This window comes from Phalacrocorax carbo, chromosome 6, assembly GCF_963921805.1.
Source record: "Phalacrocorax carbo chromosome 6, bPhaCar2.1, whole genome shotgun sequence".
Classification (NCBI taxonomy): Eukaryota; Metazoa; Chordata; class Aves; order Suliformes; family Phalacrocoracidae; genus Phalacrocorax; species Phalacrocorax carbo.
In genome coordinates, this window is record NC_087518.1 from 34,836,916 (window position 1) to 34,907,130 (window position 70,215).

A 70,215-nucleotide genomic window follows, 5' to 3' on the forward strand; every position below is an offset into this window, starting at 1 on the left:
CGCTGCTGTGCAAGGGGCTTTATTGGGCTGGTGTCCTCCCTCTGCCCTGGGCTGTCCCCTGGCAAGGGCCTTTGTGCTGCTCACAGCAGAGGGACCCCCCAGGCCAGGCCTACATGAGGAACCTGGAGAGGTCCTCCTTGATTTCAGCCTCATCCCACGGCCCGTGGATGTTGTCTTTGAGCAGCTGAAGGCGGATGAGGCAGTAAGGGCAGAGGCAGGAGATGGCAAGCAGCAGCGAGGCGAAAAGCACGGCGCCCACGGTGGAGACGGTGGCCAGCCCTGCCAGTGCCGCCAGCGCGAAAAGGACCGTCACCCCCACGTAGCATCGGGGTGTCTGGGCTTTCAGTTTCTTCTGCAGCATGGGCCAGAGGGCAAAGATCTGCATGGCAAAAGTGACCATGACGAAGGCATGGAGGGAGCGAGGCAGGCGGGAGGCCAGGCACACGGAGGCAAAGATGGCCATGTTGAGGGACAGTGTGCTGGAGACGATGGCGGCGTTGGCGCCGTAGTCGAAGAAGATGAGATGGCCAAGGAGCATGAGAGCTGACATGGCGTAGATGGTGTCTGTGCTGATGGACTCCGTCAGCGTCTTTAGCACCGGCGAGAAGCCGTAGGTGAAGGCGGTGAACACCAGCGTGCTCTTCAGGTTGGCCCACCGTGTCCGCCCGCTCTCCCGCCGCCCGGCCCCGCCGTCCACGGCGTCAAAGAGGACATAGCCGAGCAGGGAGGAGACCAGGGCCGCCCCGAAAAGCCCTTGCGGGCTCAGCATCCCAGCGTCCATGTACCACCAGGTAACGACGAAGACGCAGACGCTGCAGAGCTGCTGCACCACCGCTCCCGACTGGAAGACGACGGCCTTGTACTGGTACCGGCGGGCGTGCACGTTCTTCCGCAGCTCCTCCAGGAACCGCTGGTCCACGTAGTTGTCGGGGAAGGGCTGCCGCTCGTACAGCACCTTCTGCCACCGCCGCCCGGGGACCGGGCCCATCTCCCGGGGCCGGGCACGCCGGGCCCCGCCGCTGCGGCCGCCGCCTCCGCCGGGCCCCGCTGGCGGCGCAAGGGACGCCGGGGCGCTCGGGGCCGCCACCTGCCGGCGGGAGCCGCCGGCGAACGGAGCCGTTGGCACCGCACGGGCGGCTGGGGGCGCTGGCGGCAGCTGCGGGGGTGCCGCGCCGTGCCGGGGGGGGGCGGGCCGGGCACCGGGCTGCTCAGGCCGGGAGAACCCCGGTGGAAGCAGGAGGGGTTGGGGTGGCAGCGGTGCTGAGCACCCTCCGGCCTGCGAGGGCTCACCCCGGGGCTGCGCTCCCCGCTGCCTGCAAGCAGGCTGTTCCCTGCAGCCGGCTTTTGGCGTGGGGGAGGGGGCGTGTTCAGGGCAGAACCCCAGCTCCTTGCCAGGATTTGGCCACCCTGAGGGCCACAGCCCTCATCTGGCATGCAGGCTTTTGCGTGGAGGTGCTGCTGGCGCTGCCTCGCTCCTGCCTATCCCCCCAAAACGGCCGGGCTGGCAGCTGCAGGAGACAGGAAGGAGGGGTGCTTCTGCCGAGGTCCCGGCAGCAGCTGCACCCACACACCGTGGTGAAGGGCTGTCCCAGGGGACCTTCTGGCAACCCCAGTGCAACTTCCTTAAGCGGCTGTCAAGAAGGGCACAGCCAGTCGGTGCGATTTAGCCGGCTCCTTTCTGTGCTCCAACATCCCCGTGTGTGTCTGGCCTCACTCCTTGGCGAGTGACCCCAGCCTCTGTCGCAAGCCCCACGCCCCAGCCCGGACCAGTGAGGCTCCTGCTCTTCTGGCTAAACCAGGCTCCAGCACCCATGTCGGGGAATGTGGGTGTGATGCTGTGAGCACAGGTCAGCTTTCCCCTGCTCACAGCTCAGTCCTGCCCTGCTCCCTGATCCTGCTGGCACCCTCAAGAAGCAGAGCAGGAGGAGGAAAGGGAGAAATTGCGGCTGAGCGGGGGCCGAGAAGTGCGGCTCTACAGGGACACCCACCTCCTGCACTGCCCGTCCCCTCGCCAAAGGGAACCGAGCTAGCTGGCAGCAAGGGGGCTAGGGACTAAAAAGGGATGAGGGGAGGTTTTGCAGAGGCAAGAGGTGTTTTCCCCAAGTGTGTGTTTGTTTGTGCTCAGGTCAGAGCCTTCCCAGCCCCAGAGAGGTTCTTGCTGCAGAGGAGCTGCTTACTTTGGCCTCACCCAAGAGGCCTCAGCCCAGGGTAGAGCAGCCCTGAACACTGCCCTGTTTGTGCTTTGGGAAGGGGCATTCATGGCCATCCTGTCACGGTGGGAGCAGGAGAAAGAGCTGATGGTTTTTCCCCCACACCAGCCTTCACATGTTTCTGTTTGCACCAGCAGAAGCCATCCAGCACCTGCCCCAGGGGACTCTCCAAGCAGGACCCCATCTCGTCCAGATACGTGCAGAGCAGCAGGTAAACCCCATGCTGCTGGTGTGCCTTTGGGGGAGCCTCAGGCTGAGCCACCTCTCGGTGACATCTAAAAAGTGCCATCTCACAGCCGCATATCATTGCACTTGCTCTGCAGGGCAGGAGCAGCTGCTCACCCCGTGCAGGTACCCCATGCCAAGGGGTGAAGCCGGCAGCCTCTAAGCCAAGATGGAGCTGGACTCGGTTTTAGCTGCCCTACCTAAAAGCCCCCTTCCCTGTGCTCTGTTTGGGGCCTTCGTGCATGTGCCTTCATGCGTGTGCCTCCATGCGCACAAGCCAGTGCCCACAGGGACAGGGAGTGCTGCCAGCTCCTGCGATTGCTGGCATTGCCTTGAAGCCCAGGGCCTGGGAACTTGTGATTTTAAATGAACTGTCATTCTCCCAAAGATGCCGAGTAAAGCTGGGGTGTGCAAGAGAAAATCTTGGAGGGTAGCGCACCCCCTCCTGCACCCCGGAGAAGTGCCATGGCCACCATGGTGGAGGGACGCCACTTCCCATGGGCACGGGCAGGGCAGCACTCTGCTCTCGCTGCAAGCGTACGTAACCGTGATGCTCAGGGGACTGGTAACAGTGGACTGGGGATGGGGCTGGGGCATGATGCTGCCCCAATGGACCACATCGGACCTGACCAAGGTCCATCTGGAAACCCTACAGAGGAGGGAGAATAGAGGCAAGGGGTGCTTCTTGTGCCCCTTGAAATCTCCGCTGCTGTGGGCCACCAAAGTCCCCCTCAGAGGCTGGGAGAGGCGGGAGGCTGCTGCTGGTCAGTGACTCACAGCATCCTGAGCCATGCCGGCCAATGCCAGCCACAGCAGAAGCAGAGAAAAACCCCTCTGGGAGGTGCCAGCACAGCAGCTGTAGCCCGCCACGGGGTGCCCACCCACTGGACGAGGGGATTACCCCAGTGCTGGCTCCGCACCCTTGGCAGCATCAACCCAGAGCTGAGACCCCCAGGGCCCGGCGCCCACTCAGCGTTGGGAGAACCCAGTGGGCTGCTGCAGAGGCACTGCGTCCCGGCAGGAGGGGACGGTGTGTGCTCTGCCACGGTACGAACCGAACGTACTGCCCACAGTCCAAAGGGCAGCTCAGCCCTGCCCGGGTGGCCCAGACTTTGCTTGCAGGGGAATGACTCACCTGCCTGCGCAACAGCCCTAGCGGGACCGGCCACAGGACCAGCCACGGGACTGGCCACGTCACCGTCTGTCCCTGCCCGTCAGAGGGGACCATGCGCTGTGGAGTCACCCCTCAGCTCTCCTGGGGCTATGTGGCCATCAGGGTTCTCTTGACAGGGATGAGCAGTAGCTAAGGTCAAGAATGTAAAAGCCCTTTGTGAGCATCTTAATTCCCACTCTGGATTCTGTGCAGCAAGACCTCACTCACCTCATGATTAGGTGTCCCCAGGTGTCACTGGCCTCTGGAGCAGCTGTAAGATGGCAAGTGCTGTGAGACCCTCTGCTGAAATGCAGGAGTTAGGAGCTGGACACCATGGCACTACAAGCCCCATATAGGTGGAGGCCCTGTTGGCTTGGCTGCCCCTGCCCTTTGCAAAGGGACCCCACTGTGGATTTGTTTAGTTTCTGCAGGGCTCTGAATGTTTGAATAAGCTGCTAAGGCTGTTGGGAAGGAAGGCTGGAAAAGGTGACAGGCTGGGACTGAAATAGCTGGGACTGATCTAGGCCTTCACTGGCGTTATGTGAATATCCAAGTATGGAGGGCATTGCACTCTCCTCTTTCCAGCGCAGGTGAACCCTCCAGGTGTGGGCTGCCTCCAGGTGTGTCTGTTTCTCAGGGTGGGACCATCACCTGTGCTGCAAAGAAGCAGGCTTTGAAATAACTAAACAGCACACCCTGCTTAGGGTTTGAGCTTCCCTGAGGCTGCACAGACGAGGACAGATCCTGTGCATCCCTTGGCTGGGACTCACCCCCTGCATGCCGTCTGTGTCACCCCACAGGGGACAGGGCTGCTCCAGCTGCAAGCCTGCAATGGCACCAGCAGCTTTGCAGGCTGCCTTGCAGTATGGGCTCCATCCTTCTCACCTTCCTTCTGCTGGGAGCGGTGCCTGCAAGAGTTGTGCTGCATGTCCTGGGCTGCTGCAGCAGAGCTGGGTCGCTCCGTGGGCCTGGAGAAGTGGGATGGATGGATGGGGCTGTCTGTGAGCACAGCTATGGATGCTCGGGCTTCATTCCTCTGCCAAACGATCCCCCCAGCCTATCCCTTTGACCCTGGAGCTGAACCCTCCCTCCGCAGGAATGTTTTTCAGGGGCAGATTGGCGCAGCTCCAGCTGCTGAATTTTTCCATGCCCAGAGACAGTCTCCTACCTTAAATGGCCCCAAAACATGGGCTGTGTCTGCTTGCCTGCAATCACCTATTTAAGGATTTTTTTTATCGAGTCCCCAGCAGAGTGGGACGACACCAGCCCAGCGCCTCGCAGCTGGGCTGAGCCCTGTGGAGGGGATGCTGGGGCACATGGGGCTGGTTGCCCCAGGGTCCCCCGCAGTGGTGTGCCCAGGCACGGGGGAGTCCAGTGCTGCTCCAGCTCTCCCAAGCATCTCCCTTCCCTGTGCATGGGTTGAGTTTCCTGGATCCAGGTCTGCATCCTGGTCCCAGGGGGACCTGGGCCAGTGGCAATGTGTGAGCTGGCAGTGGCATCCCCTGTGCAGAGATGCCCTTGCTGTGGGCAGCCTGTGCCACCAAGGGATGTTCCTGGGCCCCCTCAGGCACAGCTCCTGCCCACAACCTTGCTGGCCAGACCTGGCTGAAGCTGGCCAGACCCTTGAGCCCTCCTGCCATCCACAGAGTCTTCCACCACCCAGGAAGCCTCCCTGCAAGCTGGGGTGAGGGATGCTCTGTCCCATATGGGCTCAGCAGAGGTCCTGCTGGCCCCGACCACATGCCATGGTGCTGGCAGTGCAGCCAGGGCAGGGAGTGTGCCATGATCCTTGTCGGTCTCTATCCCAAGGCTGGACAGCATGGGAGCACCAGGAGCTCCTGGCAGGGATGTCACCAGTTTCGGTGTCAGAGGTCCCTGTCCCAGGCACACCATCTCCAGAGCACAGCAGAGGCTGCCACCACTGCCACAGCTGGGAGCGAGGACTGTGCTGCTCTCCGTCCCTCTCTGCACCATATCACCTGACCCACCCTACAGAGAGAAGCCTGCCCCAAGGGCCTGTGAGCTGGGCCCTTGCTGGAGACCCCAGGGAGGTATTCCCTGGTGAACGGCCCCTGCCCAGGACAGAAAGGACCTGAATGCTGGTGAGTCATCATATTCCCTTGCAGCAGCGCCCTAGGGGCATGGGGGACAGGCTGGGCAAAATTGGAGGCTTGTAGGGGAGAACGAGGGCAGTGGGCAAGGGAGGAAGAGCAGCTAGGAAAGGGGGAAACTAGCATGCTCCCAGGCAATGAGCTGAGATGAGGAGGTACTGAGGCTGCTGGAGAAACCCAGCGAGGCTCCTCAGGGCTGGAGAGAGTGGTCCAGAAAACTGGGATCAGGTCGGAGGAGCCCAGGCTGGACTGATGTCTGCCAGGGTGAGGTGTGGGATTTGCTGAGCCCATTGAAGGGAGCATTGAAGGAGCTTCTGTGGAGCTGGGCTGTGGACCTAGAAGAGGAGAGATGCGATGTAGAAAGGCATACGCTTGCAGGGATGTGACCTGTGGAAGACACGGTCTCTGGGGCAGCTGCGAAACTGGTCTTCTTCGGTCCTGGCATTCCCTGGTGGTCAGCACGGATTGGTGGCAAAATGCCCTCCCCACTGCCCCCACTGGGCTCCAGGGATAGGGACAAGCTGGCCCAGCTGGGGTCCCTGGCCAGCTCCAGGGCAGTGGGTCAGTAGGGTCCTGTTTTGTCAGGGAACTCTGAAGGTCAAGCTGCCACCTAGTGAAAATGTTTTTGTTTTTTAACCTGCTTTAAAAAAAAATCCTAGGAAACTGCAGCCAAAGATGATGTCAGTGATGTGCTTTGCCAGCTGCAGGGTGCTTCAAGGTAGGACGAGTCCAAACTTCAGCTGCCTGGGTAAGCTCAGCTCAATGTGGCACATCCCTAATGCACAGACACAAGGAGGAAACCAGACCTTGGGGTGGTAAAAACCAAAAACCTGCCTGTTGGACCTGCGTGTGGGCTGTCATGGAAGCTGGAAAGTGAAAAATGTCTGAAATCAGGGAGTGAGGAGAGTCTTCAGTTCTTGAAGTTCTTCTTCAAGGTTCTTCAGTTCTTCTGCTCTGACAAGACCTGGCAGAGCAGAGCTGGAGCTCCTGAACGAAGCTTTTGCCAGTTTCCGACTGCATTCCCCTTTGTTTAGCCCTGAATTTGAAGGGTGGGGATGGGACGTGAAATGCTGACCCAGCTCTGCCACAGTCGGTGAAAAGGCATCAAGAGCTGCAGGTGGCAAAACACTGAAAAACCCAACTGCCTAGAGGGTGAAGGCAACGTACCAGTGGGGAGAGCTGGTAATCAGGGCGGTGGTTGCTGGAGCCACACGCCAGCTCTCCTGCACCAGCTCTTCGTTGCCCCGAGCCTTGTCTGGCAGCTGCTTCCCTCCCCTTGCAGCTCTGGGACACGGAGCAAGAGGCGTGAAGGCACCTGTAGTTACCTAATGAGGTTTTTACTGTCTGCAATGGGGATATTTTTGTTCTTTATCTGTGTAAGTGCAAAGCAAGCCAGAAGTATACGGGGAGGGGCACACTGGATGAAACAGTGTACACAAACAGATTGGCTTTTATAGGAAGTGTAGCTGGGGAAAAAATTGGCATGCAGAGGTCAAAAGAGGTTGTAAATCACTCCTTTAGCTTGGTGTGCTGCGAAAGGATCCTTCTCTGCACTCATCTTCCCATTTGACTAGTAAAGAAGCATTTGTTCCAACAAAGCATGGCCTCAGCCTGGAAACACAGCAGTTCTGGAGGAGATATTTGCCCCAGGAGCCCTTCCTGCCTTCTCCTTCCTGACTCCAAGCAGGTGCCCGTGTGCTTGGGAAGAGCAGTGCGATGTCGGGGCTGAGGTGTGTTTTACATATGCAGTGCTTCTCCCTGCAACACATAGGACGGAAGGCGCCCTGGGCCTGGCCCTGCAGGACGTGCATGTTCCCCTGCAAGCATGTGGGTCCCCAAGGAGTGACTGCTACTGGCCACCCCCTCACCCGCCTCCCTATTTTTAAATATCTGCCAGGGAGGGGATGGAGCCAGGTGGGAATTTAGTTTATTTCAGTACTCAGCAAAAGGGGAAGGGAAGCAGCTGAGCCTGTGGTGTTCCCTGTGCGTGTCCAGCCAGCCCTTCTCATCTCTTGCCCCCGCTGCTTGCATTTGGCGGAGGTGCTGCTGCACTAGAGCTGCCCTCCCAGCCCCAGGGGGACCCTCTCGGTTTTGGTTTTGCATTGAGAAAGCCAGAGATGTGCTGTTCTGCCGGATCACGTGCCTGTGATGTTGCCCACTTCGGCCTCAAGTTGCATGGGGCTGTGGAGGAAACCCAGTGCTGAGTTGCACTGGGTGCTTTCCTAGCCGTCTCTGCTCGGCCTTGGTGCTTGCGGACAGCTTCAGCCTGCACTGCTCTCCCAGAAATAAAGCCTAAAAAAACTTCACACCTCTGTCACCAAGTTTTGCCATTTCTCGGTTTCTGTAGCGAGGTTTGTTTTTTCTTTTCCCAGGGGGGATCAGAATTAGTTTTGATTCTCTGTGTCTCAGCTGCCAGCAGCCATTTGGACTTTCCCCAATGCATCAGCCCCTCCCTGGATGGCAACAGCAGCTCCTCAGCTGCCGACCACGCACTAGGCTCAGTGTTGTCTTCTCTGGCTGGCAGCAGGCAGTGGCCTCTGCCCCACAGTCACAGTATCAAGCCGAGATGCTGCTGAAGGTGGTACCCTGAATGCCCGCCAGCCGGGCTAGGAGAAGGTGGGTCACTTCTCCTTGAAGCCATTTTCCATCCTTTCCCAAGGACTGGCTGTGGGAAGGGGTGTTTTCTGTTGTGTGGGGGCTCTGGGGTCTAGAGGCAAGGCTGGGAGATGCTGTGGCTTCCCGCTGCACCCTGCCTGGGCATCCCCACTGGAGCAATCATTTCACCACTGTACCTTGCCAAAGTTAAAATTCAAATGAAGCCCATTAAGCAGACCAACCAAATACAAATGTTTTCAAAATTGGAATTCCCATTTCAATTCATTTCCTTCATCTTACGTAGATATTTGATTTTAAGGTTTTGAGCCACTAAGAGGGAAATCTCTCTCCAGACCCGGCTGTGCTCTCCAAGAGCTGCATGAGGGGTCTGAGCCTGCTGCAGGAGGTCCTGGCCGCGCGTCTGTCCATGCTTTTGGGAGCCGTGGGACAGCACCACCACGCACCTGTGCCAGATTTCAAGGCTCTTCCAGGTGGAATTGGGGCCGGCTGGCTGGAGATCAGAGCAGTCCCTCTCCTACACCAGGTCACACAGTCCCTGCCAAGTGGCACTGTGTGCTGTCGTCACTGCCTGCCGAAAGGAGAGCTGCCCACCTTTCCTTGGCACCGTTGCACACAGTAGCCCTCCCCCAAAATCCCATATCTCAGCAAGACTTTACTGAGTGATGAAAGAGCCATTATCAGCTTGGTTGGAGGCAGAGTAGTTCCTGTTTGGTTTTGCAAGGAAAACGATTCCAAAGTTTGTTGTGTTTTTTTTTTTGGTTGCACAGCTTTTTTCCCCTTGGTGTGCGCTGCAAAAGAAATAAAGAAATTAAGGATTTTTAAAAAGTTTTACACTGTTTTGCTGGATTCTCTCCTGCAAGTGGTTAACGGTTCATTTTAAGTCAGAGGAAGCTCTCTGAAGCAATCTTGCAATTTACAGCTTTTCCTTTACTAAGTAAGAAATGGTCAGGAAATTAAACAGGAAATTGTGTCTGGAACGAACAAAAGTTACGTTGTCAGAACCTGCTTACGAAAGATTTACTTTATTTTAACCAGTAAGGAGCCAAGATCAACAGTCAGAAGAGGAAGGAGTTTGTGCGAATTAAATCACATGGGGGGGAAAAAAAGCCACTTGGGAAAACAAGAAGCCTTTGTAAAGAGCAGATAGGGATGAATGGGAGAGAAGGCTTAGCGCTTGCAGCAGCCAAATGCTGGAAAGTGCTGAAATACGAAGGCCTAGGGAGTAACTCAAGGTCAGGTGTCTCTCCAGAAGTCAAACATTGCCCCACTGCCTCAGTGCCCAAATCTCTGGGAGATACTCTACAGCCTGTACAACACTCTGAGGTCCATTTGAGTGTTGGAGTGAAACGGACAAGCAGCGGTGTCCCCTCACTGCCCACAGTTTGCAAGTAAAACAGCCACGCCTTTTCTTTCCTCCTGTTCAGAAACACCGCACTGAGATGCCCCTCGGGTGGCCATCTCCAGCTCTCCCTGCCCAGTGCTCCGAGCACCACGACCTGGCTTTTATTCCCTGTCAGCAGACCGATGCTCATACCGCTGCCGATGCAACCCGTTGTGCTTTGCGTGCTCGCAGTCTTCTGCAGCTCTGCATCAACACTGCAGGCATGGAGAGCCTTCCCCACCCAGGGGACATAGGTACATGTGCCATCAGGGGACACAGTGGCTTAAATTCAGTCCTGCGGCAGGGCTTGTCCTCCCTGGGAACTGCACCAACTTGCTTCGTCCTGGGATTTGGTCAAGAAAAGCCAAGACCCTGCTGCAAATATGCAGCACTTTTTGAGAAGCCCATGCAAATATTTGCCCCCAGGTAGCCCTACAGTTGGACTTTGGGTTAATTATGGGTTCCAGATGGGAGATGGGGTAATCTGTGAATTTTTTTTACCATTATACTGGTCATCTTATCAGTGGTTGAGAAACAAGCTTAGCAAACACCACTATGCGGGTATATCAGAGGTGAGGACTCAAGACTTCTGTCTGGCTGCTGGCACTAGGTTCTTTAGGTAGACACTCAAACCTGGTGGGGGATGCCTCAAAGGGGCTTTTTCTCTGGGATCCTGCCCAGTTGCTGCAATGGTTCCCCTGAAACGATCCATCCTCCCTAATGGCTCTTTAACGGTGTTTGGTCTAAACGGTACGCAATTAATTCCCAGCTGGTAAGAGTCCATTTGAGGGCAGCCGCATGGGCTGAGCGAGTGTGGCTTCACAGCATTTTCCACCCCTTTGGGGGAAAAGCTCTTGGTGAGGAGGCCAGAGGAGTTACTGTCCTGGAAGCATGACAGAGGCTGACAACGGAGATGGTCCCAGCTGTAAGCTGTGATGCATCCCTGAGCAAAGCACCCTTGCCAGTGCCAAGGCAAGTGCTCTGACTGGAGATACTGAGCCATGGGTTAATAAATGTTTACCAGCTCTCCTAGCAGAGAGCTAAGCAGTTGTTGAAATCTCCAATGGTTTGTAGGCAGATTTCTCTACTGCTCTAGTCCTGGTCATCCCCAAGGCACAGGGTCTGTGGTCGAGGCTGTGCTGGTGGGATGGGGAAGTGCTCTCTGCCTGCTGGGTGAGGTGGCCACAGCTGGATTCTCTGGTCGGATGCAGAATGCTGAGTGTGTAGGTGTATGCCTTGCCCAGCATCTCCCTGTGCCAACACACCACTCTCACTCAAATGGAAGGTGCTGTAACTTGTGCAGCATCCATGAGACGAGTCCTACGTGCCTCCTGGGGAGAAGAACTGAGGCAGGAGGCAGGGAGGGAGGCAGCTGCAGCCAAAGTTTGCATTGCCCTGCCTCTCTGCAGCACCCTCCAGCCTTGAGGGTGTGTGGGAGATTTGGGTGCTCCCTCTCATGGTTAAAACAGCTGTGAGTGGGATGTGCTCTGTTGCTGCCATGGCTCAGGGGATTTCTCACCACCAAGGCAGCTCCCTGGGGCCAGTGCAGAGGCACGCCCCTGGGACAGAGGCTTTCTACACCTGTGCTGCTCTGGGCATGGCCCTGCTGTGGGTCCCTGGAGGCATGGCTAGGCCCTTCACACTGTGCCTCTGCTCATGACCCTCCTAAGGACGGTCAGCCACCCACACAGCCACGGATCCATGCTGCAGCTGTGCCACGTCTCAGCTCCAGCGCTGCAAAAGGCTACAGAAACCCTCATGGCAAAGGTGCTGACTCACGCGTCGCTGGTGCCACAAAGCAGCTTCTCAGCGTTTTTTCAGGACCCGCCTGACTCCTGCAACCGGTTGGGCTGCTCCTGTGTCATCCTGGCTCCCGGGGTGACAGGACCTGACCAGGGACTTGAGTGGTGCTGGGTCAGCCAGGCTTACTGCCAATCTGCTGGGAGAGCTGCCAGCAGGCTCTGCGGCGGGCACTCGTGCCAGGAACACAAAGCAAAGCCGCTTGCTGTCAGAGCCATCCTCCTGGCCACTTTCATCTTGGTATAATCTGTGCTGTGGTTTAGCAAGCCCATTTTCCTCTGCTAGAGGTTCACATTAAATCCTATAGGCTTCTTCCAAAACCTACCAGGGACTTTCACAGGAATTTCATCCTGTTCAACCTAACGAGCCACAGCCTTGTCCAGCAGCTCCAAGCCAGGCTCCTGGCTAAGCTGCGAGGTATGGGGCAGCGGGCCCTGCTTCACACCCTAGCTGTTACCCCCCTGTTTTCCAAAGAGACACGTCAGGGATCCGCCTGGGATCCTCCTGTGACAGCCCCCTCCTCAGGCACTGCAGATCAGGCTGTTTCTGTCACAGGACAGACTGCGGTTTGCTGGCTAGTGGGGTTTAAACCCCAGCCTATGTGGAGATGGGGCAAAAAGGTGGAGCTTCCCCCTTTTCCCTTCTCCTCCACATGTTGGCACGCAGGCCTGCCTGCTGTTTGTGACACATGGAGCTCTCGGTTGGGTGGGGGGACGCCAAGCGTTAATGAAAGCACAAAATTACAGCGTGAAAAATCAGGAAAAGAACAGACACAAAGACTCTCCAGAGGTTTCTGCTGCTGGCTGGGAACATTTACCCACAGCTGGCTGACTCCAGTCATGCCATCACAGCTCGGCAGCATCAAGCTGAGCCCTGCAGGCATCCCACTGCTATTTGGGAGCATTCCCGGATTGCTGTAAGGGCTGATTTGTGGGGCTGGAGCTGGAGTTCCTCTGGGGAAACAGCAGCTGGGAGGGCCCTGCTTCTGCAGGGACTGCCGTGATTCACACCCTCCCTTGCCTCCCTCCGGGCAAAGCCGTCCTTCCTCGTTCAGAGTCCTGACGTGTGCACGTTTCCAACGCGGCACGCTCGTGACTAAACCACCTGTGCCTTTCAGGGCTGTCGTAACGCCCTACGGGCTAGGAGAGCAGAGTGCAGTGTGGCTCGCTGTGGCTCCTATTACACTCAGCTGGGGTTTTTTATTGGCAAGAGTAAGTTGCAAGGATGGTCTTCTTGGCTACTGTAGCTCAGCATAAAGCCCACCTTACGGTGCCATGCTTCAGAGGGGCAGATTTAGGCCTGGCTAGCTACAAAATCCCTAATATCTTGATAACAACTGTTGTGTGGTTCTACCAGTTGACCCAAACATGTCAGTACCAGCAAAGGCAGCTTGTTTCTGTCCTGCATGGGGAGCCCGCAGCTGCCTGGCCTGTATTCCCCTAAGCATTTTGGGCCCCTCAGTACAAGGACATTGAGTTGCTGGAGTGTGTCCAGAGAAGGGCAACAAAGCTGGTGAAGGGTCTGGAGAACAAGTCTTATAAGGAGCACCTGAGGGAGCTGGGTTTTTTCAGCCTGGAGGAGAGACCTTATGGCTCTCTACAACTACCGAAAGGTAGGTGTTGGTCTCTTCTCCCAAGTTACTGGCAATAGGATGAGAGGAAATGGCCTCAAGCTGCATTAGGGGAGGTTTAGATCGGATATTAGGAAAAGTTTCTTCACTGAAAGAGCGGTCAGGCATTGGAACAGGCTGCCCGGAGAGGTGGTGGAGTCACCATCCCTGGAGGTGTTCAAAAAACCATGTAGACATGGCACTTCAAGGCATGGTTTAGGAGGCATGGGAGTGTTGGGGTGACTGTTGGGACTTGATAATCCTGGAAGTCTTTTCCAACCTTAATCATTCTATGATTCTATCTCCCTGAAGTGCTGCCCCTGCCCCAGCTCTCAGAGGGAAGGCAGTGCTGGGGAGAGAAGCAGGGAAGGTCTCTGCCGGCAGTGGCAAGGCTGGGGAGAGACACTGGGCCAGGCTGCCAGGTCCTGGGCACAGCTCCAAGGAAAGCACTCCCTGTGTGGGTCTCCGGGTGGGCAAGCCCTCTGTTGGCTCTTGCTCCAGCAATGGATAAATATGCATGAAAACGCCTTAAGCGCTTCTCTAGCACCCCTTGTGCCTAAACGCGAATCAGGCCGCCCTCCTGGGAGGTCTGCGCCTAGCCACCCCTCACGGGCCTCCTCAGGCAAAATGGCGGCCGGCACCTCCCGCCCGGAACTACAACTCCCAGCAGCCCCCATCCCACCCCGCCCGCTCTGCGACGGTTTCCCGCTGGGGCCGCAGCCGACATCAATCAGCGCTCGGCTCTGTGGGGCAACCTGCAGAGAAGCCTGATAAAAAAAAAACAAAATTGAAAAAAATTCTGTCATGTCGGAGCGCTGTTCCTTAAAGTGTCCCTCGCACAGGTGGTGATGGCGTTCCTCGCGCTCCCTGCGGCCCAGGCGTTTGCTGTCAGCCGTCATTTATTACTACGGTGATTTCTCTTTAAAGGCTTAGGTTCAGACAGACACCTCAGCGGGGTCTTTGGAGGGGCGGGGAAAGAGAATGCTTCTCTCTTGATTCGTCGCAGCACTGGAGGCGAGAAGCCAATCTGCGCCGGCAGCTGGGGCTGGAGGGGCGTGACCACCCATAAGTGCGCAAGCTATTGGTGGCGGCAGAGCGAGGGGGTGTGGTGGTGTGTCTGGGAGGGTGACGCGTATCCTTCCAGCTCAGCGCGTGAAGGGGTAGGCGGGGTTGAGGGGTCCGGTTGGGCGGGCGGTAACGGCTGCGCTCGTGCCGCTCCAACGGTCGCTCCCCTCAGCAGCAGCAGCCGCCGCCACCCCCCCCACCTCCACCCCCTGCGCCTCTCCCGCTGTCCCTCTGTCCGGGAGGATGCGCCGCCGCTCCCCGGCCGCTGCAGGTAGACGGGGGAGACGATGAGGGAGCCGCCCCGCCGGCTCCTGGCCCTGGGCTCCTGCCTTTTCCTCTGCGCCGTGCTCTGGTGAGTCCCGGCTGCGCCGCCAGCCCTTGTCCCCACCGCGGGGGTGGGTGTGTGGAGTGGGGGCGGCTCCTCCGGGCCTTCCCGCGGTCGAGGGCGCCATTGGGGCGAGGGAGATGCTTCCCTTGGAAAAATAATGATGTGTTATTGCGGTGGCAGTGCACGGCGTTGCATTAGGGTAAAGGCAGGGAGCACCCCTCGGGAGGGAAATTTCTCCACTCTAGTGGGGCCACATCTGGAGTACTAACTGCGTCCAGTTCTGGGCTCCCCAGTTCAAGAAGGACAGGGAACTACTGGAGAGAGACCAGCGGAGAGCTACCAAGATAATCAGGGAACTGGAGCATCGCTCTTATGAGGAAAGGCTGGGAGGCTTGGGTTTGTTCAGCCTGCAGAAGACTTGGGGGGGGGGGGGAGAAATCTTATCAAATCTTATAAAGATCTAAAGGGTGGGTGTCAAGAGGATGGGGCCAGACTCTTTTCAGTGGTGCCCAACGATAGGATGAGGGGTGCAATGGGCACAAGTTGGAACACAGGAAGTTCCACCTACACATGAGGAAAAAATTCTTTCCTTTGAAGGTGACAGAGCAGTGGAACAGGCTGCCCAGAGAGGTTGTGTAGTCTCCTTCCCTGGAGACATTCAAAACCTGCCTGGACACAGTCCTGTGCCCCCTGCTCTAGGTGTGCCTGCTCATGCAGGGGGGTTGGATGAGGTGATCTCCAGAGGTCCCTTCCAACCCCTACCATTCTGTGATTCCTGCTGCTGTGAGTAACAATCATTTGTTATGTTTGTGGAAGTGAGCAGTGTCAGGTGTGGAGTTATTCCTCAAGCACCAGGAGTTCAGAGTTAGGCTGTATGTGTTTCTATGTGTGTTTTGTTGCCACTCTGTGCTTTTAACTGGAAGGCTTGCTTGCTTTTTGAATTTCAGGCTGAATGCTGGCTGTGTTCTCTGAAAGATCATCGTGCCTGATTCTTGAAACAGATTTTCTGTGGCTGGCTGGAGTTGTTAAATTAAAGCAAAATTAGATGTCAAAATCCCTTTTATTTTTGCATTGGTAATGTCTTTGAGAGTATTTTTTTATAATGATTACCATAGCTGTATCTTGTTCCAGCATCTACTGTTTACTTTGTTTTCAAACTTCCTTAATGTGACATTTATTGGAACACAAATATTAGGAGAATATATTTCTGTATGGTAAGTTCTAAGCTGCTTAAACTTCGGCCTCCTTTGAACTTTGCGACTCACTGTTGGAGAAATGCTAGCCAGTTTCAACAGCAAACTGCAAATACTGAAAACTGAACAGCAGTAGCAGTTGTTAGAGATAACTGGGTAGCTTGTGTATTATTTGAATGTTTCCTGTAAATTGTTGAAGTAGTCTATTTTAAGAAAAAAGTGAAATAGTAGTGAAGTCCTGAGTTGTCTCACAGTTGATGCTAGCTGGATAAGGGAAGGGGAGCCCAGGCATCTCTTGGTATGGAATCCATTGCAAATGTGGTGCTGACCCTTGCACTACTGGGTTTGGACAGTCCTGGAGCAACTTTGGTTTGTGTCATCACATTTTTATTTTTAGGAGACAAAACCAGTGAGTCTAAGTAGTGCTTGAAAACTGTTGTCCTGTTTACATTTAGCAAAATTTTAAAAGGAAAAAGCTCCTAGCCGTGTAGGTTAACTGAGCTGTAAACCTGATGCAGCTGTATCCAGACAGCTTTCCTTTTACTTGTTGGACAGTGAAGTTTTTTTCTCACAGAAGGCTCTACTTGTTAGGAAGACAGTTTTTGTTTTCTTACTGTGTCTTGAAAGCTGATAGCCTGTTTCTGCCTCCTTCCTGGTAGTTTGTTAATGAAGGTGTTCTCAGCTTGATGATACATAGAGTAATTGTTGTGTTCTTAGTCTGCTGTTTTAATGAAACTGTTTGGCTTTAGAAAAAGTTCAGGCACCTCAACCATATTGAAAAAGGAATATCATGTTCAACTAGTTGAAATAATATACTTCTTCTGTAAAGCTCAGACAATTTCTGTGTCCATCTTGGATGTGTTTAGCAGAAAAATTGAGCCGAGTTTTTTCTTACCCTTTCTAGCAGTGCCTTAACTGATCTCAGAGCTTGCACTGGAGTATCCCAAACCTTTTGCTATTTAAAAAAAAGAAAAAAAAAAATTCAGGCTGTGTGCTCACTTTGCTCACTCTGGCTGCTTTTGATTAAAGAGACAGTAGTTTAATTTATATGTTGGGAGGGGTATGACTCTAGTCCCCTGGTCCCTGTTGTCCAAACATAAATTCCCATTAGAGAATTTAAAGTCTCTGCAGGATGGCATCGCAGCTTGCCTTAATTTCAGTAGCTGTGTCAGATTTGTAATTGAAAAGTCTTGAAGTCTAATAATTCTTGCCTTGTTGCTGGACTACGTGACATGATAAGTTGTGATGTATTTAACTTTCTCCTGAAAGGAAAATCATCAACTTTTTTTCACATAAGCAGCTAAGAAACTTTTATAACACAAAACCTTCCATTTACTATTTAATGTTGGCGTGTGTGATTAAATGTGAGCTTTTTTAGTTTAGTTGTCTTGAAATGTAATCTTCAAAGGAAAAGCTCTTTTCTTATAGATGGAAGTAGTGGTCAACAGATGATCAAATTAAAAACAAAAGCAGGGGAAAAAACAAGACAACAGAATTGCTAAAAGAATACTCTCGGGGCTACTTGGACTCTGTAGCTTTTTTTAAAAAAACCTGGACTTTGTTTTATTTCTGGATAGGCAGTTGCTTCTTTCTTTGATGAAACTGAGCTTAAAATAGTTTTTTTTATCTACTGTAATGCATTTTAAAGCTTGCCTAAAGAAGTTGGTCCAGTGGAGAAATATCAAGTGGTAAAAATCAGGTGAATAAAAAAAAATTGGCTTAACTGGAAACTATTTTAAAACATCTCATCCTGTAAGTTAAAAATGTGACTGTATATTAGGAAATGTACAAAAACACCACAAGCTTGAGTTTAGGGATTTGTTAGCTGGTGCCTTTTCAATAAAGGCAATGTGGTGCTCTTTGGGAGTGCAGGATCAGAGGGTTATTGGTACTTGAGGGTTTCTGAAACTGCATGGAACAAACACAGCTTGCTGACAAACCTGAGCCAGCAAGGTTGTTCCAAGTTGTGGTGGGTTGGCCCTGGCTGGATGCCAGGTGCCCATCAAAGCTGCTCTGTCACCCCCCTCCTCAGCTGATCAGGGGAGGGAAAATATAACAAAAGACTTGTGGGTCCAGAGAAGGGCAGGGAGGGATCACTCAGCAATTACTGCCATGGGCAAAACAGAGTCAACTTGGGGAAATTAGCTTAATTTATTACCAATCAAATCAGAGTGGGTAACAAAGAAAAAAACCAAATCTTAAAACACCATCCACCCCTCCCCTCTTCCCAGGCTTAACTTCACTCCAGATTTTTTCTACCTCTTCCCCCACAGTGGTGCATGGGTATGGGGGTTGGGGTCAGTTTATCACATGCTGTCTCTGCAGCTCCTTCCTCCTCAGGGGGAGGACTCCTCGCACTCTTGCCCTCCTCCAGCGTGGGGTCCCTCTCACAGGAGACAGTCCTCCATGAACTTCTCCAACATGAGTCCTTCCCTTGGGCTGCAGTTCTTCACGAGCTGCTCCAGCATTGGTTCCTTCCATGCGGTGTGGTCCTGCAGGAACAGACTGCTCCAGTATGGGTACCCTGTGGGGGTCACAAGTCCTGCCAACAAACCTGCTCCAGTGTGGGCTCCTCTCTCCATGGGGCTGCAGGTCCTGCCAGGAGCCTGCTGCAGTGTGGGTTTCCTACAGGCTCACAGCCTCCTTCAGGTATCCACCTGTTCTGATGTGGGGTTCTCCACAGGCTGCAGGTGGATACCTGCTCCACCATTAACCTCCATGGGCTGCAGGGTACAGCCTGCCTCACCACGCTCTTCATCATGGGCTGCAGGGGAATTTCTGCTCCGGTGCCTGGAGTATCTCCTCTCTCTCCTTTACTGCCTTGATATCTGCAGAGTTGTTCCTCTTGCGTATGTTCCCTCTTCTCTCTGGCTGGACTTTTTCCCCGCTTCTTATCTACGGTATTCCAGAGGTACTACCACCCTTGCTGATGGCCTCAGCCTTGGCCAGTGGTGGGTCTGTCTTGGAGCCGGCTGGCACTGGCTGGGTTGGACATAGGGGAAGCTTCTAGCAGCTTCTCACAGAAGCCACCCTTGTAACCCCCTGCTACCAAAACCTTGCCATGCAAACCCAATACACAAGTGGTTCAAAAGAGTGGGATAGCTGCATTGTTTTAGAGAAAAACTTCTGGTAGAAGTAAGGCTTAGGAATGTAGTGCTTGAAAAATAATAGGCATCTGTGGAGACTTGAGCTTTGACTTTACACAACAAATGACAAATGTTGTCCTGAATTTACAAAGATTTTTTTATACTTCGTTTAATCCCTTTGTGTGGATGATCATAATGTAAAAAATAGTTTTAAAAAACATGTAATGCTTCATAGTTTCACAATATACAGAGCTGAGTAAGTGGAGTAGATTCAAAAGCTTATAGAGATATTAGTACGAGCTTAATTGAGACTAGTGGTGACAGTTTTTTGAACAGTAACCTGTATAAATTGTTCTGACATCACCTTTTGCCTGCTATAAGCTGCAGTTTCAAAATGTTAGCTATGAGTTGAAAGAAATCATGCATACACTAATTTATCTTTCTGTGATTCATTCTGGGATTCATTCTATCCCAGAAAGTGCTTTGCATATTCTGATCTACTTGGCTTTTATGAACTCTTATCAGCCTGGGTTTTACAACTATGAGTAGAAGGAAGAGGGAGATTAAGTGCATGTGCATGTCAGGATTCTTTAGTTGTTACATTGTGAGTATGCTGCATCAGTAAAGTAAGGCTTGTATCAAAGTGACTGGGCAGCCAAATGTGCTGTTTCTGATGGAAAACCCCACACCTAGTAGCTCTGACTCTGAAATCCATGAGAGTGTGCCTTGAAAACTGTAAAGGTCAGATTGGGTCAGTGGTGCAGCCAGGAGTAATGCCTGGGTGCAAGTACATTGGAAGGGGGTAGATGTTGATATTGCTTTGTTTTCTTCCCTAAACATTAAATGCAAAGACTTACATGAATTTTAATGAGAAGTATATCTAGGCTTGCATTGCAGTCTTCTATGTTTTTGAAGGAGTGCTTGGTTAGAGCTTCTGTAATGCAAGAGCTCTGAAAAACCAGTGCTGTATTGGCGGTGTGATAACTTCACTAGTGTTTGTTTTGCTGCTCCTGTCCTGCACAGGCGAAAGCTATGCAAGCCAGATTAGAGATCACAGCAGTAGAGGTTTTGCTAACTGAGCAGTTATTGGCCCTGACTCTTGGCTTAAACCTTGAGCTTGCACCTGTTAATAACAGAAGGGTTTTGAGTGGTAAAGTTGGGGAGAGGCTTGTGTTCCAGCATAACACACCTCTTACCATAGAAATCCCCAGCAGAGTGTACTGTTCACAGGTGACTGCCCTAATGATCCAGATAGAACTGCTAGTGTAACTCTCTTGTACTGAGGCTCAGAATTTTACCCGGTGATTCTCCTCTTGTGTAGTTACTTAAATCTCTTTGGAAGGCTGATGCTAAAATAAGTGCTCTGTGTGTGCATTTTATGGCTGGAAGAAATTAAGTGATCTGGGCACTGTTTATTAGATGAAATTTTGTTCCAGGCATTGGGCTTCAGAATGAAGAGTATGTTTGTAGATGCAGAGTATCTTTTTTGGAGGTGTCTTTACTCTGTAGTTAAGGTTGGGACAAAAGTTGCTTTGTAACTCTTGGTCTCTTAAAAATCAAATATGAATATACCTAGCTTATAGCCTGCTCAAGTTGAAGGTGCTGTATTCAAGAAGGGGCTGTGGTGTCTTATGCAAAACAAATGCTTGGCTCATTCAATTATTGAATATTCACTTTCTAAAATTATTTGAAAATCAGTGAAGTGCTTTCATGCAGCATCTTCTAAAAGATTTGGCCTAGAAACTTCAAATTTGCTTGTTTGTTATGCAAGTGGTGTACTAAAGTGGCATGTACCCCTTCAGGAGGTTGCTGTGTTGAGGTGTAAGACCCTGCCTGTTGCAATGGGGTGTGCCTTACTTCAGCACTTAACTTGAACTTTCTGAAATGTCTTTCTCTAACCTGTTATTAGTTCTTTTTAATTTTAATGTTCTTATTGCTGTGAGTAGTTTATAGAATACTTTTTTGCCTTTTTGCTTTTCTTCTCTTTAGTTTTCATTACTAATCCAGCTTTTGGTGAAGTCTGTACTTCTTTCAAGGGGAGGATGTACAATGTCTTTTTAATGCTTGGAGGTGCTGACAGCCCTCTGCCTGAACAGGGTGTTATTTCTGAGGATGAAAACTTTTGGATGAGAGCAGGGTAATGTAGAACTACAGGTATTAAAACTTTCTTGTAATTCTTGGTAAAAATACTGAGCTGGTATAACAGACAGACTGATCCCAAAGCTAGTGCGAAGAACTTTTGCTTGTGTGAGTGATAGTATTGGTATAAATGACTTAAACTGGATTGGTATAACAGTAGAAGGCTCCAACAGTTCAAAATTAGCTTAGGTGCTCAAAGGAACCTTCTTGGCTTGGGTGAATTTTGGAATGGTGATCAAGATACTGTTGAAGTCCTTTAAAGGTAAAGAGTCTATTAAAAATACGTTATAAAATGTCTGGGAGTTAGGTGATAGCAGCTTTACAGTGATCTTGGGCAAAATTCATGTTGCTAAATTTATGTTAAAACTCCACTCTTTGGCACTGTGTTAAGCTGTGTTGCATTAACCATGAATTTTAAGCATGGGGAGTTGGTGCAAAGCAGCTGATGATGACTCTGAGCCTACCTGTAGTAGTGCTGCAGTATCACACCTGTGTAGGCACGCTTATGAATTTAAGCAATGAGGGAAACCTTCAAAGACATTAAGTTAGACATTACGACAGACTCTAAAGGCCTTAAAGTTTAATCACAGTTCATGGCTATTCCACTATTTTCCTGTAGTCTGTGGTCAGTATCAGATTTTATTGTATTTTTACAGAATGTGTTCTTTTCCCCAAGCTCTAGCATTAAAGATAGTAACTAGAGTGTGCAGTGTAGGGAGATACTCTTAAGATACAGACTTCAGTGCAGGATTACAGAAGTCTGTTACCAAGAATCACTAGGACATGCCTGTTCCTTTGAGCACTTCCAAATGGACACCTTTTGAAGGCTAGGGTTTGTGACTTCTGTCCTGCTTTAAGTGCCTGAAATAGGGTGCCTGGATAGGTACTCCTTTGAAGACAGGAGTAAGAGGTATGTGTTTCAGTGTCACTTTGCAGTATGCATCTAATATAGGCTGTTGTCTGTTATGTGCACTGTATCAAAACACTATATCATTATAGTGCTGTGAAGGTGGCTGTTATCTCAGCAGCCTTTTCTAGGAAAGGATGAGCGAAATATTGGTAGCACTGTAAGAAAGGAATGAAGAGGTTTTCCACTGTTAGTCCTCAGCCTTGATGTCTGTTTTACTTGGGACAGCAGTGGACAGTCATGGATAAATGGTGTGTTCTCCCTCTACTTGGATTTTTATCTCTGAGTATACAGTAGCTCAAAGCTAACCACCTTTCCCCCCCTCAGAAGTTACTGGCATGTGTTCATGATCTGAAGATCAGATTGGGGATGCAGAGAAATGTGTGGTTGAAGGTGGGATGCAGGGCTACCCCTTCAGGCAGTAAACAAATTAAATCTGGGAAAATATATGGTGTAACTGTCACATTGGTTTGCACCCTTTGCATGCTAGTGCATTTAAAATGCTGAAAGCTGTATTTTAAACTGGTGGTTGGAATCTCATTTTCTGAAGCTCTGAAATTCAGTACTGTCAGAAGTATCTTTGTGTTGGTCTCCTCTGAATAAGTGAAGCAACTGCCTTTTTTTTGTGTCGCGTTCCACTTAGGAGATGGTTTGGAGAGCACATTCTTTGCAAAGAGCGAGTAAGATGTTGGAAACCTAAATTAATTGCAGAATACAATGTCTTGTTAAAGAATTTGCCAAAAAGCTCCAATTTCAGTTGTTTTGGGTTTTTTAGCACACGAATCAAGTTAGTGGGTAGTAGTAGGAAATGAGATGATATTAGTGCCTTGCTGGCAGCTTCCTTGCTTAGTCTAGATCTGTAGATCTTAGTCTTCAGCTTTTCTCTCCCTTAAAGAGCCATTGTAACTTTTAAAACTATCTTAGTAATGGATGCTGCTCTTCTGTAGTAATAAATGGCTTTTTAAATGGATGGGGGGTGTGTGGTTTTTAATCAGCATTAAGGAAGATAAGTGTTGATAAATTAAATTAATGGCTCTTCATTGCTACTTCACTTGCAGAAATGAGTGTTGTGTCTGGGGACTGAAGTGGTCAGTGCATTGCTCATGGCTTTCTTCCTCTGACTGGTTGAAATAATGTTGCTGTCCTATAAGCCAGGTCTTCATTTTCTGAGATACAGTTCTCAGATGTTCTGTGGGTCCTTTTAAATGCCGGTCCCTCTTGCTGAACTCTTCTGAGAGAAGGGTGGCTTCCACTAAGTTACTGGGGAGAGGGTGAGGGTTCCCTCCTTTTGCTGTTTTATCTGCATTACCAGTGGCTGGAAGGCAGATTACTGCTGACTTGAGTCTGGTTGTGGGGCTGCGGAGCTCCCTGCTCTTATAGAGCCTTCTTTCTCTTTGACAGTTAGGCTAGTGATAGCAATTACAGACCTGCAGGATTTGTTCAAAGCAAAAGATAATCTCCTGCCTTCCTGACCCTTTCACAACTTGTCATTTTTTTTTTTACCCAATTAATAATAAAAAATTATTCTGTAATCAAGAACGTAAGCTTCAAACAACAAGTAGATGCCTCTCCCCCCAACATTGATAGGCCTGCTCTGCTGGCACTCTGCCCCCTAGGTCCAGAACCCACCCACCTTCTCTTGCACGGGCCTATTGTGAACTGATCCTATGAATATTTTCCGTAGAGAAGTGTCACACAGCAGGGATGGTGACATCTTCATTCTCCCTTTTAGCTGTTGGGCATCGGCACATATGCAGCTGTTGGTAATACAGCCCTCTGAGAGCTGTGGGAAGTGTTAGAGATCGTCCTGGAGAGAGGCTGTTCACTGAGCGTTTGAGGAGGGATTGGTAATCAGTACGCTGGTGATAGCTTGCTTTTATTTTCCCTCTGCTTAAAATTACCCTGTCTCACAGGTGTCCAACTGTAAACTGTTTTGAACTGCTTCACTCTCCAGTGTCCAGAAATAGGTCTTGTTTGGGGACAATTTAAGAAAACTCTTGATTCATTTAGAGAACAGATGTGTTTGAACTGAATCTTGTGTGAGTGTCAGTGGTTTTTGTATGAAGCCTTTGGAAAGAAAAGCTTTGGCTGTTCTTCAGGAAGACCAAATTGTGGAAAAACTGCTCTTGCCTTCAGATTTTTCTAATTTGGATTTCTTTGGTTAGCTGTAACTTGTATGATTGATTTTTTCTTACCAGTTTTATACATTCTGCTTGATTTTTATGCTTGTTAAAACAGTTATCAATAGCTGCACTATCTCTGATAGACTTCTGCAGCCTCCTTCACAATTACTTGAAGAGTTTGAGCCAAATTAGAACTGGATGCTCTTTCATGTGAAACCTACACTGTGATTTCAAAACCACCTGCACTTTTGAATTTCATTGCATTCCTTTTCAAAAGCCTAACAGCCATCTGTAGATCATAGCCAGTTCAAATATTAGAAAGGGTGCTTTACCATTCAGATGGGGTGAGCAGACTTTCTGCTTCAGCATGTGTCTGCCCTCCCCCCACCCTTTCTGTGTCTGGGCTTGCAGCTTTTGCTTTTGGGTTTGTGCATGTCAAGCTGAAAAATTCATGGTGTATTAGAGAAAATAGCTTTTAAACTACATTCATGATGATACTAAGACTCATACTTAAGTTTTTGTTCTTTGTGATTTAATAGCAGCTGCTGTTTTGAGTCATACTTAGCAAAAATGAACTATTGAAAACTTTTGTATTTGTCTAAGTCACTAACTGTTGGTTATGTCTTTGGACTGATCTCTTGAAGTATTTCTACCCTGTTATGTCATTTGAAGATGTACCTTGTACCTGAGACAGTATATATAGTGACTAATCTCCAGTACTATTTGGGCATTAGATCTGCTTGCTTCCAAGTCCGCACTAAAATACTATTCTTTTGTCATGAGAAGGGGAAGGATGCAGAAGCTGCTATACTTCCACTGGACGTACTATGCAAGTTTATTAAACTCAAGGGGAATTCTCAGTAAATGAATACTTAGGTTTTCATGTCTGTTGTGTTTCTGCAAACAGCACCTCTGTTAAGCATTTCTCTATGCCATTTGGCTAATTTTTTATTATGGGCTGTGTAATTTATCAGCCTGTGGCTACAGCAGCCTGTTGAATGAATATGCAGAATGCTGAAAGACAGAAGAAAAAGTAGCAGTGGTTCTGATAAGGTGATTAATTTGAGTTATCACAGAATGGATGGTCTGACATGGCCTTGCATTTTGTGGATTTGTGTTCTTAATACTCTGTTGAAGCTTGATGGCAGCACCCTCTGTTGCAGCAGGGCTTGGGTTTTCCTGTGGGTACATGCATGCACAGATATATAAACTGAATTCAGTCCCCTCCCTTGCTTAGAGGGCTCTTGGGAGACTTGAAGCATCATGTTTGGATTGGAGAGTAGACTGAGAAGAGTTTTTGAAAATAAGCAAATTGGATATTGCATACAGATTATGTCAGAATAGCTTAAATCTATGAGCTGACAAGCTGCATTCATGCTCTGATAAAGCATGACTTGTTGCGTTGAAAATACCAGTATATTAAGGCAAGAAATGTATGCCTTTTGTGCTAAGTGCTTTTTGTGACTGCAAGTGCTAAAGTAGTTATTAATGTGGTTGTGAAAGTATACCTTGTGTTTTAAAATGCTGATTCACAGCCAATTATATCTTTCCTTTTCTACGTTAAGGGACTTAATGTTGCTCTGTACAGCTCAGTGACGATCCCCCCGTTAGTGTAGGCAGAATAGGAAATAATGTTTTTGCGTGCATGTATATTAAAGGGGTGTAATGAGCTACAGTACATTCTGTACAAATTTTCGTCTTTCTCTTGTATTTTTATGAAGAACCAGGGAGTTGTCATAGCTGGAAGGAGAGACCAAAGGGACTGGAATGAAGAGCATGAGAAAATTTCTCCATGCAATGAGTGAAATGACTTTTCAGAAAAATAAATTACCTGAACTATTTGCATAACTAATTTTTCCAAGTGAGAGCTAGGAAGTAAGGCTGTAAAAGTCTGGTAACATTTCATTCAGTCTCTTAAATATGTCATGTGCTTAGGATAAGACAGGTTTGATGGAGAGCTTAAACCAAACAAGTAACTACATGACAGGATGGGAATTTAAGATAAACGATAATGCATACACGTCATTTTCAACTTAACTGAGATGTGAGACATTGTCCCTGCTTCAGTTTCCAGTAACTGCAGCTGCTTATGCTTGACTTGAGGGCTTCCATTTAGTTCAGAGGAAACCTGTTACCTCAAGAGGAATTACTGAGGTGCAGTGGAGTTGAGACAGATCTGGGACACCTTAATTGCACAGATCCCACAGTTTCCTTGTCTCCTGTTTTCTCTTCTTCTGGTGGTAAGACACTTGGATTTAGAGTGGCTAGTACCTTGCTAACAGTCCCTGCTGATGCAGGTGAAAGAGGAGCAATAGGTTTGTAGCTCAACAACAAAAGCCCGATTTTGTGATTGCCTGCAACCTGGAGAAGTAGTGCTCCCTGTGTGTGCATATATATGTATGTATATAATAATTTAGTACTTGACTGGGGTCTACTGTGGCATGGGTTCCTCCTCGGTGGAGGAACCTACACTGCATATACTTTCCAATAAAGGTGATCTTCAAGTTTTTAAGACAGGTGGTAATACAAATGCTAAACACTAGGATGATCCCAGTTGTGTAAGGGGATCCTGACCTACTAATATTCTTACTATTATGACTGCTATGTTTCAGTTTTCAATACGTATGTAAGGTGGTAGATCCAGATTTCTTGTAAGCTTAAAGATCTGATGTAGACCTGTCTCCTCTTAAGAACAGGAGGCCCTTTTTCAGAATGCAGAGTGATGTTTGTGTAGATTCACATACTGATCACTTGGCTATCATGTAAACAGTATTTCTTGGAAAAGTGTCTGGCTTTAAACCAGCAGGTGACTCTGTTCAAGTATAGTTGAAAACTCCACTAAAATCTCAATTTGCACAGTGTTTTGCTGGCCTCATTTGAACTCTGCATGAAGACCTTTGCTGGCCTTTGGGCCTCCAAGCCTAATGGTTTGCTGTACAGGTGTTATCTAGGATGTGAATAGACCATGCACTATAAGCAACAAAAAATATTGTTCTGATTCAAGTGTTTATAAAAGTTGGCTGGTTTTTTGTGGAAATATTTCTACTGAGAAGCAAAATTGTTTAGAGCTGAAAGTACAAAATAAATCTGTATGGAGGTTGTAGCTAAAGCCAGCACCTGGTTTGCCATTTGTCTCTACCTATTCATTGGTTTTTGCATGGGCCTTTTGTTTAATATACTTATTGTCTCTAATTCTCTTGAATGTGCTTGACGGTGTTGACCATACAGAATTTTCTCGGGTATGATCTGTACTGGAAAATAAAGAGCTTTATTTTTTTAATCTGTGGCTTTAGTTTTAGCATGGTAATAATCATTGCTAAAGATATCGCATTCCTATATGATGAAGGATATAGTTGATTCAAATTCCTTCTAACTTGCTATAACCTAACTAATTTGTTTCATGGTATCACCCCAATAACTGTTTTGCTGATACTTTTGTCTGTGTAAGTAGTAAATTTATAGTGTGTTTTCTGTTATAATTTATTAAAATTAAGTCTTCCGATAGTTTTAATTAGTATCTATGAACTGTACGTGTGTGTGTGTATTTTATGTTTTAGGCACCTCATGGGAGCAACTGAAAAAAGGTTGAGGGAGACATTGCTGAGGGAATTTAAACATCTAATTATTCATTTTAAATCAAGACTTTGCTCTTTTTTTTTAATAGGCTTCCTACTTGGCATGTCTTTTGTAAAGACAGTCTTTCATCAGCAGTGCAGTATGCTTCAGGTGATGCTTGTGCCCTGGCAAATGATGATGAAAATGTCCAGGAAAAGGTATGGTGAATGAATCATGTCAATTAGCCTCTCAGTCTGACTTAATATTAAATAAAAAATTGATTTGTGCACTTTGATTTGTAGAGTCTTCTTGGCCAGAATGTTTAATGTACTCAGTTGTTCCATGAACCATGAAGTTAACTTCCCAAGTTTTTGTTTTCTTTTACTTCAGGCTTGCTGTTATGTGACAATAAAGCTAGACAGTTTGTGGAGGAGGGGGACACAGGACACAAATAGTAAAGCTAGTAATGGTGGCTTAGGTTTTTTTATTTGGATGCCAGATGTTAGAAGAAGTGGTAGTCAGGGATAGTATGTGGCTGTGTAGAGACCATGATAAGAGGTGGTGGCCTGGTGGAAGGTCTAGGCTACAATATGCCAGTTGCATCCAAGTTGTGTTAAAAACCCAGTGCACAAATGATTGCTATCCTAAATAGAAGATTTAAAATTATTTGTTCTATTAAGACAGCATTTACCAGATTGTTTTCCTTCTGTTTGATAAATATTAACAAAGCTAAAATACGTATGTGAAATGCGAATAAACAAGATTCTGTCCCTTTCGTACTTACATTACTCAGCACTTCAGGTTAAATTGAGTGTAATCATCCCACTCTGATTAACTCCTTACAGGTTTCAGCATATTGCGGTTTCATAGTGAGTTCCCAAGCAGTTGAGTCATATCAGAAAATCATAATTTCATTTATTTACACAGGTAAAGAATCAGTCCTATGATAAGCATAGGTAGTATTGATGTTATTGGTCTTCCTATTGCATCCGTCAATAATTAGTAGTGCTAATCATGGTCCTCATTCCAAGAAACCTTTTATATGCCGCATTAAACCTGGAAAATGTGTGTTGAGCATTCTAGTTTACTCAAGTGGAGAGATGCCTGACCAGAATAAAATACTACAAATATTGTAAGTTTCTTAAGTGTTTCAACATTTAGGGTAGCTGTATTTTTTTTGCCATCTTGTGTGGCCAAATAGCATTCAGCCCGATTCTTCTGTCTGCCTGAAAAAAGTCCTGCTCAAGTTTAATGGCTGATGTAACAAAACTGGAAAGATCAAGTAAGCTTTGAGACTGAGAAGCCACTGGTGTACATTTTCCTACTTCTTTGCAACATTCTTCCCTTCATTCTAGTAATACGGCTGCATCGTTCAGCAGATTCCACAACTTGAAACGAAAGATGTGAAGTATGCTGTACTTTTTACTCATTAAAGAAAAGTCTCTTGGGTGTATGAGAAGTCTTGCAGCATGGGTTTTTACTCCTAACTAGGCTGCTGGTGATGTCCTCAGAAAGAGCAGTCTTGCAGCCCTTGATCAGTTGTCGCTTTGAGGCATCAATGCTATTTAATCTGAGGGACTGGCAAGTGAGCTAATAATGTTGTGGGAAAAACGTTGCTTGGCTCTTGTCTTTAAGATTTGCCTGCTCAAATTTTTGCTTCCTGCTCTGCCAGTGTATGCCTTAACTCTCTTAAATTAATGTGAACATGTAATCTTGTATAGCACAGCAGCCCATTTTGGCTCTGAACACTACCACCTGCTGTACTTGACCACTGGATTTTTAGATGGCCTTTATAAAATGAGGGGTGTGTATATTCCTACAAGATTTCTTGCTGTATTTTAAAGTATTGCTCAAAAATAACTTGCATACATTGTAGCCACAACTGAAAAAAAATGTTTGAGGGACAAGTAAATTCTGGTTAGTTCTACAGTCTGGTTTTAAAACTTATTTTCCTCAAGTGTATATAATTTTTTACTTTGAATTCACTGCACTTGATTGTAGATCTTCACTTGTAAAAAAGAAAGTTGCTTTAAAAGGTTACAGCAGACTTGTGAAATTTTTGTAGTTCTGCTGATAAGACTGCTATAACTGAAATGTTCTAAGTGTTATTTTCTTAACAGTTGTCTCTTGCAAGTCATCTCAGGATCTTTTTTTTACCTCTTATTTTGGGCAGCACGGAAATAGGGAAGATTTGTTAATAGGGAAGTTGTAGCAGAATTATTAACTTCCCTTAGCACACAAATGGAATGATTTAAGACAATGCTAAAATGGTCTTTCCTGTGAAGATTTTAACGGATTTAATTGTTTTAACTTGCTGTAGTCTTTGTACAGGTGAGATTTTAAACATCTGTGGGCAATGGCTTTGAAGATTCATGTAGCTTAACTTCTCGTTGATATTTTGGGGATTGTAAAGGTAGTAGTATTTAGTCTGCACCAAAGGTAAGTCCTCTTAATAGAATAAAAGGCCTGTGTTACTGCATACTTACTGTTGTTTTACCTTTAATATACTAGGGGGAAGAGGCTGGTCCCAGACTGGAGTCTGAGCATGCAGACTCAAGTACACAGAGTTACTCTACAGAAGATCTACCTGATGACTTTACGAAATCTCACCAGGCAAGACTTTTATTTCATTCCTTGTCTCCATACACTTCTCAAATGTTTCTTGGACTTCAGAGTTTTTTCATTTTGATTATCTAAAGCTCAGAGTAACCATCCATTGCGTTTCACTAGCACATGGTGTTGCTGTTTCCAGTGAAGGAGAAAATGTGTGAGCTAACAGATGTTGCATTTCCCATGTGCATAAGTAATAATGAGAGTAATTTAATATTTGTGGGTACTGAGTAAATAAATCTTTCCAAGATAAATGAAAATTTGATGTGGTAGGTATGGATGTCTCTTTATAAATCATAAAAAAACCTTCTTGCTTAGGTTTTTTTATATAGATCAGACTTGGTGATTATAGCAGTCCATTTTCGCTTTGATCTTTTCTGGCTTCTGTTGGTTTCATTTCCTTTGTTAAAATGCAAAAAGGATTGTATGTGCTATTGATAACATTAAGTCAGTGCTTTATGTTAAATGTTGCAAAGACAACATATGTAGGACGTACTTCTGAATATAGCATGATTTAGATATCTAATTCCATAGTAAAACATTTCAGACCTCTTCATGTTCAGTTAGATGACTTGGAGTAACTCAGCTATTGACAAGAGGCTCTTGTTTAACAGTATTTAATAGTATTAATAGTGTTTAGGATGGTTTAATAGTATTGCTGCAATCAGTGGTTATGTACTCTTCCAGATTCAGAAAGCTTAATTTTGATTATGCTGTGCAACATCTTATGAAAACTAAAGAACTAGAAAAAAAGACTCAAGCCTACTAGACTCTCAGAAGTGATAAGCGATTTATCTCTTTGTTCAGTTACAATGTGAACTACGCTTCTAAACTGTTTCGGACCTCCATTGCAGTGATGAAATGGAAAGCCTTCCCCAAAATTAAGCTTAGGGTGAAAATAGTAAACGTAACTTTTATTGTAATGGAGCATGCAGATAGAACCATTTACTTCAGTTGTTGAAATATTCAAGCTTGTTTTCTTGTGGCTGTCTCTATAAAGAGATGCATAGTTGAGGAAGCTGTTGCATGTGCCTTCTCCAATTTAATATTTTTACACTATTACAGACTCTGGAAGAGTGCTGCAACTATCCCAAAGTAGCCCTGAATGCCACCTAGGTTTATGAAAACAGAAAACTTATTTCTTAACTGTCTTGCTGTCTAGTTTTCAGGTTCATTGATGACAGAAATCTAAACTAGTGAACTGTTAAAACTCCATACTAGATGTTATTGTATTAATGCTTTTCCTATTCAAGTTTTGAAAAATGTATGTTCATCTCTAATGTTTTCAGGCTACAGAAATAAGTGAAGCCAGCCAGCCTGCAGTTGAGACTCTACCTTCAGTAGATTTAAATGAAGCTTCATCTAGCATAGTCGCAAGCACTGAAAACATTTCCAGTTCACCTACCTCAGATATACCTCCAGTCTCGCAGCTTGAGTAAGCTTTTTTATTGTATTGTTTTGGTCTTTGACAGAATGTCACTTACTCTGATGTCGTTAAGAGTTACCACTTCAGGTTTAGTAGGGATAAGCTAGACTGCCACACGATTCCTTTGCTGTGATTTGGTTTATGGTGTCAATGTTAATGAAATACGCCATCGTTTACTTGGTGCACGGGTTGAGAGTTGGTGTATTTGCCTGAAGTGTCACAGTATTGCCATTATCAGTTTTTAAGCTGCTACTTTGACAGAAAAAATCCATTATCTTTTATGAGCTAGATAATCTGTACTATAAAAGCCTGCAGGTCTTTACCATTAGGATTTCTGCCCTTCGCAAATGTGCTTTTACGTCTATGATAACAAGCATCAAGGCTGCTTCAGTGATGGCCTCTGCGTTCATTAAAGGGTGAACTTTGCAGAACTTTACTCCAGGACTTGCAACTTTTAAATAAGTTCTGATATTAAGAGACTTTTGATGAAATAGCAAATTTTAGTATAAGCACAACCAAGACAGTCTGTATTCTGGTACTTAGTAGTGTATTGCAGAGCTACCTCTGCTGCAGGCAGTCTTCAAGACTTGATGTGCTTAATCTTGTTTTCCTCTTTCATGGAATGCTGTGCTACCAAATACGAACTGTATTACTGAAATCTATATATATACACACTTCTAGGTACTTTTGCAAAATTCCCCTGGGCTTTATAATGTTACTAAAGGGAATATATTCTTCTGATTGTCTGCTGATAAAGATCTAATATTTTGGTAGATAAAAATTAAACACATTGAAAATAAAGTAAGCTTCTCTTTTTTCCTTGGTGTGTTGGGGTTTTTTAGGAGTCCAGTTTTTCTGGTTTACCAAATTTAGTTTCTTTGCCATAGAAAAGGTCTGGAAACCTGGTCTGCCGACTGATCTTGTCTAGTCTGCTAGGGCTAATGCTTAAGCACCTTTTAGTGCTTCATAATTGTCTTTTAATTGCAACTCTCTGAAAATCAAACTTCCCAAATTTGCAGTTTTTATAGAAAAACTGGATTGTAATTTCAGTGTGTTTTTATAGCTCTGACTACTGTACTGATTTGGTTGTATAATGTCCTACTGTTGTCAGGTCTGAGACAGAGATCCAGGGTGATTTTTTTTGAATGTTCAGCTTGATATCTTGTCATTGTTGAAAATAGTCTTGATGTCATAGTTGGGGAGTACTAGAGTGAACTCTGAAGACTCCAACTATGAAACAACTATGCTCTTTTGGAGCACCTGATGTAATAGTTAATGCTTGGCAGTAGTGTTCTGACACTAGTACCATTTACAGGAAGAAAGGATAGAATGAGTATAGGAGAGATGCATATTGATACATTATTTCAAACTTCAGTTCAGCTTTGAATAGTAGTAGGTAGTCTCTTTTTGTGCATATTAACTCTAATATCCAAAAGAGCTGTAGTCCAAAGCCAGAGTTAAACAAGATCTTTAAAAAGGCTTAGTTGTATTTGTTACCTTCAGACAGCATTTTTCCTGTTTTAGATGCTGATTCTCATTCAGTGTAACAAAGTCCAGCTCCCGTAGGTGTTACCAGTCTGATATTCCAGCAGGACTTCTTAGTCAAAATATTCTGGAAGTAATTTATTCCAAACTATCTTTAGTTTGTAATGAATCCTATTTTTACGACAGCACTGTTTGTTTTTTTTCTATCCAGACCTGATCTGGGGAAAACTTCTAGAAAAATAATCTGAGCTCTTCTTCTGGCTGCGAGTAAAAACAGCTACCATGCAATGTGAGCTTGGTGTAATGCACTTTAAGGCAAAGCTACTAACAAAGGAAAGTACCTAAAGGAGAGGGAGCGCTACAGCTTCTAGGCTTGTGCTGCTCACCTTCTGCCAAAATTGGTTACTTGAGGGCAGTCAGGTACACCCTGATATCGGGGTATTTTTAAGTTCATACTTGTCCCATATTTTATTCAGTTGATAATTACTCATACTGTCATCTATTCACTGAGATCAAGAATATGTGAAGCTTTTTCATTAAGTGTAGTGGTCAACCTTACTTCTGTCATAGAAGTGTTACATGCAGAGCTCAGAAGTGTGCGTTTTGGGGCGCTGAGAGAAACTACTCCCTGTTTGTAGCTAATGAATATTTGTATTCCTAGTGTGTTAGACTTTGCCACATAGTGAAAACTCTTGAATACCTATGAGGTTTTTTGTTTTATACTGTGGGAACTTGATCATATGAAAAGTACTAAAATTGGCTCCCTGTTTCTTTCACAGCTGCTTCTGTTCACAGTCAGCATTCAGAGAATCAAAAAGATCCCCTTTTAAGTTGTCAACATGCTGGTTATGTTTTTGCAGCTCTATATAATGATACTGGATTAACCTAGTTTGCTGCTGATACTGAATAAAGCTTATGTTGAAATTCAGGAGGCAGAATAAAGATTGACTTAGATCTGGTTATAACCTTCTAGATCAATGTGAAAGTTATCCCTGTACTGGAGAAGGGAGGAAAGCCAAAGAAGTCATTATTTGTCCATCTTTTCCTCCCCACCCATTCCATCATTCCTAAGGAGCGTCTAGGGAGGCTCTTTCATGTTTTTTGCCTCAGGATTTATCTGATGCAGTGTGTGCAGTGTTGGGAAGAAGGAAGAATAGCTAGTTTGGGCTGTTTATGCAGCTTTGATAACGGTCTACTGGCTTACCTCATTTTTATTGCACTAGCAAAAAAAAAAAAACCAAACTAGTGGAAAGGAAGTCTGGGTGGGTCTGCTATATATCATTATGCCATCCCTTTTCTCTAGTCTTAGCCAGGTTCTGTTCTGACTACTGCCCATTGTCTTGGGAACATTAGGAGCTTTTTGTGATGGAACTCAGTCTCATGTTTGATTCCTTTGTTGGAAGGGGAAAGAAAATTGCTGTCAGTCAGGTAACTATGAAACTGTGTTTAGTTCGTAGTGATGATGGGGAAAAATTATCCACTGCAGTGTTTGGTAAGATGTCACATGAGAGTTCTGGGAGATGAGAGAGTTCCTTTTCTCATCTGGGAGATGAGAGAGCTCTGAGTCCCTTTGCTGGGACAAACAGGCTGGGAAAGGAAATTCTGTTCTTGCATGGGTGCAGCTGAGAATGCAGTTCCACAAGTATAGCCTATTTAATTCCCCGTAATTATTTCTGTGAGACTGTTGCTTTTTAAAACTTTCAGATATCTTTGGTTATGTGGTTGATTAGCAGGGTTACTTGTATTATCAGAATGGTAAAAAGCATGTTATTTCTCTCCCTTCAGTGCAATAGAAAACTCCCGTGCTGATATCCCTGTAGTCAGCTCTAGTGAAGCTGAGCAGTCAGAACCTGACTGTGATATTGGTGGGACACTTGAGGCTGACCCTCAGAGTGAGCCTTCCTCTTTTGTCAGTCCACCAGAGAGGTGAGTATTGAAGTAGGTTGTGAGTCTGAATAATTTAAAGGTCATTGTTCTTTTCTGTCCTGGCCTTGCAACAAATATTTGCATGTACTTGCTTATCTACATTTGTGTGTGTTTAAGATTGCATATGGCTGAAAATGTGATCATTTTACAGGTCCTAATACTCTTAAAACTTTCAGCCTTGCAGGTCAACATATAGAGAACATATCATCTTCGCATGGCAAGGGAAAGAAGACAAAATCTGAGTTTGAGTCAAAAGTTTCAGCAGCTGAAAAGGGAGCAGATGAGCAAAAATCTGCTCTGAATGCCTCAGAGAACTTAAAAAGGGAGGTAAGCAGTGCTGATATCCACTCAGTACACACAGGAGCATAATGACCTCTGTTAGTTTATGACCATTGTTAAAGATGAGTGGTATCTATCACTTTTCTAATTGGCACTGTATAAATGCACAACCCTCGCATTTTGAGCGCTGTGTGTGGTTTTGATATTGTCATCTCAATAAGGGTATAAGAAACTGGCAGGAAGGGGCAGCCAGGTTGATTCGTTGGCACAGAACAGTTTTTCTGAGCTAAGTCACTTCAAATACTTGGGAAATAAAATAAAACTATCTGGAGCAGAATCCAGAAGAAACATTCTTCATGTAATGGATAGCTAAGCTGGGACTTCCCACAGGATGCTGTGGATGCAGAATTGTTTTTTACATAGGTTTTAAAAAAAAGTGGGGGGTCGTGCGGTCTATTACCTGCCTTGTAGAAAAGAAATCTGTGGGTTCAGTCTTGTCAGGAAGTTACTGAGTAGCAAGCAGATGGCTAGAGGCAAAGATGACACTTAAAGGAAATATAAAATGTTTGGTATGGTTTTATTCTTTCTTTGGTCACTGTTAAGTGGAATACTTAGCTAGACAGGTCTTTACACTTAACTGTATGACTGCTTTTATGCTTTTACTGTGAGGCACTTCCTAAAGCGTAAAGAATGACCAAAGCTATGCCAATATCTGTGTTTCTGCTATTTTGGGATCACATTTAAACTGTTACTAATAACTTGCATAACTCTTTTTTCAAACTAAGAAGTTTTTCCTGAGGTTTTTGAACAGAGTACAGTGTACTTTAAAATAATTACATGCAGTCAGGAAAAGTCTTCTAAATAACTTACTACAAACAAATCAGTGTAAACCATTATTAAAAAAACACCAAGTTTTTCTTGATTTAGCCTAATACTTTAAAGACTTAAATTCAAAGAATTGTGGCATTGGCCTGATGTCATAGTTAAACAAGAGCATAATTTGGTGTTGCTTACTCAGTTTTTTGACTACCACTTTTGTCATAGTCCAAGGAGGATCTTAGACACTGAACTTTCTTGGGAGAGGAAGATACAGGGTTTTTTCAGGTCCTTGCATTTCTAAATATATGTGGGGTTGCATTTTTGGGTATGCCAAATCTAGTGTTCTGTTGCAGTGTAGTCATGTGAAGAATTACGTTGTCACTTTTCACAAAATATATGGGTTTGGCTCTGCTTTTTGAGAGCTTCTAGCTATAGAACTATATGTGAAATCTTGCTTTAAGTGCAGAGAAAATGTCAACCTACAAAGCAGTCATTTAGGAAACTACCTGTAAAATATTGTCTACAGAATAACCTCTATGCTTGAAATGTCTAGCACAGGCTTTTCACATATCTGGTGATGTGCTGGAAATGTGTTTGTACAAAGGAGAAGTTAAGACTTGAAATATGTGTATGGTCCAAAACATTATTTCTTTGATCAAAACATTAAAATGTATTTAAATAATTCATTCCACTGTTCTGAGATGTTCAGAAACTCCAGGTGACCTCTGGAATTCCATCATGGCCAACATTCATATTTGAAAATTCTGTTACAGGGAAACCTTTTCTGCTTAGGAGGAGGAAAGGCAAAAATCTTCAAGAAAAAGCAGTTATTTGAGACAGAATGCTTGTTTCATGTAATGTATTGGTTTAGCCAGAAAAATTACCAGCATCTCAGTGAAAGAATCTATAATTCTGGGAGGAAATCATCACGTATGTTTTTTCTGCCTTGTGAGCTTACCTTGTACCTTGGAGCGAAGTTTTTAATATGGGTTCAAGTGATGTATCTACTATTGACTTATGAGACCATGCTTTTTTTTTTTAAAGCATGCAGGTTCGTCTTTGTTTTCATGGTTGGTACTAGAAAATATTTTCAATACACAATTGCTGACTGTTTCCTTTGCAGAAAGACTATAAGAAAACAGGAGAAATTGACCCTACGTCGGTGATAACTCCAAAGGACCCTGGAGACATTCCAACATTTGATGAATGGAAGAAGAAAGTCATGGAAGTGGAGAAAGAAAAGAGTAAGTTTAGGATTCATTGGTTTGGTCTAAATACAGACCACTTTAATTTTGCCTCAAATTTGAATAGAGAAACTGTCTGAATTTCAAATGTAGCCTGGAACTTCATTTTTCTGCTAGAACTACGTAGTTGATAGCATTTATTATGTAAAAGCACTGAGCAGCAGTTCTCTGAAAGTGAGAAGACTGTGTAGTTTGTTACAGTAGCAATATTTTCTTGTTCCTAGGTCAGTCAATGCACCCTTCTGCTGTTGGTGGGCAGCATTCCACAAAAAAGGTCCAGAAAAATAGAAATAACTATGCCTCTGTAGAGTGTGGTGCTAAAATTCTGGCAGCAAATCCAGAGGCAAAGGTAAGCATTTACTAATTGCTAATGTGCATTATTTCAGTTTACTCTTATGCAAAAAGTAGCATAAAGTACACTTATGTAAAACTGAACACTGATTTCTGAAGTAATCTTTTATTTTTGTGTTCAGGTTTAATGTGAATTTTGATTTTCAAAAATTGAACCTAAACTATGATATGCCCCTTGTTTTAAGAGGGATTGTTATACAGAAATTTACATCTGTAAGTGATTTTAAGGGGGAGCAGAGTCTACTCAGTAGATAAATTGAACAAAGTTGTATTAAACAGCTTGTTATAGCAGATAATGGTGTGATTGCCCAAAAATAGTATGGCATTCAACACAAGATAACATACAGGAGACAGTATGTTATGAAACTTGGTATTAGTCTACATAACTAATAAAACTTACTTGGAGAGGGAGATAAATCCCTTGGTGCTGCATTATTATTTATCATACCATTTGAAATGCTAATCCTCTTCTTTATACAGAGCACTTCAGCTATTTTGATGGAAAACATGGACCTTTATATGCTAAATCCTTGCAGTACTAAAATCTGGTAAGTTACTGAGGTTTGCTTGTATGACAGGAGTGGTTAGTTTTCCGTTGCAGTGGGACTGTATTTATCCTGTGGGGACTGACTTGACCTTGGTGTGTCAGCCTGAAATGGATGTGTAAGGAACTTTGACCGGTTTAGCAGTAGACTCTTTATTTTGTCCCCTATAGAATTCTGTCTCTGGTATTGTGAAATAAGTTTAAGGGGATATCTTCATTCACTTTAGTGTTTGTATGTTTTGCATAATTACAGAAGAGAAAGCACTGAGTGTTCAAGTAAAGATTTTGGCTTCTTTCCCTAGCTGTCAAACAGTAGAACATGTGATCGGCATTTACAATGTACTAACTGATATTTCAGGTGTGGTTTAAATGATGTTTGCTCTCCTTAGTTCCATTACTTTTTGCCTCTGAGTAAAAGATGGATGAAGCTTTTGTAGCTGCAGGTGCTATCTAGAGTTACTAAGCTGGATATGCAGGTAAATGTCACTAGTGATCTTGAAGGGTGCAACAAGCAATGCGTCTTTATTGTGCAGCTTTTTTGTAGTGTTCTTTTAATACCCAGTGAAGGATGCAGTAATGAGCTAAAGGGCTGAGGATTGTAATTGTAGAAGGAAAAGTTTTTTTTTAACAATTTCCTTTCTGTCTTCAAGGTTTGTTATTGAGCTCTGTGAACCAGTCCAAGTAAAGCAGCTTGATATTGCAAATCATGAATTATTCTCTTCCACTCCTAAAGACTTTCTGGTCTCTATTAGTGACAGGTATGTTGTCAGGACCTGCCCTGAATAAAAAATGAAATATGGATAGCTCTGTAAAAAAAATCTCTGTATGCCTGTTGTTTTGCAAAGTGTAATTTATTGTGAAATTAGATGGATTTTCTTTGTGTATAGTATCAGTTACTGGTGTGTGTTCCCCATGGAAAGGCACCTGTGAGGTCCTAGACTACATGGTTTGAGTTCCTTCCATGCTTCCTGTATTGTTTGTTCTTTGCCACCTTAAAAATGAAAAGGAAAAATTTGGTGAAAAGTAGCAATGAAGCAGTAGAAATTAAACAGTAGCAAGGTAGCGGATGGCAGATCATAAAATGGACATGCCTTAACAGAATACCACTGGAGTTGTGGGCTGTCTCATCCTTTGTCATTCAGACAATTTTCATATGGCTTAACGGTCTTCAGTGCTGAACTTTGTCCAAAAAACCCCGCTAAACATTTAAATAAAGTACACTTCCTCAGTAGCGTAAGGGGTAAGAATGCTACCATTTGGCCAGATGGCTGATTAAAGGGTGGCTTTACTGTGTTTTAGGCAATGTTGTACCTCCAGTAGTTTTGGGAGTGAGTGGATTACTCTGGTATGTGAAAGAGGAGACACACAGTGTATCAAAAAAACCTCACTTCTTTTAGTGCTCTAAGCATGTGGATTCTTATTTTCCACACTTGATCTGTTGCCTATTTTTAACTCTACTTTGCTCAGGTTTTTTTGCTGCTTGCTTACAATATTATTTATGACCTGTCACTTGTGTGTCATATTCTTCGGTGTTCACCTGAGGTGACTTTCAGTTCCAGAAACTTTACTGTAGGCTAGTTGAATTTCAGTAATTGGATCAAGTATTGGGTTTTATCCTTCAAGGGCTTGCACACTGTTTCAAGTTTGTGAAGAAGTACTGCCGAGGTTTTTGCATTGGGACTAGCCTTATCTTGCAACTGTTCTTTCAATAAAAACCACATTGCTGCTATCTTGCAACTGAAAAAAAAAGTGTTTTTTCTGTGAAAGGCGTTTTGAGAAACTTCAGCAAATGTCTATAAACAGTGGGTTCTTGCATGTCATTAGTTGACTCCATTGTTTCTTTTCTAGATATCCAACAAATAAATGGATTAAATTAGGTACTTTCCATGCCAGAGATGAGAGAAATGTCCAAAGCTTTCCTCTGGATGAACAGATGTATGCAAAATATGTTAAGGTAACTTAACATTGCAAAAGTATCTATGCTTCTCAGGAAAGGAGGGGCTTGCTGGGCTTACCCTGTATAACAGAGCATCCAGAAAAACAGTTATCAAAGCATGCTTTACCATTAATTGCACTGGTTTCATTAGTGGCCCTAGTGTGAGTGGTCAAGTACTATAAACCCTTGTCACACAATCACATTGCCTTCCTCATAATGGTAACTGAAAGGATCTTGGGAAGTGCCTAGTACCTTGTGTTCAAGTACAAGCTTAGTTGCTATCTAAATTAAGAAAAAGATCAGACAGTGTTCTATGTTCTGTTCTAGTTGACTTAACCATTTCCTGAAGTATCAACCTATTTTGTCTCTTGGCTGTACCTGTTTGACTGATATATACATATTCTTCCCCCCCCCCCTTTTTAAAATATGGTGCTGCATTCTGCTATACAGTTTTAAGTGAATCTGAAAGAGTAAGCATTTGAATTCTAGTTCTCATCAATAGACCCAAAGTGCAGGTTTGCAGTTATTCGATCGTAACTATGACTCATGCAAATTAGTTAGGCTTGCTGCTACTGGCACTTGCCACAATCTCTCCACCTTCAAAATAACTTGCAGCAAACTATCTTTACTCAAGAGACTCAAAGAGAATAAAACTCCATAAATAATGTAGTACTTGGAATGGGATAAAAGCTGTTGTGAAAATATTGGGGTGTAGTGGAGGTTTAAATGAAAATACTCTTAGGTCTTCTCTAGTGATGTGCTACCTTCCAACTATGGTGCTTTCCAAAAAATAAAAATTTTTGGTTTGTGCTGCTGAATTACAATTTCTGCTTTCATGAAGAAGTAGCTATAATTGATAGTAATCCAACTTCTCTGCCCAGAAGTTCTGTGTGAGTCACAGGATAAAAATTTATTTTTTATTCTGCTTTCTGGCTGAATTAATGCCTTAATGTAGCTGGAATCTTGCTTGTCACTGAAGTTCCAGAACTATGCTAGAAGCTTCAGCACTTAATCCCTTGGCAGATACAGTGTTCTGCCTTGAGTAATGTAGCATGGTAAAATTTTCAAAAGATTGTTCTTGTAATGTTTTCACTTTATAGCACAAGACATAAGCAATTTCTAAGTGTGCCTAGTCTCCAGAAGAGCCCAACAATTTTTTCAATAGGTTTGATCTCTGAAGTGGCTTAATGAGCTTGTTTCAAAAATAGTAGAAACTTTTTTGAGAGAGTGCTTTTAAGGGAATAGTTATCTTGATCTCACTTGTGGATTATCAGTCCTTCATTGGTACTGTCTACATAGTGGTTTAATAAATGCACTCTACACTTGCAAATTAATTTAGATGAAATAATTATCAGTGTGTAGTCAAGTTCTAACTAGAAATACACTGGTGACTGAAGCTTCCAAACATATCATCAGATGCTTTATACGTCATCTTCCAGTAGCATTTCTATAATTGAAGCACGTTATATTGAATTTGAGGCAGCAGCAGTACATAGAATGCGTGCTATAAAGGGATTTTTTTTCCTTTTGAGTAACTTCCTGTGATCTGTGCTCTTTAAGGGGGGAAAGAAAATGCACTTAGTAAATTTAACACACTTTAATATTCTGTTTGCAGTCATGCTGCCTAGAAAAATCGAGTAAATCGTTAAGCTCATTAATTAAACACTTCTTGCATGTCATCTATCTGCAAGGTATGAGGGCTAAATGAAATCTTGCTACCTCAGGCAGATGAAGTAGTATTGCAACTTGATCCTTCATAACTTGTCATCTTAGGCATTTATAGTACTGAATTAAAAAAACAACAACAATCTGTAGTTGCCTGTGGCATGTGTTCAGCCTTTGTACTGACATTTTTTCCCCCCCTCTTCTCCTTTCTCTCGCTTCAGATGTTCATCAAGTACATAAAGGTTAGCAACCTCCTCTTCTGGAATGATGAATGCATGGGGCTTGGGGTATTCTCTACTCAGACTCAGCACTTTAATGCATGGCAGGAACAAATCTTTCAGATTCTTTTCTGTTATGGGTAATCTGCAAACTCCTTGAGTAAACAAAACTCTTGCCATTTCAAGTTTTGATGTATATGTTAAATGAACTCTTTACTCTGTGGGTCTTTGGAGTTTTAAGTACCTTTTATTCTTCAGGTGGAGTTGATATCGCACTTTGGATCAGAACATTTTTGTCCTTTAAGTCTTATAAGGTAATATCTTAAGTGTTTTGTCTGTCTTACCTCCTTGCAGTGAGGATTAAAGTGTTTCAATAATAGATGGGCAACAAATTCTAGTTTTCATTTTAAGTTATTTGGAAATATTGTGAATTGAAGTCGTTGCATAACTTACCTGCTGCATAGCGTGCTCCACATCTGTTTAACGAAGCTTTGAATCTTCTGATATGGTTCTCCAGTAAGTAAGGAATAGTTTATATTTGCAGGGGGGGTGTTAGGAAACAGGAGCATGAGCAACCTTGCAGGAGGACATGAGCATTTCAAGGCTGGCCAAGCAAAACAAGGGACAAGTGGAGAACTAAAAAGAGCAGGTGTGGTGAGTGCTTTTGAGAAGCTGCTGTGTTGCATGGCACCGCAGGTACAAACAGTAATGCTTGGAACATCTAAATCAGAATAACTGTGTATGTAGTTCAGTGAATAGTCAGCCTCTGTACTGCTCCTAAAAACGAATTTCAATTCTCCTGTCAAAGTTACATCAGGGTTTAAACCTGGGAGCTCTACTGTTGTAAGCCAAACTGTATTTTTGGTTGACAAAACTACTTTAATTGGAATGCTTTGATTTTGGCGGAGCAGGTGAAAGAGAACATAGCTTGCAAAGTGAGGTGGTTGCGAATAGATACTCTTAAAGCTAGTCAAAGGTGAACCGAAGAGGAGGTGTAAGAGCTCATGGAGAGATTAAGACAAGGAAGTCTGTGAGTTCAAGTTAAAAAGGAGGAAATGTCTCTCTGGAATTACTAGAATTCTAAACAGGATCTTGTTTTGGTGCAGCAAACGAAAGCATACAGTGGACTTTGTGGATACAAGTTTGAGAAAAGAAGCGTACCTGCTGCTTGATCTTGGTTAACTGAAGGCAACTATTGCTTATCTAATTTATTTGCTGCATATTATATAATGTTAATATTGCTTATCTAATTATCAATTATGTCAAGTAATTACATGATAGACTAATATCAGGTGTTTATTTTAAACTTTATTCAAAGGGTATTTGGTACTAGCATGGTTGAAGAATATGAAGAAATAGCTGATTCTCAGTATCAGTCTGAACGACAAGAACTCTTCGATGAAGATTATGGTAGGCAAATAACTTTTGCGTTTTTATCCATACAGATGTGTTGTGCTAGTCTGGTGACTCGCCGTTTCCTGCATATAAGAAATAACTTGACTGCTAGATTTATTTAGTCTTGTTGGCAGTATTTCAGCATTTCTGTGCTTATCCAATATTCCTTTTAAATTTTAAACAATGCGTTGTAACTATTTGGAGGGTTACCTTAAAATGATAGTAATAAGTCTCTTTCACTTGGCAGGCTAAGCAATGATCTTTGTGTGCTGACAGTAGTAAAGGATAACTAAAATAAAACAGCTCACACAAAACAGCCTTATTCTTACTGTCCGTAGCCCATTTCTGGAGACTGATTGTGCAATCGATGCTGCAAGCAATTGGGAAGGTGCTTATTTTGGCTTGCAGACTTTGTTTAAATAAAAAAATACGAAAAGACCTACCTCCAGCTTTCATGAGGGGGAGGGGAAAAACCCTATACGAAGCTGAAGGAGTAGTTTGCTGCAGCTGTGTCATGAATCCTGGGGAAACAGAAGCTTGAAATCTGAATCTCTTTGGGTTTCTTGTCTTTGGGTCTTTATTGCTTGGAGCTTGATATTTTGGTATGTAATATCTGACCTTTAACTCTATTTCTGTTGGTTTATTTCCACACTGTCAAACTGACATAGTTGAATGTCATGTTAAATCTTGAGGTTTAATTTCTTTGCCCGTGACACATTTAATTGTAACAGTCATAAGTGTTCTTCTTTATACATAGATTATCTATTGGATTACAACACAGGGGAAGAGAAATCTTCAAAAAATCTCCTCGGTTCTGCTAAAAGTGAGTATGATTATTCAGAACTTGGAAATCTGTGCTTAATTAGGGTGCCTTATTTATAGAAAGCAATATAAAGGTTTACTTTGTACAGCTTGAAAGGAGGGGATGGAGAGCACTTTCTGAGAAGACTTTATGTAAATATTGTAGCTTCTGTGCTCTTCATAAAAGCTGTGGGGGTTTTTTTTTGAGAGAACTAACTGTTCTTGACTTTCTTGTCACTTTTCCATTGGAAAATCTCTAGATGTGGGTTTTGTTTGGCTTAGAAAGAATATTTCATTATTCAGTTTTAATGGTTTTCTTAACTGCTGAATTATTTAGGATAGTATCAGCTGCCACACAACTTCTTCTAAAGATCTCTTATGCTGTACCACTCTTCCTTCTGCCCTAGTTAGTGAAGATTTGTTACTATAGTGTATATTAGCACTCGAATGCTGTTTGGGCTCAGGCTTTCCTTTCATCCCATAGTGGGTCAGAGCTGCAGAGTTCTTTGCTACTGTTTCCTAGAATGCAGTGGTCACTTAAGAACAAAATGGTTGTGGCTAGGAATATTGCACAGCTTAGTGCCGCTTTCAAAGGGGAAATAGAAAGTAGAAAAGGCAGTTTATTTCTAAATGTTAGCCTCTCACAGATGAGAGAAAGCAGTACATTCTTCCCTGATACTGCTCATCTCTTATCTTTGACTTTCAGAGTTTCTACCTTCAAGCTGTCTTGATGAAGCATATTCACATGTTCTGTCCACAAATGCAGTATTGCAAGTTTTTTTTGTTCTGACTGAAAAACGCAGTGACTTTTCTATTGATTTTTTTAGAGTACTAAAGCTATGATGAAAAGATCTGAAACACCTATTACTGATAGTGCTTTTAGAGAGCTGAGCACTGAAACATTGCAGTGATAATTATTTAGATCTGGCTGGTGAATCTTGTTATTGGGACCTTTCATCCCTGCAGGGCAGTCAGTGTTCCTTTTTTGAAGGAATTCTATGTTGGTAAGTGTGTGTGTTGTGGAAGAATTTTTAATATGTACATGCCTGGACAAATGTGGTGGACTTCCAGTTTGCATCATTTGTCTTAGACTGATACACAGTGAGGAAGAGGGATGTCTGAGGAGGAGATAGTGGGCTTCTCAGACATTTGATCTCTTAAGGAGTATTTTGCAGTCTTCTGCTAGCTTAACCTGTGAGGGTAGCTCACTGTTCCTCTTGCCATGCTGCTAGACTGGCAGGCTTCTATACAAACTCCTAATTCTCCCTATTTTTCTACTTCTCCATCAACTTCAAGTTTAACATCTTTTTGTTTATCATAATATTTCAAAGAATACAGCCCTAGATAAATACATAATTCAGGAATGTATTTTCTGACACCTTTTGGAGGAAGGGCAAGGTTCTGAATGGAGCTTCCTGGAGTCTAAGAAATTTGTTATTACTACTGAAATGCCTCTAACTTTATGAATTTATCCATGTAATATACAGTACAGATACATGTTGGTGGGTGGGAGAGAATGGGCAAAATTGGGCCAACTTTTGTGTGTTTACAATAAGGTTCTCTTTCCCTGTTCCTCATATTCCAAATAAGCCTGGCAATGTTGGTTTTCCATATCAAGACCAAAGAGTTAGCTGTATCTAACATATGTCCCAATATAGAGCAGACCCTCTTTGCATATACTTTAGTGAATTTTTTTGGGGGGAAAAACCTGTTCTACTTAACAGATCCTTAAAAAAAAAATGTAAGCCAGATCTGTGGGTATTTGTTATGGTTTTCTTCCAGTTGTCTTGACTGATTTAGATTGTTTTCAAGTTACGAATTGTAAAGAGTAGATTTTCTTCTTCAAATCTTAAAATATTTAGAATTGTTATGTTGCAGCAGTATGAAAGCTGAAAGTAAGATTCAGGATTAAGGATGGAGGTATGATGCAAAATGACAGAGGCCAGCTTAATTTGAATGAATCTAGCTTTCTCTGTCCTGCTGCAGACATCCTGTCCTCAAAGGCAGAATTCTGTCTTGCTCATTTAGCAAATGACACTTCTTGACTCACTTCTTTAGTACTTTTATGACAAATGATACAACCTGTCTTAATTGGAAATTCTGAGTGTTCATGCTCTAAAGTTCTGCCTTGGGACTTCCCTCAGTGGTTCACACAGACCATCAGAAAATTCCATACTTAAAGCTTCTTCTGTTTGTCTTACTGTCCCTTGGTTTCAGTGGAATAGTGATCAGTGAGTGTGTCTCACTGGTGTTAGAAGGTCTAGTTGGTAAAGGTTGGATATGGGTTTTCAAATATAGATTTCTAAGCTTATAAATTTATCCTTTAAAAGCAACAGATGCATCCAGTGTAATAGAATGCTGAAATTTTTTTATGTCCTTATGCTGTGATTCATTTCAAGCAAGTGTTAAAAAATAGCAGAGTGCTCAGTGGTTCTAGTCTCTGGGCCCTCTGAATATGTACTTTTTGATTAGTTGTTTTCTCTTTTAGACGCTATCCTAAGTATGGTGAATATTGCTGCTAATATGCTTGGAGCCAAAACTGAAGAGTCATCTGAAGCTGAAGGTATATTTCTTTCAAATTAAAAGCATTCTGGAAAGCTGCCTTTTTTGTATTTTGCTGATTTTTTTTGTGAGGAGTTATGATCTACATTTAAATTACTACTTTCACCTTTTATGGCATACCTGATTAGTGCCATAGAATTCTTATTCTACTGACTGTAAAATGTGGAACAAAGATGCTGAATTTACTGAGAAGCTAACAGATACAAAAATAACATATATATGTTTGCTCAGCTATGTTCTGAGATCTTTACTCTCTGTATTACCCCACCTCAGTTGTAAAGTCTAACTTGCTGCTTTTTCCTGGAAATATTTTGAGACTGTCCATAATATCATATACATAAAATGTCAGAAGTGCTTTCATTCAAATAACTTTGAATGATATCTGCAGTTAATTTGATAATGCAGTAATTACTTAAAAAAAACAAACAAGTAAACAAAAACCACCTCACAACCAACAAACACAAAAAACCAAACCAACCAAACAAAAAACCAACACCCTTCCGCTCAAGAACGTGGTTCTTGAGTTTTTATGGTCACATTTTCTCCCTTCCTGCAGCAGGGAATAGAAGCGTGTCTGAAAATGTCACTGCCACCCCTGCAACTTCGGCAGCTGCACCAAGACTGCCTGAACCAACTCCTGTTCCTTCACCAGAGTAAGTGATTGGTGTTGGGTTTTTGTGTATTCCTAGCAAAAACTGACATGCACCTGTCTGGAATTGTTGGTAGCGCAATGCTCAGATATGGCACACTACCTTTAAACAAGTAAAAAGGTGAGTATTTGATGAAAATTGTAGTGTGGTAATGTACTAACCAGGGAAATTTATTGCTTCAGTTACTTTTTATAGCTATTTCTATTATGTTATGTTTTGTTTTAACATTTCACTAAATGTCAAAATGCATCACAAACTTTCTTGATTGTTTGTATTACTTTGTTTAGAATAAGTAGGAAGAGTGTTTTGCTCTTGGCTATTGCAGATTTCTTGGGTGGAAACTGACTTAATATTATTCCAGGTTTTGCAGGTTGTCTCCTGCAAGGGAGACCAATTAGGAATGTAAGTTGTATTGCTGAAATGTTAGTTAAATTATATTGACAAAAATTCTGGTTTAGAAGCTTATATTGTTTTGCTAAGCTTTCCTTGATGAAACTATGTATGCAAAGATATGGAATTAGGTTGGGAGGAGGAGATGTGTATAGATACTCTGTTGGTTTTTTTTTTCAGTTGTTTACAATTGTTTAGAATTGATTTGGCTACTTAAAGCTGAGACTCTAGCTCTTAAATGTTAAGACATGACTTGTGCTGCATTTAGTGGTTTTATGGATTCCTAGCACTCTGAGAGCCTGGGAAAGATCAGTGGGAAGGTTGTGATTCTTGCATTTACATTTGAAGATTGCAGCAGAAGAGTGAGATGCTTGCTATGTAAGAGCTTAGTGATATTTGAACGGGTGACTTTTTTCATGGGTGAGGGAAGGGGCAGTATTTGATTGCAAAGGCTTGCTGTTGGAGAAGCAAGGGTTGAAATAATTCATTTGCAATTCAGTATTTTCTCTGGTATTTTTCAATCCTAACTTACAGAATTTCTCACTGTATCCAAACTGGCCTTTGGCCACTGGAATAAGCTTTGCTAATTTTTCTAAAAGATCCTACTTTTGTAGTCTTCCAGAGCAGGCATGTAAAACAGTTGGAGTAACATCCCATCTATAACTCTCTCCTTGTAGACTTGTTACTTCAGATATTCCACAGATAGATCAATTAATTGTGGATTTGACCAAAAGTCCTATTGTTCAGCTCGTACAAGAGTATGAAGATGATACAAGCCAGTCAACGGTAACCTTGCTGCCTAGTGACGATCAGGAAGAAGAAGCATTGGCATGGTTTGAACTTGAGACAGAAAAGTACTGCTATGATGTGGCAACAGCATGTTGTATTTCTGCCTTTTCAGAATATCTGTTTAAATGGTGTTCAGTTGCAATAGCTGTGCATCGGCAGCGTAGTAAAACTGAAAGTAAACAAGGGCAAGATGACTCTACTGATGTTCAGCAGCCACAGGTGGTTCCAACTGAATCTATACATACATCAATAGATGAGCCTCTTCCTGAGCAATTAGACAGCAAAATTGAGACACCATCTGGATCTGCTGTTGTGGTTGACTTGAGCAGTGTGGTCCGTGAGGAGATCAGTAATGAGACCACAGATTCAATTGAACTGGAACCAAGCCATCCTCAAACTGTCTCTCAATCCCTCCTCTTAGAAGTTACCTCTGAAGTTAAGCCCTTGCCAACAGCAGATGTGGTGTTGGAGCCTGCGAATGAAGATGCAGGCCAGGTAGCACCAAGGGTGACTCCCCAGGTGGATATAACTGAGGTCAGTGCAGAAGCAGAGAAGGCAGAGAGCTCTGTTGCTGAAGAAAACTCTGTAGCTTCTGAAACCAGTGTGGCCACTGAGGTAAAAGAGATAAGCACAAGAGAGACTATTGCTACTCCAGTGATCCCAAAGCCTACCGAGACTGTTCTGCAGCCCGAATATACAGTGGGCATATTAGCTGGTGATGCTGGGGAAGGAAAGGAAAGCAGTCCAGAAGTGCAGAAATCTGTTTTGCCTCCTGTTGAGTCTTCTGCATCTGCTGAAACAAAGGAGGATGATCAGGCAACCGAAGAAGCGTTAATGGCAATTTCAGTCTCTGGGGGACCGCAGAGAACAGCTACAGATTTCTATGCTGAATTGCAGAATTCAACAGACCTAGGCTATGCTAACGGAAATCTTGTCCATGGATCTAATCAAAAGGAGTCTGTCTTCATGCGCCTTAATAATCGCATAAAAGCCCTAGAAGTAAACATGTCTCTCAGCAGCCGTTATTTAGAAGAACTTAGTCAGAGGTAAGTCTGAGAGAGACTGGTAAGAGTCTACCATATGAAAAAGTGACTTTTAGCCAACTATGCAAAAGAATGAACACATACTTAAAGTAGTACAGTGGAAGTTGAGTATAATCAGTCTTATGGAAACTTTCTCAGTACCTAATCCTAGGTAGCTGCTGGAGACCTAGACATCTGTGGGTGGAAGGGGTTCCCTTTCTGTATTTCAGGTACAATCACATTTCATTTTAAGGAATATTGCTGTGGGTTTTTTAAAAGGATAAAATATTGCCAGGATGTAAGCACTAATCCTGTCTACATGCCTTTTTTTTGTGAAAGGATTATCCTACTGTTGCTGTTAAACCAAATGAGAGAGACCTACAATGCCTTCTTTACTGAATTCATTGTTTCCATTTAAACTGCCATGTTATCTGTAATGACTCTTGTTGAAGCATGGAGAGGCAGCCAAGAACTTTGTGACGGATGTATGTATATTAGTGTTTCTGTGGTGCTTGTTAGCCATAGGAGAATCAGGAAATGTACCATCTTGGAATTGGTTCCATGGAAGGGGCTGTTTGTTACATTTACTGTTGTGTTGTCTGTCTTGGCAGTTGGTGTTTGCAGAGAATTCTCCACAGTGAATTCCAGTAAACTGGTGCTAAGCTCTAAGGTGTTGAAATAGATTTGACTTCAACCTTGGAAAAAAACCACAAAAAACTAGAATGAGACACGTCTGTTTTATGTGTGAAATATAAAAGGAAATACCACTTGATGTTCAAATAATTTCTTTGGGCAAAGACTTTTTTTTCTGCTGGCATAGTCTTCAGAAAACATGACAAGTCTAGTACTGAGGAGTTTTATGAACTAGCACTTCAGACCTTTACGCTCTTTGTTTTAGGTACCGAAAGCAAATGGAAGAAATGCAGAAGGCTTTCAATAAAACAATAATAAAACTTCAGAACACCTCAAGAATAGCAGAGGAACAGGTATGGTTTTCTGGAGTACTTAAGTGTTTTCCTAATTAGAAAAGTTTACTTTTAAGAGTTGCAAGGAGGTGCAGAAATTTTCTTTCAGTTGAAGATTTTTATTAGCTGCATGTCTGTCTTCTAAAAGCTTCCATTGAATGCTTCCCAATTTTTTTCTTTATAATAAAAATTTTAGATATGTTCCCAGTCATTCTAGAATAAAGCCATTTCCACCTGTCTTCTGATCTTTGTATTTGAAGAAAAAAAAATCAGTTGTCATTTAAAACTCTTCAATGTCTTGTCAATGAAAAAGTTATCCAAGTCACTTCCAAGCCTTGTTTTTTGGTTGTAGCTGCACTCAAAACTGTTTTTTAACTTGCTTTGTTTTTCAATGTGATTTAAAATATAGACAGACAATTGCACAGATGCTGCTGAAGAGACCTCCCTTTCTAGGGAGAGGGATAGAGTAATGGCTTATGCCAAATCTGCATTTGAAAGTGTAGTGCATGTAACAAAAGCTCTAGTTTGTTCTTTAAAATATGATTTAAGGAAGTAGGAGCTGAAGGAGGTTTTTCCCTGTGCTGCTGTCCTAGCTTTCCTGAGCAGCTGTGAAATATAGCACTAACTGCAGTGCTAAATCATTACTAAAACAACTGTGCGTGTGGCATAGCAGACTTAATCCCAAACTGTATGAAAACTTCTGACGTGCGGTCCCCGGCCAGTAGTTTGCTCATCCATCAACAGCAAAGAAAATCACAACTTCCCTGAGATCACATACGTGTTCTCTTCTGCTTTTTTTTTTTAAAAAGTAGTATTAAATGCTGGTCAGTCCAAAGTGCTCCTCTGGTTAACCTCCTTGATAGTCTGCTCACCTTTCTTAATTTCTCTTAGGACTAAGAATCCCATTTAGGGCTCTTTCTGGGAAGGAGATGGTAGCTGCAAAGGACTTGTGCCTGGCTACCTGATCCCAGAACAGAAGCTATGTGTCAGCCCTTAGTCTTCAGCTCTGCCTGGTCATCTGCATGTGTATTTTGTAACAGGACAGTACTCAGCTTCCTGGTAGTCACTGCATGGAGCTGGCTACTTCATCTGCCTTTAATGAAGATAGCAGAAGTCACTGAATGAAATGCACTTGGCATAATGTTGCAAGACATTATTAGATAAGTAAAAATGTTGATGTTTTGAAATATGTATATGACTAGTGCTGCTTAAGCAGTTTCAAATGTTATATGAAAGTTGTATTGAAAACAATGCTGGATAGGTCATGTGGCTATGGCTGTGTTGGACAGAATGCTAACTCAGCACATGTGAGAGTAGATGACAGTGGGAACCTGACAACTAAATAGCATGACCATGACTGTTTAATACAGGATCAGCGACAAACAGAAGCGATCCAGCTGTTACAAGCACAGCTCACCAACATGACGCAGCTAGTTTCCAATCTGTCAACAACTGTGGCGGAATTAAAACGTGAGGTAATCATATTTCAGCAATATGGTACGAGAACTCAAAGGAAGCAGATGCATAAACCTATCTCAATTTGAAGAGGCCTGGAGTCTTTAAATGAAGCTTTTCATTTGAGAAGTTGTCTGTAGTGTTGCTTTCAGTCTACTTTAGCAGCTGACCAAGGGAGGGGAGGGAAGTTCGAGTAGCTTGAGCTGTCTTGTACACAGCAAGATTGGTAATAATTTCTCCTACAGCCCTGGTTAGCCCCATGATTGTAGTCTGAGCTAACTATAAAGATTAAACTTAGTTGGAATAATTTAGTATCTCAGCCTTCCTGCAGTGCATTGGAATTGATATTGTTCTGTGAAATGATTCATAATGAAATCAGAAGACTAACCACTGGCTTTGAAATGACAATAATGGGATTTGTTGTACATACAGAATGTCTGATGTGTTGGAGGGAATGGTCAAGTTCACGCTTAAAGAACTTTTCTGGCACTTTCCACGTTACATAACTAGTTGTATTGCATGGCTTTGTTATACAACTTCAGTAAAGCGGGATGCTTTGCAGTGTCCAGCACTTATATTGTCCACTTAAATATTAACAGACCCTTGCCATAAGAGGTTTAGTGTGCAAGAGTATACTCACCACTGTTAGAACTGGACTGTAATAACAGACAAGAATGTGGAGGGTTGAACTCCTAGCTGCTGAACAGGAGGCTTGCATGGCTAAGACACCCTTCCTCTTTTCCCCTCTGGCTATTGTGATCTTTTGAGATTAGGGAAATCTTGGCAACAATTAAGAATGAGTTCTCTAGTGTGGGATTTCAAGCACTACTATAAATATGACCCCTTTTTTTTGTGCATCTTGCCAAAGACATCTCTTAGGCTGCTTTATAAAACTTAGTGAGACTCCTTCTTTGATGCGTGGCTGGCTAAGCTCCTGTTCATGAGTGCTGTGGTTTTAATCAGGATTTGACAGTGGTGATCATCAGGGTATGTTAGATGAGTATCCTGGAATGTGAACACATGGCTTTCCCTGAACTCAGCTCTGGTCACCTGAGTCTATTAGTCTGAGACATTTGCTAGTTACAAAATGGGAAGTTGTGTTCCTTGTCTTATCTAAAGCCTCTGTATGACTTCTAAGATCTCTTGGTGTGTTTAAGATAAATTTTTATAGGAAAACTACTGTGCAGTTCATTTGTTTTTAACTCTATCTACAAAACATCCTTGGATTTCAGCTTCCATATAATTCTAGCAAGCTTCATCTGTCCATCTTCAGAAATGAACATACTTGAAAAAAAAACCTTCTGCTTAGGTTGTGAAATGGAAGGGTAGTCAATAAGATGAAACCCATTGAATCAAGTTAATATAATGGTATTTATCCTGTGAAAATATTGCTGATGAAAAGCATCACATAAAATCGAGATAGTACTACATCCATGTCAACTGTAAAACAAGTAACTTTCTTAGTACACTTTCCATGAGAAAGTGTATTACTTCCAGATAGGTTTGAATGCTCTTTCCAAGGGGTGGCTGCTTCCGTAAGTTATGGTAGCACCATGGTCAGTGAAATACTGTTCTGTGTTACCAGCTAGTGGTTTTCAGCCTTCACTCCTTGAATGTTGCATAGTCAGTAGACTACATAAAATCTATGAAAAAATACTCAAATTTGAACAAGTTTTTACTCAAAATGAAAGTGGCTTGAGAACATGTTGATTGTGTTCTTTTAAAGATTTTCATGTTTAAAACACGAGGATAATAGTATCATTAAATTATTCTTTGTCTTTAACAACTATATAAAATTCTTCCAGGTTTCTGATCGGCAGACTTACCTTGTGATTTCTCTGGTTCTTTGTGTCATTCTGGGCTTGGTGCTTTGTGTGCAGCGGTGCAGAAGCACTTCTCCATTCTGTGAAGATTACCTCTCAAAAATCCCCAAAAGTAATCACTACCCTAGCCCAAAAAGGTACCGTATTTATATCTGAAACTTAATTGTTGATGCAGCTTTTATGAATATTTCCTAAATCCGCTGGGACTGGCACATCTGCTTTAATTCTGAGTCTTCTTTCTGCAAACTCAGTTGATAGCAAAGAGCCATTACTGCTTTATAGTAACACTCTCCGAGGAGCATTTTGGGGCTACTATGCTTAACATGCCTTGATAGCTTGTTGCAAATACAGTACTGTGTCTGCCAGGCTTTCTTGGGCACCTCAGCAAATAATTCTGTTCTTCTGGCAAAGATGTTTCTTAATGAAAAATGCTTATGACAAAGTCCTGAGAAAAATGTGTTTAAAAAGGCTTTGTGGACTCTGTTTCCTAGATGTTTTTCCTCCTATGATGATATGAATTTGAAAAGAAGAACTTCTCTGCCACTGGTCAGATCACAGTCTTTTCAGCTAGCTGGTAAAGAAGGTATTACTCACATCTCGTACATCTAGTCTCTAGTGTTGTTCTATTAGTGCTATACAATGTGTATGTTACTACAAGCGTATGAAAGCAGAATTGCAGGTTAATGTCAAAGTACACTGGATTATAGTGGTTCACATATACATTCTGTAGGATAAAGTGGTTCATGAACCACTGAGTGTTACCAGACACTCTCAGAACTGTGCTAAATTACACTAAAACATGAAATGTGGTCTTTGCTATCAGTAATACCCTACAGATGTTTTCTTGGGGTTAGTAGCAATCCATGCAGGCATTCAGGTCTACAAAGCTGTGAAGCTTGCAGAAAGTGGCTTTTCTGTTGTCTTTTTTTGTTGTTGTTGTTGGTTGTTGTGGGTTTTTTTTAATGCCAGACATGGGAAGTTTGAATGCCCTGCTTCTCAGAAGGCCTGATAGCCTGTCTTTGAAACTTGGCAGATACTTAGGATCCAAATTTATCAACTGTTGTAAGAAGACTTAAACTATTTATCTTGGCTTGGGTATGAGGAATGATCTGGTCTGTTCAGTATTCATGTTATGCTTGGGACAACTGAATTTTGATTTCTTTGGCCATCATCATCATGCAAAACCAGAACTGTTACAGATCATAGTAACTGCCAAGTATGCAGCTGATGCTGCTTTTCTGGGTGCAGCAAGCTTGCTTCACAGGTTTTTGTACTGTGAATAAAACTGCATGATAACTCGTGAGCTGAATTGGGAACATGTTGTAATAGAGATTAGCTAAGGCATAGAGTATTCTTTTGCAAAACCACACTTTTTCTGAATTCTCCCCACCTTTGGCTTGGAAGAATGATTAACAAAGCACTGATGGAGGGACGCCAGACTGTTCTCATGTCAGTCTGAACATCTGTGTCCTTGATGGTCTAGTATCTGTGACACATGATGCTCTAGTACCTAGACACATGCTTCTAGTATCTGTCTGGGCAGGCTGCATGCTAAACACCATTATACTGGTAATAGTTCGTTTTCTTAGAAGCTAACCTTTGCTGGCTATTGTTCCTTTTCCCTGCTAGTATAGCAGGAGGTCGAGTGTGTATTGCTGGCAGCTGCTGTGGCAGCATAGAGGAATTCCTCAGTGTTGACTTCACTTTCAGTGTTAATGTGTTTTACCTCCATTAACTTTTAACAGGAGCAAAAGCGTGTGTGATAAGCAGTGTTTTGTCATGGTGTTACTTCTTTAGTGCTGTGGTGCTCTAGACCTGCAGTGTCAGGACTGCTAAATCTCTGTTCCCTCTCTTACAGTGGATCCAGAGGACCTGTACATTGTAGAACCCCTGAAGTTTTCCCCGGAGAAGAAGGTACAGTGGCTGTGGGGATGGCAGGCTGAGCTGAGCGTGTTTCTGCCGGCAGGTGGTGCATGTTTCAGCTGCTCTCCCCTGCACCCCTTCCTAGGCTTGTTTTCTACGCCCTGCTTGCCTTCCAGAAACTAACTGCTTCTCTTTTTACTTGTGGTTTCAGAAAAAGCGTTGTAAATACAAAAGTGAAAAAATAGAGACGATTAAGCCGACAGAGCCTCTACATCCAATAGCCAATGGAGAAATTAAAGGAAGGAAGCTGTTTACGAACCAGAGGGACTTCTCTAACATTGGGGAAGTTTATCACTCTTCGTATAAGGGTCCTCCATCCGAAGGAAGCTCCGAAACATCATCGCAATCTGAGGAGTCCTATTTTTGTGGCATTTCAGCATGTACGAGTCTGTGCAATGGGCAGACCCAAAAGACAAAAACTGAGAAGAGGGCTATAAAACGAAGACGGTCTAAAGTTTCAGACCAAGGGAAGCTCATAAAAACTCTAATACAGACTAAGTCAGGGTCAATGCCAAGCCTGCATGACATAATCAAAGGAAACAAAGATATAACAGTGGGAACACTTGGTGTCACAGCAGTTTCTGGACACATCTAAAACTAACTGAACTCAAACAGGAGAGTGTTTGTTCGTTTGAGAACAGTCTGTGGTATTCTGGGGGAGGATAGTGGGAGACGAAGAGCTCATCTAATTGGAAAGTATTCAGAAATTTGGTTTCTGCCTTTTTAAATAGATGGGATTGTGTCAATCTTTGCTATAAGCTGCAGCTTTACAAGGCTGATAATTTCCTATGAGAACAGCTTGGGGGGAGGGAGGGCAGGGTTCATTTTATAAAGGTTTTTTTTCACAGTTCCTGGGGCAGAGACTTTTTGAAACCCAGTTTGTTGGGTGGAATAGGGATAAAAGCCTAATCCTCTTCCTTTAGCTTTGTTCCTATTTCTTGCACCTTCCCATATTTATGTGCCTTTTGTCTATTTATAATGCCACTGGAAGAGGGGAGATACAATTGTTTGTCATTTGATTTATTTTGTAATTTCTCTAGCTATTTTTGAAGATGCAACACTACAGTGCTGTAAAGGGACATGTGTTGGCCTTCAGCTGGACTCAGTAATGTGGACTGGATACTGTAAAAATACTAATAGATGGACTTGCCTGACTCAATTCTGGTTTTGCAAACTTGGTTGAAGAAAATATCTCACATGGGATGGTAATCATGTTTATTTCCACCTTCAGTTACAAGTCAGAGCTGTAGTCTGTACTAAATGAATGACAGTTGCTCTTCAGGATTTCCTGTGTACGATGGGATCATGGGCCAACAAATGCGTTTTTTTATCTAAATTGCCTGCTGTGGTTCTCTGAAGGAAGTGAATGGGCTATGCTCACTGCTGCTGTGCTGAGAGTTCGGGCGGGGAAAAGCTCTGCTGAGGAATGCGAGGGAGAGCTGGTGCAGCTGGGCTGTTCTCCAAGCAAGCTCCGGATGTGATGAGTTTGCAAAGCCTTGAAGTCTGACCAGTCAGGTGGTTCAGAGTGGATATTCCCATAGTGTTTGCTTTTGTATTGGCTAACAAATGTGCAGTGTTTGTATGGTTGGTATTTTCATATCCGAGGTTTTTTTATTTTGACTGTGACTGTGTATTTGGATTCTATAGGATGTGTGATTGCTAAAACATTGAGTGTGTAGCTGAGTGAGTGGAACAAAAGGTTATTCCTTTTGGCAGGTGTTACAGGTTCACGTTGTAAAAAAATAAGTTAACTTATTGAGCACTTTTAGTGGTACCCTTTTTAACAGATCTAATGCCTTTCCTGGGTATTGTATGTAATGTGACTTATTTAAAGCCTCTGGTTTTTTTGCTGCTTTCTTGTTAGTTTATTAATACTTTAAGGTGATGTACTTTTGGAGTTGATCTGCACAATTAGCCAGACAGAGCACATGAACCAGACGTGTTGAACGTGAGTTCAGAAGGGTTTCAAACCTGGGTGAGCAAAATACGTACCACCTGAGTGCAGCATACAGTGTTGTGGAACAAGAGTATGTAACTACAGAGCTGTAGTGCCATTAGAAACTGTGAATTTCCAAATAAATCTGAACACTTTGTCTTTAATTTACTGGCGTTTTTCCTTTAAAAATGAAACTCGTGGCTTAATTTCTTCTCTGAGAAGGACAAGTATTTAAATTTCAGTGCAGAACTAGGATGAGGTTCTTTGGACCATAATAAGGGGTTCACAAACTTGTCAGCCTAGATGTGTTTTTCTATTTTTTAAAAAAAAAAAAAGGGGTGGGGAGGAGGGAAGCTGAAGGCTGAGTGGTGGTTTATCTGAAGGTTCAGGAATTCTGGCCATGTAAAACTGCTAGAAAAATTTCCAGCAGGTATCAGTTCACATGTTGACCTGGGGATCCTTCAAAGTCGTGGTAGCTTTCTGTGGGAATGCCTGCATGAAATGACCTCTTGGTACTCAGAGCTAAGGCTTGTGAAGGATATAAAAGGCCATTAAAAGAAAATGTTAGACAGTCATTTATCACTTCAAACCAGAGCTTTCGGCTTGAATTTTGCTCCTTGCTGGTCCCTTCCTCCTAACTTATTTCTAGCAAGCATAGCAGCACTGCATGCAGCCAGATGCTGAATTCGCTGGCTGTCTTGCATCATCTTTTGTCAAGTGAGACCCCTCTGGCACTAATTTTCTTGAGTGTCTTAAGACTCTCTGCTTCGTGGTAGGGAGTGCTATGATTTAAAAAGCAATTGAATGTGCAGGGTGGGTGGGTGTGTTTTGGGTGTGGGGTTTTTTTATTTACTGGCCTTCCTCTTGATACATCGCTGGTAGGAAGTGTTCTTTCCTTTACTGTCCTGGCAGCCAGAGAGCTGCTGTTCTTGTCAGTAAGAAACAGCTGAAGCCAGACATGACTGAACTCTTAAAACAGCCCATCTGGCTATAAACTAAAGACTGAGACCGTGAATAGGCTGATAGGTGTAAAATAAGGCCAAAGGAGTCATGATGCAATACACAGGTGACAAATGTGCCTCTAAAAGGAGGGTTTGTTTTCCCTTGTTTTTACCTGGCCTGTAAGTGTTGGATGAAGGCAAATTTGGTTGTGAATCTGAAATTAAACCAAAGATGGTGGTGGCTGTATATATCCCTCAGCTATACAGTGTGAGCATATAGCTCTGGGGCAAGGAGGGGCTGCCTTTCCTGGAAGCAGCAGTTCTGTGGATGGCCAGAAACTTTATTCCTCATCCATTTCTGTTTTTCTGTACTGAACAACTTCTTTGTCCTGTGTACATTTGCTTCCTGGACTGGATTACCCCACAGCGCTGGTGAGCAATCCTTGAAGATCCCTTGGAAATGACCATTGAGGAATCGGCAGCTCTCTTAATGTTACTGAGAGCTGGTGCGATGGGAGCAAAGGCATCACCCCCAGTGCAGACTCTTCCAGTATTTCAAGTGTCTGGCTAACAGAAATGTGGGTCATATGGTGAAAAACATCAGCCTAGTCTTTTTTTTTTTGTGCGGGGTCGGCAGAGATGGCTGTTGGCAGCAGTGACTCCTGTGAATAAGGCACATCTAGCATAGTTGCCGCTGGTGTGTGTCAGCCAAGGAGGGACTTTCATATTCTCATAAGTACCCTGCCTAACCATTTCAACTGTGTCTACGTCTAAAGTTTCCAATCAAAGCATGGGTTAGGCTCCAGCCACTGAGGAAGCCGGCATCTAAAGGAACCTACTGAGCTGATTGTACTACTGCAAACTCAAGTGTGTTGGTTCTGGCAGTAGGCTGGAGACTGAACCACAGCTTCTGCCTGCTGCTGCCTTGCTCCTTTTAATTATTTGTAACCACTTTTTTTTTTTTCAAAAAAAGAAGGTTCTTAATGTCAAGTTCTTATTGCTTAATGTTAGCCTTTCATGTGGGCTCCTGAGTCATTTTTTACTTCCAGTTTTATTAATGTCACACTGACTAGCTTTCAAAACTTGATTCTTTGTGAAATCAAGTCTCTCAAATTGGTCAAAAGCTTTATATAGAGATCTAGTTTCTAATGAAGGCAGCTTATAAATCCTGACAAATTCCTGTAGTGTTGTGGATACTTAAAGGGAAGGCCTCATCCGTCCTGAGACACTGCATAATAAGGTTGGACAATTGGTGGTATAAAATACCAAGGACTGAGCGTGCGTTTGCAGTAGCAAGGACTATGTCCTCGCAGTCCTCAGGTAGGTCTCGAGCCCAAGGTCAAAAAATATTGAAGCAACACCAATGCTTCCATGGGAGGATGGGTAGTCAAACACATGCATTGTGTGAGCGAGTTGCTAGCCATGTTTGCCAAAATAAGGATTTAGGTAGTATACATTAAGTGTCAGAGTAGAAATCCAGTACTTTTAAATTACCTCAACTACCAGCTGTAAGTAGAGAACTAAAGCAAGAGGTGTCTTTGTGTGGCTTCTGCTTTTGCCAACTTGCAGCATGAGGTGAAACAAGACGGAACAGCTTAGCATGCTTCATTTAATTAGGTACAAACATGTTCCACTTCATTTGGAACAATTAGTGTAGAGCCCTGACCACAAAGTGCAGTGGGTAGGCTATTAAGCAGCCTGTGTCTCATCTCCTGGAAACCCTGAGTGTCAGACAGCATCAGGTACTGCTGAAGAAATTACTGGTGTTTGTAACAGCCCGAGAAGAATTAGTGTTCCCAGACCTTGTTTAGGTAAAACGTGTTAGCTTAGGGAAGGGATAGTGAAACTCATGAATCTTTCTTCTGTATCCCTTCTCTGATTTAAGAATAGTAACTTTAAAAGAAGCTGCCAAGGAGCTTTCTGCTGCTTTACTGCTGTCTTACTGCACACACAGTCCGGGAGCTGCAACTGGTCTTGCCTGTGCTGCTTTTCATTAGAGACGACAAGTCACAGATTAGAGGTGTGACTTTTGGTAGGGAATGGAGATGAAGTTAACTCTGCACTCCGTGGACCTAGAAATGACAAATTTCTTTGCCATCTTGAGGCTTGTTTTTTGCTTCTGTTAGCCATGGTGACTATGGCCTACATCCACCTGCTGGGCCCTCTATGAACCTGTGGCAAACAACAATCCTTGTCTGTTTGGTTTGGGGGTTTTTTGTGTTGTGTTTTTTTTTTTTCCCAGAAGAATCACCCAAAGCAGCTAATGAATATCTTCTATTACTCATAATTTGACATAGTTATTGCTGAAATGTCAAAGTTGTGTACATTGCCCATGAAAGCACCCATAGCTCAAAGTTAAATCCTAGGAAAGTCAGCTGAAGGTCCCTTGGGGTTTTGGGAAGTTGGCTGATACAGGTTACTGCTGTCGGGTGCTTGTGTAACGAGCAGGGCAGATCTGGTGTTGGGCCCTCCGTCTCCAAATGAATGCTGGAGGGCCAGAATTTGCTCAGAGATGCGGAGCTGACGCATGATCCTGGTGGAACTCCATAAGGATCTCAAGGTAGATCTTTTTTTTTTTTTTTTTCAAATGGGCTGAGAACAGCTGCTCCCGAGAAGGAATAAAATTGTCAAATACTGACTAGGCTACACAGGCCAGCAGAGCCAGCTGGCATTTTCTAGGGCCAAGGGTGGCATTGCGCATCCAGCCTGGGGCAGGGCATGGGTCCTGCTGAAGGGCTTTTGAACGCAGCTCTTGACTCACAGGGGAGGACAGGAAATCAACATCTGCATGTTTGCTGTGGTCTTCCTCACAGCCTCTGAGCGGACACAACACCTTGTACCATTTTTGTCCCGTGACTAGGCTATGTTATGAACTGACCTGCTTCTCACTTTGGCAGATGTTCAAGCAATAGATCCCACTACCTCACAACCTCTACACCTCATTTCTTTCCTCTTATTGCAGACATAAATAAAACTTACTCTGCTGCTTTCAGTTCTTTATCTCAGCTGCTTTGCCTCTTTTCCCACTTAGATTCTCTCCTGTCTTGGATCAGAGTCCTGTATGTCTTCTGCTGAACTCAGGGCTGCTGCCTGCATGTTGGGGTCGTGGTGTAGCTGGCACATACTTAATGAAGGAGAGAACAAAGCACCTGAAGCACCTGGCTCACTGGAAGAGCACTATAATAAGCACTGCAACACCAGGTCAGAGCTGTTAAAAATGGATTTTGAAACCTGCTTTTGAGTGTGAATATGTGAATGTCTTCCTCATGAGCTGTTGGCACCAAGGCACAGCCCTACATGTGCCGCAAATGCTTCTAGCAAAGAGCAGTTGTTGAGGAAACGAAAACCATCACCCTTGCCTGAGAAAACTAAACCGTTAAAAAAAAAAAAAACAACAAAAACCAACCCATAATATAGAAACAACACTAAGATGTCAGTGCTTGCTGCAAGGCTGGGTGGGTTCTGGCGTTTTCCGTGCCCCTCGAAGGCTTCAGCGGATGGAGACCGTGTTACCTTTGGAGGCAGTTGTCACAAGCATACATTCCAATGTTCAGTCAAAAATCCATGTCTCTTGTGTAACCTCCATCAGGTGCTGGCAATTGTCCCTCATACAGATTTTTCACACAGTGTCTGTCCCTCCCTGCTAATCTGCTCTGCAACGGACCAGGCGGAGTGCCTTTGTCTGGCAGTTACTGCAACTTCTTCCTGAGCCCCTCTGAAGTTGAACATAAACTTGCAGTGTTCTGGGATGGACTGTAGCTGTCTAGTGCTATATGTGTGCTCATACCTGTGGGGGCCTGTGAGCCTTCCCTGCTGGAAATTCATGTCCAGCTGGGTAGCCTTTATCAGTTTCAGAACTGTTTTCTTTCTATTATGTTGTTTTCTATCTAAACAGTTTGATCTGCTGTCTTTGGTTTTAGGCTTGTTTTCTTCTGATTAAATTCTCTGTTCTCGTGGTTACTTAGGATGTCTTACCAGTTATTTTAATCTGCAAATATTACTGGTGTAATATTTTCCTTGGTTTTCTCCTGATCTGTGGTAAAGGTGTTGAAATAGTGCGTTGTTGAGAATAATCCTGGTGGAAAATCAGAAGCCTTGCCCTGGATGGTGCTCTCGGTTACTCTTTCCTCTGTACCCATCAGTGAGCGTTAATGGGTATCATCTCTTCTGCCAGCTGCAGCTGATCCTTACTGGGTTTGCAGTAGTTGCTTCTCCTAGCTTTGATGGCACAGTTTAGCCTGGGACCACAAAAGGTTGCCGAGGCTGTTAATATCTTGAGTTAATGCTTTGGATCCTGTTTTTTTGAATGTGAATGATTCTCAACTTCTTCAGTTGTTCTTAGGTGTAATTTATGCAGCCCTGTGGGTTTTCAATAGCTGCTTTTTAGCATTTCCACTACTCACTAGTGTAATAGGAAATATTAATCACTTTCAGACACACACATATCTGACTCTGTCCAGAACCTGATGAGGGCCTCTCCTACACAGCGGTTCACAGTTATGTGTTTTGAAATCTTATTTTCTGTCAAGTATCCTATCTTGATCATTGTTGAAGTTCTGCTTTCTTTGGTGTATTTCAAGACCCTCCTTTTGTCCTTAAATCTCCTGATACAAACTTGTAGCGGCTGGCTGATTCTCATTGCTGTCAATATAAACTTTAGCATAATGGTGTGTGGTGGTGTTAAAAGCTCCCACCTTTCCTCTGGGGGTGAGGTGGGGATGAAGGGGGTTCTTCTGAGTAAATCCTCTTTTTCTGTGTAAATGTTGCTTGTATTTCATTGGTTTTGGCAGAGGGGATTGATTCCTTGATAAAAGGATACAGAAAGTGTTTCCATTTGAAAAGACTTCCTCCTGTTCAAATGCCTGATAAGGCTGCTGAAAACAGGGTGGGCATCTTGCAGACTGGGTGAAGAGGGGGCAGAGAGACAAATCTGTTACCACTTTTGTATATCTTATGTCCTTTCCTGACCAGCTGTCCTTGCTTCGTATTTTAGGAGAGCTCAGTCTTGTCTAAATTCTGGTTCTAGGCCTTCTGACAAAATAGTTCCATGTGACTTAAGTGTCTACCTACAGCAAATTGTCCCACTATTATTTCAAAAGTCCTGTTAATGTTGTGTGTCACTCAAGCAATAGGAAGCCAGCAGAACACAGAGCCTATGGGCATCATGATGTGCTACACAGACACAGTCCCACTTGCCACTGTTTTCTAGTGGGTATCATCTCCATGATCTCTGAAGGTGCTTACGGGGAAATGGACAGTGTGACAGCAGGACCAGCACAGTAGAGTGTGCTAGGAAGGAAAAGGTCTCTGGAAGCATGTTGTGCACCAAAAATGATTCTTTGATGGTAAAATAGCCCCAGTCTTTGGCTTGCCACAATGTGTGGTATTAGCAAGCCCTTGATCTGAGCACCTAAAGAGAAGGTGCAGCAGATATGGCTGAAACTGCTTTTATTGGTTTCATCATCTCTGCCCTCTCACCCACCCATAAAAAAAAAAGCACCTTTGTAAAATAGGAAGCAGTGGGTGAGAAAGTACGCTTCTGACATTTAAGACTGCTACTGTGCCTGCAATCCCACCAAGATGAGCTGTCTGCATTAAACGCTGTCAGTGTCAGGAAAAACTTGAGCGCGGATCTTTTCCAGGCAAAGCTGTGTGCTCGATGACTTACAACATTCTTGTCAGCAATGCCTCCAAATTCAAGGAAGTCCTGGGCTGCAGTCCCTGTTCCCTGAGCCATCACTGTATCTTACAGCAGTTGAAGGGGCACAGAGAGCATTAAAGAAATGGGAGCTCCCTGACACCCATGTCTGTTGCAAAGAGCCATGGGCATGCTGTGCTTACTGCTCTGAGAGCAAGGGAGGGCAAGCACTGACTGCTGAGTAAGACCGAGTGGGTGGCGAGTCCCCACCAAGTGGTTCAGGCACCTGTGGCAGCAGCAGGAATGGGGTGCTGCTCAGGTGGGGTGGTGGAGAGCATGCTGGCAGAAGATGCTTGCCCAGCCGTCCTCTCTTGACTCCTTGTGCCTTGGAGGCATCTCTCTCTTCATGCCCAGCACTGGCGAGCAGGCTGGAGTTCACCGCATGGCACAGCAGATGTGGGGTTGAGCCCAGCCCTTTGTGTGACTCTCTCTTGTAATGATGGTAGGAATGGATGAGGACCTGTCCTTGGGCTGGCTCGGGAGCACCCTTCTGAGTTGTAGAGAAGAGGACTGATCAAGGGTAGACGTGACCAGGCTTGAACCACTGGAGCAGGATTTATGGTGCTTTTGTGTCTTATGTCAGAAACCTAGAAGTACGAGGAGGAGCCAGATGGGTTCCTGAAACTTCTCATGCTGCAAGTCACTGCTGCAGCAAACGGCTGTGGCGAACATCATCAAAAAGCAGCTGGGTGTCTGGTGGTACAGGCAAGGCTTTGAGGACACATCTCACTTACTGGTGTGGTTGGAGGCAAAGCTAAGTCCTTGCTTTGGAGAAACAAGTGTGCATGTGTTGTTAAAGCATGTTCTTCTTAGCCCCCCGTTTTGATGTTCAAGATCAAAGCCTGTGGGTTGGGATTGCTTCCTTCAGCCAGAGAGGAGACAAATCTCTAGTTTGTTCTTGTATTAAGCATTTCCTCTTTTTAAATACTACCCCATACAAATACGCACTTCAACGTGCGTCTGTAAAATGGAAAGGTGAAGTGCTGTTTATAATCACTTGGGTGCACCTCTAATTCAGTGGGAAAATCTCATTGCTACCACTTAGAAATCTGTGGTCAATGAGGAATGGAAATTGAGAAATCGGAAACTGAGGAATGGAAATGTCCCTGTATCTCCTCATTATGATTTTGTAATGAGCTCTTATGAGTGCTGGTCCTTGTAGCATGGCCTGGATTCTGGATCCTTTCTTGGAAGGTGAGAGAAATTCTACCAAGATGAGTAGCACGGTGTCTACCCCAGGCTTTAATCACAGGTTACTCAGCCAGATTAGGTCCTGCTGCAGTGCTCAGCATTGTCCTGAAGAGATGATAAAAAAGTCCTTTCCTCTCTAATGTGTCTTCAAGTTAGACAAGGACTGTGGGATTAGAAATAGTATTTGCAGAGGTAAGTGGGGCAGCAGAAGCTGTCGTAAGACCCTGCTTGTGCCCCAAGGCACTGCGTGTTTCCCTCATTACAGCATGCTGCTGGTTCAGCCTGGCCAGTGCCCCACAGTGATTTGGTGTGGATGAAGGCAGCCCACTGAGCTGGCTTTACTTGGGCTGTTAATGCTGGGACAGCTCTGCTGAGGCTGCAGCGCTGACAATGTGTGCCTCTTTGCAGGGAGGCTGGTTTTTATCACAGCGGGACAGTGTCTGTGACCAGCGTTCTGTGACTCAAGACCCGTGCCCTGTGGAGCAGCCAAGGAAAAGGTGGGATGTGCAACAGACAGTGGTAAGTAATTTGTCCTGTGTGAACAGAAGCAATTCCCCAGCACCCACAGATGCACTTGGGATCAAGTCTTCATCCTTCTGCCAAGGGGAAGAGTCCTTAGCTCTGCCTCTCCCCTATTCTGCAGGATGGCAGAAGCAGGAGAGGTGTTCTCATTTCCTCTGCTTGTGGTCCAGGACACCGCAGTGGAAAAGCAGCTGCCTCTGCTTGAGTGGGCTGCTGGAAAGGGTGGTTGGCTGGTGGGTGTGTGTTGGGCTGATTACTCAGCCCCCGACTGGCAGCACAGCTCTTGTGTGCCCAGCAAGTGCTTTGCTGCTGAGCACACCTGCTTCCCGAGCCTGGCTGCTGAGCACAATTTTGAGCGAGCGCAGCCTGGTGCCAGGCTGGTCCCTCTGCGCGTGGGTGCTGCCTCAGAGTGGGAGGAGCAGGCGGGCGCCCCAAACGTGCAGCCGAGGGCGGAAGCTCTTTGGGGTTTGCTGTTGATGCTTTCATAGAGTTGCAGTGTCTGAGCTCGGTGTTCAGGGCTGGAGTGATGCAGACGTATAAAGTCAGAGCTGGGTCTTCCCCCAGCGCTCAGTCTGGGACAGCCCCGGCAGCCTTTGGCCGCCACATGGAAGATCACACCAAGCACGTCCAGCCCATCCCGCTCCCAGCCATGCAGCAGAACTTGAACTACGTGTACCCCCAGATCTTTTGGGTGGACAGCTGTGCCAACGCAAGTACTTCCTGCCCCCCGACAACACCTCCTGCTCCTTTCCCACCACCTGTACCGGACCGGAGGAGAAAACCAAGGAATAACAGAGAAAGGAGGAGTACCGGCTTCCTGGTGATCTCCTTGCTGATCCTGCTGGCCCTCACTGGAGTGGGGCTGAGCATGTTTCAGATTTTCCACCTGGAGAAGGAACTGGCTGAACTCAGAGAGGTGAGGTCTGCCTGGCTGGTCACAGAGGCTCTGGGGAAACAGGAAAAAAAGAAAAACTTGGGTCTGAGGTGCTCAGGTGGTGTAAAAGTCACCAAGGAGCAGGCTGGTGGCATTTAAATGTCTGCCGTTCCAGTGTAAGTGTGGTGGCTTATTACTGTGGGGGACTGCTCTGTTGGTGACTGGTATGTCTGGATGTCTTTGTGTTTCCAAGTGCTGCGAGATCTCTCTCTCCCTGTATATTTCTGAGCACTTTGCTGCTCCCCATGAGCACCCAGAATTAGCCACTGTCAAAGATAGTCCTTGGATGCTTAAGATGATGCCCTTAAGCTCTCACTCTGCTAAGACAACTTGTCACTCTTCTCTTTTGACAGTCTGCCAGCACTGAACACATTCCTCCAGCTTTGGAGAAACTCATAGGTGAGTTGATGTACATAGAGGAAGAAGTCTGTGTTTGTTAGTCCGTGCGATTGCTCCTGTCAAACTCCTCCTTCTCATCGGGGGCAAAGGCAGGGTTGCAGCTTGATGCTCTGAAAGTGCTGATTTCACTTGCCTGCCTGGAAAAAGAGCTTTGTTTCTGGGGTGTGGGGAAGGGGTCCTGCACCTTGCCTGCGCTGGAGTGCTTAGAGGTGTCAGACACAGGTTGCTGGGGCATTGTGCCTCTACCTTGGGGCCTCTGAGGCCCGGTGGGGCAACAGTACCAGGGGTACTTGGCTGTAAAACTCAGTTTCTGGCTGCCCTAACGTATAGCAACAACATGAATGGAAGGAAGAGAATGGAAATGGGCACGGCACGTGTTATTTCTTTCTCTCCTTAATCTTTTAAGATTTTGGGAGGATGCAGAGGGTTTTATCTTCTTTGGGGGATTCACTCCCACCCTTGTACCAAAAGAATTTAGGAAAAAACTAATTATGCTCTCAAAGTCTCACTGGAGCCAAAGCTAGTTGAGAAGAGCTGATTATATTTGTGGGTTTTTTTTCTTTTAGAAATGTCATTTTAGTGAAATTGAAACTTTCCACAAAAATCTGCCAGTTTTTCTAAGTTTCATTTAGAAAAAAGAGTTTTAATCTGAATGGAACAATTTAAAAAATCATATTTTGAACTTCCAAATGATTACTTTACTTTTATATTCCATATTAATGTTATCAGTGAGGATATCCCTTTTTTTTAAAAAAAGATGGCCAAGTCAGAAAGAAATTTTCAGCTCTTTTGGCAATTTTTGCTAGATCTGAAAAGATTTTCTTTCTTCCCTTTGAGGATTTTGGTTAGTAGGAAAGTTAATTTCTTTTCAAATTTGTTCAGATACTGAATTAAAGCAAACTTGGGAATAGCAAAATTCTCTGGAAAGGGCAGTCCTGATTCCCATCAACTCCCGTATCAACAAATTTTGTAATCTATTGTTTAGGGGAAGGGGAGCTATCATTTTAACTGGATGCTCTGTGCTCTGATCACAGGCTACTTTAGCAGTAGCTGAACATAACTCATAAATAGTAACCCTGAATTTCTTGAGGGGGATGCATAAATAAAATAAAGGCAGGGAAGCAGTGTAAAGAAGGGGGAGAGGAGAGGAAAATTTAATTGGCTTGAGAAAAGAAAAGGCTGCTTCTAAAATCTGGGAACATGATGCCTGGAAGTAGATGCTGAGAGGAAGGGAAAGATGGAGTGGGATGGGACCCAAATACCAGGTCACTATAACTGGCCCATCTCTGCAAGGGGACCCAAGCCTTCCAGGGAGGGCAGAATTTTCCCAGCTGTGCTCTGCCTCTCTGAGGACAAGGTCTGCCTGGCCAGCAGAATGGTTTGGAGGGTGTATCAAGTGTCTTCTCTGATCTAGTTGTAAAGAGGGTTGGTACTCAGCAAACAAAAGTCCACTGTCATGGGTACATCTGCCCTTGGCAGTGCTGGACTGGAAGGAGCAATAGAGCAGGCTCATCTATGACAGGACTTGAGCAGTCACCTTGGCATGGGCCGGAGATGCTGGGTAAAGGGGCAGTATTGTCCCTCTCCTACACCCTGAGTGAGAGGGCTCTGCTTGAGCTCACCAACTGAACCGCTTTATGATGAAAGCTCTCCTTGCTCTTCCCCCTTGCTTTTGATCACATCTGGATCCTTTGCTGCAACTCTTCCTTTTTAACTCCTTCTCTAGTCCTGCAGTGTTTGCCCAAACACCGCTCTGCCTCACTGCACTAAGCCATGGTGCTTATGTGCCCTGTGCTGCTCTGAATCTGCCCCATTTCAGCTTCCATGGTTGGCTTCCTTCTGCTCTCTGTGCTGTCTTCTCCATGGAGCATATGGCTAATGTCTTCCCTATTGTGCAGGGGAAAAGGAGCAGTCAATGAAAAAGGAAGTGAGGAAGGCAGCACACTTAACAGGTACGTGCTGAGGGGACAGCAGGATGTGGGAGTCGGGCAGATGTGGCTGGGGCGAGAGGGTGGCATGGTCGTAGTTGTGAGGAGCCCACCTCACAGGCTTTCCTATTTTTCTTTTGTAACATGTGTGCTCTGACAAGAGAAAGTTACTCCACAACTAAAATCTTCCCCTCATTTAGGCTTTTCAGTGAGGGCTCTACTTCTTGGTTTGCAGGGTGTGCAGGGCAGAAAGCTGTCACAAGCAGCTGGCATTGAGTGAGGTGAAGGCGCAAGCTCCCACCAGTGTGAGATCGGGGTGGACTTTCCATGCTGTAGACAAGGACTTGGAGAACAGTTGACTTGTGACGTGGGTTGTGAATTGAGGAAAAAAACCCATGCAACTGCTTGTACTTACTGTACTTTTCCTTTTGTTTTGGCTTCCAGGAAACCCAGCCCAGCGGGACCTCCCTTTGGAGTGGGAACCCATCTCTGGCCATGCCTTCACCAACGGCATTCAGTACCGTGATCAGGGCCTTGTCATCAATGAGACCGGCCTCTACTTCGTGTATTCCAATGTGCTTTTCCGGGGCAGTGTCTGCAGCAGCCAGGTGTTGACCCATGTTGTCTACAAGAAAAACCCAGCCTCATCGAGCAACAACGTGCTGATGGAGGACAAAATCATCAACTACTGTGTAAGTCAGAAAACATGGGCCCGGAAAAGCTACATGGGGGCTTTATTCAACCTCAGGAAGATGGACAGTTTGCATGTCAATGTCTCCAAAATTGCTCTGGTTAGTTTTGAGGAATCCAAGACATTCTTTGGCTTATTTATGCTTTAAATGGGGATGCTGGAGCATGGCTGGCAACCCCCACACACGCTAGGACAC

General features: G+C 44.1%; 3 protein-coding genes across 5 annotated transcripts in view; 2 read left to right on the forward strand and 1 right to left on the reverse strand.

Annotated features, from left to right (window-relative positions):
- Positions 1–1,099, reverse strand: part of PIGC (phosphatidylinositol glycan anchor biosynthesis class C) — a 1,108-nt gene extending 9 nt beyond the window's left edge. Inside the window, exon 1 of the mRNA XM_064454646.1 lies at positions 1–1,099. This exon is cut by the window's left edge and continues 9 nt beyond it. Within this exon, the coding sequence (XP_064310716.1) occupies positions 110–988 (879 nt within the window). The 5' untranslated portion in view covers positions 989–1,099 and the 3' untranslated portion in view covers positions 1–109.
- A 13,150-nt stretch (positions 1,100–14,249) lies between these two features.
- SUCO (SUN domain containing ossification factor) lies at positions 14,250–57,879 on the forward strand. Of its 3 annotated transcripts, none has more exons than XM_064454647.1 (24): positions 14,250–14,522; positions 27,611–27,719; positions 30,013–30,114; positions 31,401–31,546; positions 34,808–34,948; positions 35,125–35,275; positions 37,170–37,290; positions 37,515–37,639; positions 38,122–38,189; positions 38,836–38,943; positions 40,034–40,139; positions 42,008–42,028; positions 42,263–42,318; positions 43,323–43,414; positions 44,157–44,222; positions 46,689–46,763; positions 47,319–47,415; positions 48,480–49,637; positions 50,512–50,599; positions 51,949–52,053; positions 53,839–53,993; positions 54,348–54,439; positions 55,715–55,770; positions 55,931–57,879. In XM_064454647.1, the coding sequence occupies exons 1-24, from the start codon at positions 14,458–14,460 to the stop codon at positions 56,372–56,374; spliced, it is 3,747 nt and encodes a 1,248-aa protein (XP_064310717.1). In that variant the 5' UTR covers positions 14,250–14,457; the 3' UTR covers positions 56,375–57,879. The 3 variants fall into 3 exon arrangements, with proteins under 3 accessions (XP_064310717.1, XP_064310718.1, XP_064310719.1); XM_064454648.1 differs by having other exon boundaries at positions 47,322–47,415; XM_064454649.1 differs by lacking the exon at positions 42,008–42,028.
- Positions 57,880–65,845: 7,966 nt separating this feature from the next.
- FASLG (Fas ligand) overlaps positions 65,846–70,215 on the forward strand; it is a 7,056-nt gene continuing 2,686 nt past the window's right edge. The window contains exons 1-4 of the mRNA XM_009512492.2: positions 65,846–66,983; positions 67,355–67,400; positions 69,299–69,352; positions 69,773–70,215. The exon at positions 69,773–70,215 is cut by the window's right edge and continues 2,686 nt beyond it. Coding sequence (XP_009510787.1) covers positions 66,594–66,983; positions 67,355–67,400; positions 69,299–69,352; positions 69,773–70,167 — 885 coding nt within the window. The 5' untranslated portion in view covers positions 65,846–66,593 and the 3' untranslated portion in view covers positions 70,168–70,215. The remainder of the gene's footprint in view (positions 66,984–67,354; positions 67,401–69,298; positions 69,353–69,772) is intronic.

Bases quoted from the DNA above. Each gene is read 5' to 3' on its own strand.
- SUCO (XM_064454647.1), top strand. From the start codon at position 14,458: ATGAGGGAGCCGCCCCGCCGGCTCCTGGCCCTGGGCTCCTGCCTTTTC. The intron at 42,029-42,262 runs GTTAGCAACCTC...TTTATTCTTCAG, and splicing joins TGTTCATCAAGTACATAAAG to GTGGAGTTGATATCGCACTT. The intron at 49,638-50,511 runs GTAAGTCTGAGA...TCTTTGTTTTAG, and splicing joins TTAGAAGAACTTAGTCAGAG to GTACCGAAAGCAAATGGAAG.